Raw genomic sequence first — 71,101 nt, forward strand, 5'->3', positions numbered from 1 at the left:
CCCTGGTTGCCTCCTGCTCTGACTCCATCAGCATCCTGTCGTCAAGGTCGTGGATCAGTGCGGTGCTTTCAGGGCGTCCGGCCAGCTGGTCTGTCTGTCGTATATTATGGCAGAGGCCCCAGGAAAAATGGCAAATGCCTTTGTCCATTCCATACAAATTCCATAGGAATGTGAGCAGTTTCTGATCTTCTATGGTATATTCGTCCAGTTGATGGCCAACCCTGGTACTTGGGCCTCCAGGGCCTGTTGCACTGGGCCGCCCCTCAGCCGTGTGTGCACTTGCCACGTGGCCCTCCAGGAATCCCACCCCACAGGGCCACACTGAACCAAATGGAGAGACAGCAGGGCCACCACCCTCTCTCCACATGACATGGCTGCTCTGGGACCCGGGCAGGAGGGGGCAGTCTTGGTCTTCTAGTGTCCCTCTTGGCCTTCCCACGGCCATCTCTACCCCAAAGATGCAACAAAGATGTCGGTCACTCCCCAGGTGTCAATCTGTCACAGGCTCAGAGACCAGGACGTGGCCCCGGGTGGGTCTGTAGGCCCTGTGGGCTCATGTGAGCTGGTCCAGGGCAGGACTCCATTATTAACTGCCTGTCATGTGTCCCACTGTGATGGAGCCCTGGTGACTCTTGGGGACCAGCATCAGCTTGGCCTGTGTGCTCAGTGGCTCCCAGATGTCTGGACATTCTCTCCCCGGTGCACATAGTCCCTGGGGAAGTCCTTGTCATGCACACTTGCCGATGGGGGAGTGTCCTTCATCTTGCAGGCCTGGCCACCTCTTCAGTCGACAGATACCTGGGCCGAAAACCAACTCGGGCAGTGTGGGCCCAACTGGGGCTCTTCAGTGGAGTGACCACCCTCAGTCCTCTTGGATCCCTCTGCTGGCTCCACCTGAGCGCTGCCCTCGCTGGCGGCCCCTGCCTTGCTCTGTTGTCATCCTATAAGCCCTGCAGTCAGGCCCCTTGGCGCCCTTCCACTGTGTTCATGATTGTCTCCTGGCCTCTGCTGTGTAGAGGTCTGATGCCCTCTGCCCCTGGCGAGCCAAACCCTGTGATGGTGGTTCCTGCCACCAGCTTCCTGTGGCACCGCTGCCACTCCTGCCAGCCTCCTGCGGCACAGCTGCCACTCCCCGTTACCCAGCATGGCACAAGTGAGCGGCGTGACCTTGGTTTTCCCAGGGAACCAGTGCTTGGCAGCTCCCACCACACACACGTCTACGCCCACCCTCCGCCAGCCACAGCGGTTGTGACGTCTCCACCCTGCCCAGCAAAAGTGGAAGTGTGGCTTGTGCTGCTGGGAATCTCCGGGTTTACCCCACCTCCAGGGGCCTTGCCAGGGTGTCAAACCCTGTGTCTCTGGACATTGTCATTAGGTCTCAGCTTTCCCATCAGGTACCTCAGCACCCAGTCCTGCCAGTGCTCCTGCCTCCTGTCCCCAGCTGGCCGGGACTGCAGCCCCCTTCTGTGCCCCGAACTGGCCGGGCCTGCAGCCCCCTCCCGTGCCCCGAGCTGGCTGGACCTGCAGCCCACTCCCTGGTCACTGGATGTTGCTGACACGTCACTCGATCGGAGCCCTAGCACCCAAGGGGGCCAGGGCCTGACGGGGGAGGAGCGAGGGGTGGGCCACGTCTCTCTGCAGGCTCAGAAGCTTCCTGAGAGGCTAGAGAGTGAAACCTTCCGGCGCCACACACGGCCTCCTCCCTGTCCAGGGTCCTGGGTTCTCCAGATGGGGCCTTGGCCTTGGCTAGGTTTTGGTCAGGAGCTGGGGTGCTGCGCCCCCACCCAGCTTCTCTGAACTCCAGCCGGGCACCTCAGTGAGGCTTCAGCCACCTGTGCCTTATTTGCTTCCTCCTTGGAGCCCCCTCGTGTCTGTGCATTCATCAAACAGCAGCTGGGCCCCCCAGCACACCCCCTTCCTCAACTTTCCCACTGGACACTGGAACCAGAGTCACAACTGGACTGGACAGGAAGACCACTTTGTGCCAGGTGCCAGCTATCTCCCCTGACCAGTGATGGGTCCTCATTTCCCATGGGCTGTGAGTGACGCAGTTCCAAATCCCAAATCAGTGACTCTCTTCTCCAGTGGGGGTTGGATTCTCCAGAAGCAGAGACAGACATAGAATTTGGGTGCAAGGTATTTCGGAGGGAAGGTGGAGGAGGTGAGGTTGGTGAGGGAGAAGCCTGGAGTGTCGGTAGTCAGGGTGCCCCCACCTGGCTGAAACGCCTGGCCTTTGTGCCCTGCCTGGCTTGGCCTCCCCAGGCAGGCTACCCCATGGCATCCCTGGACAAGGCTGTCCCCAAGAACACTGCCCACAGCCCAGCCATGGGCCTTCCCTTGGGGCTCCCGCCCCGGCTCACACCTGCCAGCCAGCGGATTTACTCATTGCTGGCTGCACCCTCTCAGCAGTGGCCGTGTGCACCATAACCCTGGGAACACCTGCAGGGAGACACACCCTTGGCCTGGCAGCTTGGTGGAGACTCCTGGGGTGTCAGGAGGGAAGGGAGGCAAGCAGGGGTGGGGCGCTGTGGGGCTTTTCCTGCTTTCTGGGCCAGGGGCCACAGGCCACCCAGTGACATTTCTCAGCATCTGCTGGGGTGGACTCTGCAGTGGCTGCTGCCGGCCTGGATGGGCTCCTTGCACAGCTCTGCTTATGGGGTGGAGGCCACCTAGAAACTCTCAGTCCCCTGTCAGCCTCAGAGCCGATAGCTCTGCCTGGACCATCAGCAAGCTTGTCATCGGCACCAGCATGCCTGCTCCTGGATCCCGGTGAGGCTCCCCTGCCTGTTTCACCTAGGGGCCTCTAGGGGTGCTCTGGAGCTGGGAGCCCCTGCCCAGCACTCCTGCCCTCTCCGGCCTCTCTTGGCTGTCTGCCAAGCACTCACTGGGTCTCCTATTGACCACTTGTTTTGCTGCAAGGCTGTTGGTTTACGTAAAAATAGAGAAAGCCGAAGAGTTTCCTCAGCCCGTTAAGCTTTCCTGGCTCTTCTGGCGTTGCACCTGCCTGAGTTCCTTGGCGGGGCCCCTCTTTGAGTTCCTTTGGGCTCCTGTAACAAAGCACCATAGCCTGGGCAGCTCATAAACAATGGTAATGCATTGCTCTCCATTCTAAAGACTGCACATCCAAGATCGAGGCACTGGCAGACCTGGTCCCTGGTGAGGGCCTGCTTCCTGGTCCAGAGACAGCGCCTTCTGCCTGTGTCCTGACGTGGTGGAAGGGCAAGGGAACTCCCTGGGGCCCATTTTATATGGGCCCTCATCCCGTTCGTGACACCTCTGCCTTCATGACCTCATCACCTATCAGAGGTCCCCACCTTCTCATTCCTCACTTTGGGGATGAGGACTTCAGTATGTGAATTTCGGGAACGTACACGGGTCATCCACAGAAGGGCCTGTCTCTTACACAAGTGCTGAGTTCCCAGTGGCCTGCGTCCTAGCAAACAACTGCCCTGAAAAGTAAAATCGTGTCTCCCCAGTGCCAGCCCTGGCAGGGCACCCAGAACTCTCAGGAATGCTCGAAGGCAGGACCTGGCCTTTCTATGGGGTCCGGGGCTGTGGGGTCCCTGGCTGTACTGTGGACCTGCAGAGCGGGGCATGTGGGCTGAAGACCGTCTCCCCACCATGGCGGGAAGGGACAAAGGGTGGCCCTGGCAGATCCGGATGGGCAGGACTGGGTGTGTCCTGTGAGAGCACCTCCTTCCTGGCCTTTCCCGTGGACTTTGCCCCACACCACCTGCCTGGGTTCCTTGCTGTCGTCACTTCCAGCTCCAGGCACAGCAGTTGGTGACTCGTTGGCGGGAGCTGTGTCCTACCCAGTCCTGATTCCGCCATCTCTCTCACAGTCCTCCAGGCTTGGACCAGCCTTGGGGTCAGCAGAGCTTCTGGGGTGAGTGTGGAGATCCTGTGCCCTGAGAGCAGTACTCGGGGAGAGGGCTGGCTGGGGCAGGGCTGCCTGGGCAGGATGCAGGATGCGTCCGGCCAGGCTGGGGCCAAGGTGTTCAGACCTGAACTCTGGTCTTATGCTTTCTTCATGGTCGTGCCTTGCTCGCTGTCCCTTGGGAGGCCTCATTTGGTTTTGCTGTTTTTTGTTTGTTTTCACCTAATTTTTGCCATACTTAAGCTAGTTTTGCTGCCTTTTGAAACTAATGGAAGAATCATTTTATTCCTGGGGATGATCTGGGGCCTTTGGATCCCAACATGAAGCCCTGGACGTGCTGCTTCACCCGGGGAAGGGTCTTTTCTGCTTTGGAGCAAGGGCTTTGGAGGACAGGCTGGCCTGGGACTCTCAGCAGCTCTCGGCTCTCCGTAGCATCCTGGGGAGCTCAGACCATGGCTGCAGGGCTCTGACCATAGCCTGTAGGCCGTCTGATTAGTGCTACCTCCAAACCCTGGCCATTCCTCCCTAATCCCCAGCAGGCAGAGCCAGTGTCCACACAGACAGCACTGCCTCAGCTCTGGGCTGGGACCACAAGACTCACTTAGGGCTCCCGGGGAACATGCAGTGTCCACATAGACAGCACTGCCTCAGGTCTGTGCTGGGACTACAACACTCACTCAAGGGTCCCAGGGAACGTACACCAGGTTTAGTAGGTTTCGTCAAGAGCATGTGCAGTGTCCCTCACCCAGGTCAAGGCTCAGGCTGGCCCACCTTAGCTACCTGGGACACCCAGTCCCTTTATGAATCTGCCAGGGGAGGAGCAGCCAGGCTTGGGCTGGGGGCTGGATGGGTGTGACATTGGGCACTGTGGCATTGCGTGCCTGTCTGTGTGTTGCAGCTGACATGGGCTCATCGCTCCTCCCCCACGCCCTATGAGGACATCAAAAGCGTGGACACATCACTTTCCACCATCTTTCTGCCCACTGTCCCTCCATCCTGATGCCTCCTAAGCACATGTGTGGAGTGGCAGGCACACTGCTGATAGCTGTGGATGTGGCCGTGACGTCCTTCACCCCTGCCCCCATGGCATTCATGATCCATTAGGGAGGACCGTCTGCACAAAGGTAATCCATTGACTCAGACAGAGGGTTCATAGAAAAACAGGTGAGAATGGCAGGGGGGTATTCCTTGACCAGCTGAGGGTCAGCCAAGGGCAGGAAAGGGGCTGGGCACCCTTAGGGAATGGAAAGAAGCTCTCTGTGCCTGCAGTGCGGGGAGTGGGCTTGGAGAATATGGCAATAGCTGAGGCTGGAGATGTAAGCAGGGGCCTTGAGTGTTGTTTAAGGAGCCTGAGTCTTATCTCATGGGCAATGGGGAGCCACTACACAGTTTAAAGCAGAACCTGACATACATACATTTGAAATCTTTCTCTGGCTGGTCTTGAGGATGAATTGGAAGTAGAGGACCAACTAAAAGGTTGTTGCAGACATTAAGGTGGTGTCCTGGGTTAGGTGGGAGGTGATGGACACCAAGAGAATACCCAGGAAGCAAAACCAATAGGGCATGATGCTTGATGCTTGATTGGATTGATCACATAGATCAATATTAGGAGGACTGACATATTTCAATCCATGAACATGGTATACCCATCCATTTATTTATTTTTAATTTTTTTAAATTTATATATTTTTTTGAGACAGGATCTCACTCTGTTTGTCCAGGCTGGAGTCCAATGGCAGGATTTCAGCTCACTGCAGCCTCAACCTCCTGGGCTCAGGTGATTCTCCCACCTTAGCCTCCTGAGTAGCTGGGACTACAAGCACACATCACCACACCTGGCTAATTTTTTGCATTTTTGTTTTTTAGCAGAAACATAGTTTCGCTATGTTGCCCGGGCTAGTCTCGAACTCCTGGACTCCAACAATTCACCCACCTTGGCCTCCCAGAGTGCTGGGATTATAGGCTTCAGCCACTATGCTGAACCCTCTCCATTTATTTAGATCTTCTTTAATTTCTCCCAGCAATATTTTGTAACTTTAAGCATACACGTTTTCCACTTGTGCCTAGGTACTTTGTTTTCCAATGCTTGTAAATGGTATTGTATTTTTAGTTTTATTTTCCAATTGTTTTTTGCTAGTATACAGAAATGCATTTTTTTGGTATATTAATCTTGTATCCTGTAACCTTGATAATGCATTTATTCATAGTGTTTTTCCTTCTTTTGTTCTTTTCTGGTAAATGCCTTGGGAGTTTCTTTTTCTCCCAATCCTCTGCCTTCCCCCTCTTCTTTTTCTTCTGCCTTAGGATTTTCTTTTTCTTCTTTATCCTCCTCCTCCTCCTCCTCCTTCTCTTCTTTCTTCTTTCTTCTTCTTCTTTTTTTTTTTTTTTTTTTTTTTAATTGAGACAGGGGCTCACTCTGTTGCCCAGGCTGGAGTACAGTGATGCAATCTTAGCTCACTGTAGCCTCAAACTCCTGGTCTCAAGTGATCTTCCCACCTCAGCTTCCCAAATAGCTAGGACTACAGGTGTGCACCATCATGCCCGGCTAATTTTTATATGTTTTGTTGAGATTGGGTCTTGCTATGTTGCTCAGGCTGGTCTTGATCTCCTATCTTCAAGCGATCTTCTCACTTCAGCCTCCCCAAATGTTGGGATTATAGGCCTAAGCCACTGTGCCAAGCTGAATGTTCTACATGCATGATTATGTCACATGTGACAATAGGTAGTTTTACTTCTTCGTTTTCTATCTGCATTTTTTCCCTTGCCTTATTTTCACTGGCTAGGACCTCCAATACCATTTTTAATAGAAGCGTGAGAGTCACTTCCTTTGTTTCTGAGTATGGTGAGAAAGTTTGGTCTTTTACCATTTCCCAGCTTGAAGTTTCCTGTAGTTTATCTGTAGGTGATCTTTATCACGTCGAGGAAGTTTCCTTCTATTTCTAGTTTGCCGAGAGTTTCTATCATTCATGGATGTTGCATTTTGTCAAATATTTTCTGCATCTATTGAGATAACTATATACATTTTATCATTTATTCTATTAATTGATGTTCTAATGCTAATATAAACCTTTCATTTCTTGCATGCTTTTTTCATGATGTATTATTTGTTTTATATATTGCTGGATTTGATTTGCTAATATTTTATTAGAGATTTTATGTCTATGTTTTTGCATGATATTGGCCTGTAGTTTTCTTTTCCTGTAATATCTTTGTCCAGTTTTGGTACAGGGGTAAAACTTGACTTAGTAAATGAGCTGGCAAGTGCTTCTCCTTTTTTCTGATGTGGTTAAGATTGCTATTATTTTATTCTTAAGTGTTTGATGGAATTCATCAGTAACACCATCTGGGGGAGGTATTTTCTTTGTAGAAAGGCTTCAAATTATGAATTCAACAACTTTAATAGACATAAGCTAGTTAAATTTTACTTTTCGTGTGTAAATTTTGGCAAGTTGTAACTTTCAGTAAATGTTTCCCTTTCATCGAAATGGTCAAGTCTAATTTCATCAAGTTCTTAATAATATTCTTGTATTATTATTCTGATGTCTGTAGGATCTGAAGGGATGTCTTGTCTTTTATTCCTGATACTAGTAATTTGTGGATTTTTTTTCTTTGATCAGTCTCACCAGAACTTTATCAATTTTTTTATCTTTTCAAGTAACCAATCTCCATTTTATTGATTTTCTTTGTTTTCTTTTCCCCTAGCACATCAAATTTTCACTCTTTCTTATTTCTTCTACTTACTTGGGTTTCATTTGTTGTTGGTGGTGGTGTTTTCCAGATTCTCAAAGTGGAATCTTAGATCAATGATTTTAGACCTTTCTTCTTTCCTAACATGAGCACTTAGAGCTACAGATTTTCCTCTAAGCGTGACATTAACTGTATCTCACAAATATTGGTAAGTTACATTTTTATAATCATTTAGTTCAAAATATTTTCTTACGTCTCCTTGATTACTTATTTGATCCCTGAGTTATTTATAAATGTGTTGTTTAATTTTCAAATATTTGAGCATTCTTTAGGTGTCTTATACCTTGTTGCTATTGATTTCTAATTAAGCTCTGTTGTTGTTAGAGAACGTATTCTGTATAACTTAAATCTTTTTAATTTTATGGAGGCTTAATTTATGGCCTAGCGTATGGCCTATTTTGGAAAATGTTCAATGTGCACTTGAAAAGAATATATATTCTGTCGTTGGGCATAGTGTTCTATTAAACATCAGTTTGGATAAGATGATTGGTGTTGCTCAAGGCTGTCATATTCTTACTAATTGTTGGTTTACTTATTCTGTGAGTTACTGAGATGAGGGCGTCATAATAACCGATCACAATCATGAATTTGTCTATTTATCCTTTCAGTTCTCTTAGTTTGCTTCATTTTTTGGATTCTTTGTAATTAGGTATATATACATTTAGAATTGTTAGATATTTTTGATGAATTGACCCTTTTTTCATATGAAATATCCTTTTTTTTTTTTTTTGAAGTGGAGTCTTGCTCTGTCATCCAGGCTAGAGTGCAGTGGCACAGTCTCGGCTTACTGCAACCTCCGCCTCTTGGGTTCAAGTGATTCTCCTGCCTCAGCCTCCTGAGTAGCTGGGATTACAGGTGCCCACCACTGCGCCCAGCTAATTTTTATATTTTTAGTAGAGACAGGGTTTCATCATCTTGGCCAGGCTCCTGACCTCATGATCTGCCCACCTCACCCTCCCAAAGTGCTGGAATTACAGGCATGAGCCACCGCGCCCAGCCATGAAATGTCCCTTTTTGTATTTTGGAATATTGCCTGTGCTAAATTCTACTTTGATGTTAATATTTCTATTCCTGCTTTCTTATAATTAATGCTTGCGTTTTATAAATTTTTCCATTCTTTTCCATTGTTTTCATTCTTTTACTTTTAACTTTTCTTTATATTTAAAGTATATATTATATCGGGCAGACAGCGTATTGTCACTTCTTGCTTTTTCCCCCCCCCCTAAGACGCAGAGTCTTCTTCTGTCGCTCAGCCTGGAATACAGTGGTACCATCAGGGCTCACTGCAGCCTCAAACTCCTGGATTCAAGCGATCCTCCTATCTCAGCCTCCCGAGTAGCTAGGACTACAGGCATGTGGCAGCACACGTGGCTAAGTTTTTAACATTTTTTTTTCTGTTTTTGAGACAGAGTCTTGCTCTGTCACCCAGGCTGGAGTGCAGTGGCATGATCTCGGCTCACTGCAACCTCCGCCTCCCTGGTTCAAGTGATTCTCCTGCCTCAGCCTCCCAAGTAGCTGGACTACAGGCAGTAGCTGGGATTATAGGCGTGTGCCACAACAACTGGTTAATTTTTGTATTTTTAGTAGAGGCGGGGTTTCACCATGTTGGCCAGGCTGGTCTCAAACTCCTGACCTCAAGTGATCCACACACCTCGGCCTCCCAAAGCGCTGAGATTACAGGCTGAGCCATTGCACCCAGCCTAGTTTTTAACTTTTTTTCTTTGAGACGGAGTCTTGCTCTGTCACCCAGGCTGGAGTGCAGTGGCGCGATCTCGGCTCACTGCAAGCTCTGCCTCCTGGGTTCACGCCATTCTCCTGCCTCAGCCTCCCGAGTAGCTGGGACTGCAGGCACCTGCCACCACACTCAGCTAATTTGATTTTTTGTGTTTTTAGTAGAGACGGAGTTTCGCCGTGTTAGCCAGGATAGTCTCGATCTCCTCACCTCGTGATCCGCCTGCCTCGGCCTCCCAAAGTGCTGGGATTACAGGCGTGAGCCACCCCGACCGGCCGTTTTTAACTTTTTGTAGAGATGAAGTCTCACTATGTTGCCCAGGCTGGTTTCACACTCCTGGCCTCAAGCAATCCTCCTGCCTTATCCTCCCAAAGCACCGGGATTACAGGTATGAGTTACCATGCCCAGCCACTTCTTGCTTTTTAAAATCCAGTTTGATAAACTTGGTCTTTTTTTTTTTTTTTTTATCTTTATGAGATGGAGTCTTGCTCTGTTGCCCAGGCTGGAGTGCAGTGGCATGATCTTGGCTCACTGCAGGCTCCGCCTCCCGGACTCAAACCATTCTCCTACCTCAGCCTTCTGAGTAGCTGAGACTACAGGCGCCCGCCGCCATGCCCGGCTAATTTTTTTATTTTTATTTTTTATTTTTAGTAGAGACAGGGTTTCACTGTATTAGCCAGGATGGTCTCGATCTCCTGACCTCATGATCTACCCATCTTGGCCACCCAAAGTGCTGGGGTTACAGGCATGAGCCACCGTGCTCGGTCTTTTTTTTTTTTTTTTTTTTTTTGAGATGGAGTCTCACTGTGTCACCCAGGCTAGTGTGCAGTGGCATGATCTCTGCTCACTGCAACCTCCACTTCCCAGGTTCAAGTGATTCTCATGCCTCAGCCTCCTGAGTAGCTGGGATTACAGGTGTGTGCCACCACACCCAGCTGTTTTTTTGTTTGTTTGTTTGTTTTTGTATTTTCAGTAGAGACGAGGATTTCCGTGTGTTGGTTAGGCTGGTCTCTAACTCCTGACCTCAAATGATCCACCAACCTGAGCCTCACAAAGTTCTGGAATTACAGTCATGAGACACCGTGCCTGGCCAATAATCTTTGTCTTTTAACTGGATTGTTTATCTCAGTCACATTTAATGTAATGGTTGATATGGTTGGGTTTGAACCTACCATCTGCTATTTGTTTCCTATGCATCTCCTCTGTTCTTTGTACCCATTTTCCCTCCTCTTTTTCTGCCTTCTTTTAGATTAGTTAACTATTTTGTATTTCACTTCTCTCTTCTATTGACTATTATACTTCCTTGTTTTATCATTTCGTTAGTTGCAATAGGGTTTATGATATGCATATTTAACTTATTCATGATTGATTGGATGTAGGAGGGATGAGGGGGAGAAAGATTCCAAAATGACACTGACATATCTGGCCTGGGTAACAAGAGGAACCGCTCTCTGAGATGGAGAACTTTGAAGGAAGATTAGTTTGGGGAGTGATGAAAGGGCTGGATGATGTGGTCAGTTTTGGACTAGTTGCGTTTAAAGTGCTTCTGAGGCATCCAAGAGGAGATACCTGGTAGGCATTGCCTTACAAGGTCCTGAGCTCAGGGCAGTGGCCAGGGCTAGAGCTGGCTCTAGGGATAAAGGGCAGAGGGGTGATTATTGAATGAATGGGAACACAGTAGTCTGTGGTTGCAGAATGTGTGATGGGACAAGAAGAGTCCAGGACCAAACCCTGAGGAGCCCCAACATTTTAAGGACCCAAATGCAGGACAGTAGAGATGAAAGGAGAGGCCAGAGAAGGAATAAAACAAGGAAGTGTGTGTCATGGAGGCCACACGAGGAAGTGGCTTTGTGGTTACTTCTGGGGCATTGACATAAGGGTGATTCAGGGCAGGGTGCAAGGGGGCCTCAAAGATCATCTTAAGTTCTGTTCCTTCACCTTCATGGTGGATGAATTAGTGTTCTTTTAGATCTACTCAACATCTTATTAAAACAATTTTAAAAAGGACTAGGGACTGGGAGGCCGAGGTGGGCGGATCTTGAGGTCAGGAGATCGAGACCATCCTGGATAACACTGTGAAACCCTGTCTCTACTAAAAGTACAAAAAATTAGCCGGGTTTGGTGGCAGGCACCTGTAGTCCCAGCTACTCGGGAGGCCGAGGCAGGAGACTGGTGTAAACCCGGAAGGTGGAGCTTGAAGTGAGCGGAGATTGCGCCACTGCACTGCAACCTGGGTGACAGAGCGAAACTCATCTCAAAAAAAAAAAAGAAAAAAAGACTAGGGACTCATTGACTTGGCCAAAAGCTGCTGGTGGATGCGTGGAGGTGCTGCCTGTCAGCTGTACTCTGGGCTCTAGGGACATGGGAGTCCAAAGGGCTCTCACCTCCTCAGTGAGAGGTTCTGGTGGGCTGACCATGGTGGGATCCAAATTTTAGCAGGTGGACCTTGAGGGGTTGTGAGGAAATGGACTCTGTGAGTGGGAACTTCTCTTTCAGAGGAATTTGCAAGACTGGCCTGAGCCAGCACACGGTTCTTCAACAGGGCTTGGCAGCCAGCGGGGCCTCAGGAGGAGGCAAGCAGCTGATCAAATCCAGCCTTCTCCAGAGGAAGAAGGGGAAGGGCGGATCTGGGGAGGTCAGAGTGTGGGTGAGACCCATGGCCATGGGTGGGCTCCACATCCCAGCGTGCAAGGCCTCCTGGTGATGGTTCTCCAGAGTCCTGCTGTGGGAGCTGCGCTCACAGAGACACTATCCCCAACCTCCCAGGGGCACGGACATAACCCAGCCTCAGCTGCAGACAGCAGAGGCTCTGCACAACCACAGAAGCTGAGCAATCAGCCTCATCCGTGGCAATTCCTGGAACTCCAACCTCAACTGTAACATGAGCTGTGCAGACCTTCAGTAACCCCAGATAAGGATGGGGCAGAGCCTGATAGCTTAGGGCCCAGCTGGGATGCTCAGTAAACATGAACTCTAGAAGATACGCCGAACAGGAGAAGGTGAAGTGCGGGGACAGAAGGCACAGCAGGCCACCCAGAAGGAGGAGGAGTGGAGACAAGAGACACTGACCAGGCCTTCAAGATGGGGGATGAGCGGAGAGGACATCAGGACACGGGAACACCTACCTGGCACTGTGAGGGTGAAGAGGGGAGTGTCGGAGGGTGTGCATTTGAGTGCAGGTGTGTAAAAGAGGCCCTGGACAAGGAGTGAAGAATCTCATGAGGTGGTTAAAGGACGGACCACCAAGTAAACCATAATGAGCCATAATAATCTGTAAATAATGTGGACCCCAAACCTAATGCTAACCATAACCTAAACCTCATGTGGACCCGAACCTTAACACAAACCCAAACCCTAACCGAAACTCTAACCCTAACCCTAACTCAACCCAACTCTAACCTGAACCCGAATACAAACCCTAACCAAAACCCTAACCCTGACTCAAACCAACCTTAACCCTAACCCAAACCCTAACCCTAACCATAACACTAACTCCAACTCCAACCCTAACACTATCCCGAACCCTAAACCTAATTAACAATGCCTCATGGGGGCCCTAACCCTAATCCTAACCATGAATCTGTGGACCCGAACCCTAAACCTAACTCCAACCCTAACCCTAAGCCTTACCGTAACTCTAACCCTAACCAAAACCCTAACTCCAACTCCAACCCTAACCCTAACTGTAAGCCTCATATTGACCATCACCTGGCTCAAACCCTAACCTGAACTCTAAGCCTAACCCTAAGCCTTGTGTTGACCACAGCCTGGCTCTAACCCTAACCCTGACTCTAGTCCTCACCCTAATTCTACCTCTAGCCCTAATCCTAACCCTAACTCAAATCCTAACCCTAATCCAAATGCACCCTCTGATCCAAACAACTCTTCAGCCAATGCCAGATCTCACCTTAACTCTCACCCTCACCATCACCATTCCAGTTCTCCTCCCTTCAGACTTCCCAGGGACTTGAGCCAACCCCTGGCCCCCAGGCCTTGGTTTCCCTGCCTGTGCAGCATGGGTTTGGGGCTGAGGGTACAAAGACTGGCGTGCACATGAGCCGATGGAACAAGCCTGCCCCTGGTCCCGAGGAGGCCTCTGCTCTCCCAGTTGTCCCCTTGCCCATGCGGAAGGGGGCTCATAACCCAGCGTGGGTACTTCCTGGCCAGTGTCCATCTCTGTGTGAGTTCCTGTAGGGAGGGACCAGGTAGGCGCGGTTGACATGGCACCGCCATGCCCCTGGCTTGGGCTTATGTGGGCTGACAGTCCTATCCCTCCACTCAGAGGCCCCTCCAGCGATGTAGCTTATCAGAATGTGTGTATGTGTGTGTGTATGTGCACATGTGCATGTGTGTATGTTGTATGTGTATATATGTGTGCATATATATGCATATGTGTGTATGTGTATGTCTATGTATGTATGTGTATGTAGTATCTCTGTGTATGTGTATAGATGTATATGTATGTGTATATATGTATGTATGTGTGCATATATATGCATGTGTGTGTGCGTGTGTGTATGTATGTATATGTAGTATCTGTATATGTGTATGTGTATAGATGTCTATGTATATATGTATACATGTGTGCATATATGTATGTGTGCTTGTGTGTATGTTTATGTGTGTATTTGTATGTGTATCTATGTGTGTTTATATGCATGTGCGCATGTGTGTATGCAGTGCTTGTGTGATGTGCCTGTTTCTGTGTGTGTGCATGTGTATTGTATATGTGCATGTGTGTATGTTTACGTGTGTGTATATGTATATGCATGTGCTGGGGTGTGTGTGTGTATACATACACGTGGACAGGCAAAGGAGAAGCTGTGTTGCAGCACCACACCAGGCCCTGCGAGCCCAAGTGCAGTCTCCCCAGGGCTCACGAGGCCCCAGCACGCTGCCTTCCTGCTCAGATGGTGCCCAAGAGCCCCTTGCCGAGTCCTCTCTAAGGCTCACATAGGCCCATGAGTCCCTTCTCTGTCTGTTTCCTCTGCCCGTGGTGCTTAGGGATCATTCATGTCAGGGCCAGTGAGGAAGCCCCGTCTTCACCTCGCTGCCGTGGAGTTAAAGGAGAAGAGGCCACAGCACACTCCCACACTTTCTACGGACTAGCAGCGGGGTGTTTGGTCATCTTTGGTTTTGACCTTTTATTTAGGAAATGTTCAAACAGACTGAAGTAAGCAGAAGTATAATAACCCCTTGTGCCCATCATCCCACCTGTGGCAAGAGGCAAGTCACAACTGATGTTGCTTCACCACACTCCATCTATGGGCTCAAAATGGTTTCAGATAAGTGCCTGACATCATATCCTTCTGTCTACAAAAAATGTCACGTGAATAAAAGATAAGGACTTTTTAAAAACACATGACCACAATAACCATTATCACATCTAGCCAAAAAATGAACCCTTCCTTAATTGCAACAAACAGGAGTTAACTTTTACATTTTCCCTACTTCTTCTACAGATTTTTAGAGAACAGTAAGGTAGACTTCATTCGACAGAGGCTACCACAGTGGAGGTTTGCAGCAGGGAAGGGAGATGAGGCTCAATTCCCACCTTATACATTTTTAAAAATAGCTTATTTGGTTGAATTAGATCTGAGGAGTCTGGCTCCAGGCCAGAATCCCCCGTGTGATCATTCAGGCCCAACCACAGACGTTGCCAGCCGGCCCCACAGGAGAAGCAGCCCTCCTGCCGCAGACAGCACTTTCTGCTCTCAGCCTCCTCCATGGTTCCCCAGGCCAGATCCTTTGGTTTGAGCTTCTGTTTCGCCTCCTTGGCAGTGAGATCATCTCCCCATCTGCCTGATGTCATCCAGGGGGCAAAAATCGGAGGGGCCGGCACCGTTTTCCTTCTGTTTGCCTCTTGCCTGCACTATTGCAATCGTGAATACAGGCCTGAGGGCGACCTTCCGTTGGGCTCGTGGTCCCAACCTCGACAGCAGTGGCTCCACAGGATGCACACGAGGTCCACGCAGTCGCCTGGCCGACATACCTGTTGGACTCTTAGTTGGCAGCTTCCTCCTCCGTCTCTCCATTCTCCTCCTGGGTCTCTCGCCCTGTGCAGCTTCCTGCAGACTGGACTTTGCAGCCTGCATGGCTGGAGTTCGCATGCCTGCCAATCTCCTGTCAGCTGCTAGTCAGCTCCAGATACTTCACTAGATTCAGGTGAGAGTTTTGGGTTTTTGGCAAGCCCACTTCATCAGTGGGGCATGCATTTCTACCAGGGGGCTCATGATGTCTGGTGGTCTCTTTGTGAGGCCGGCAGCCACCGATGATCATGAATGTGGCAGGAAGCTGCCAACAGACCCCCAGTGGGTGATTCCTGCCTCCCGATGTCATGCAATTCCCTCCTGTAAGGGTGGTTGGACTTACTCACTTATAACAAACAATACAGTAAAAACAAAACAAAACAAAACAAAACAAAAAACATGATGCATTGTCTTTTCCGTGGTTAGGTTGAAATAGACCATGGCATCTGTCTTGGATGCATACTCTCTCTCGCTGGCTCTGGGGGAAGCCAGATGCCATGCTGTGTGCTGCCCTGTGAAGAGACATGGCCAGTAAGGAACTGAGGGCAGGAACCGGGGGAGACCTGGGGTCCCCAGGCCAGCTGCCCATTGGGAATGAAACTCTACCAGCAGCCACCTGGGGAAGCTGGAAGTGAATCTCCTCTTCACTGAGCCTTCTGATGAGACTGCAGCCCCAGCTGACACCTGGATTGCAGACTCATGAAAGACCCTGGGTAGAGGACCCAGTTTGGCAGAGCCCGAATTCCTGACCTACGGGAACTGGGAGATAAAACTCTGTGGTTTTAATCTTCTCATTTTAGAGGTAATTTTTTGTGTAGCAATAGGTAACTGACAATGCACAACTAAAATAATAGATAATTAGCCCTAATGCTAGTTTCATTCATCCATCAGGGTTTGCAAGGTGGTGATATTCTACTTCTGTCTTCCTTCATTATTTATTAGCAGAAATGTATCTGTAAAAAGAAGTGTTCCTTCATTAACTCTTTGGTCATGTTGGGGTACAGTTTGCACAGCTTTCGGCAGGGTAAATGCTTGATTCTTTCCCTTCTTTCCTCGTTTAGAAAATAATGAACTGTTTTCCTGGCATCTTTCAAGAATGACTAATGAGTTTTTAAAGTATAATTATGAATTCATGAGTTTAACATTTTTTGATGTTCCCTTTTGTTAAAATTTTTATCCTTATTGATATTCAGATCTTCCTGTCTTTGTCCAGTGCTAGCCTATTTCATTTAACTCTTGAGCCCCTTTGGCACTGCCCTAATAACCTTTGACAGCTACTTTGTTCTCTGGCATATCCAGGATTATCTTAGACATTTCCTAACCCAGATTCGACAGCACACGCTTCTCTCCAAGAGCCCCTCTTCCCCTTCAAGAAAAATGGTCCTTAGAGACCGCAATCTGGGTGTTAGGTGTGCTTGTGGTTCCTGGATTTGTCCTTATTTTTAGGCCTTGTCAGTGGACAGAACTAAGGCTTTTTTTTTTCTTTTCTTTTTTGAAAGACACATTATGAGTACAAACTGACACTTTCTATTTAAATTAAGATTTACATAGTTTTTACTTAATCTTATTGATAATACATGTGCATCTCCTTTCTCCCACGCCAAAAATCTCAAACAATACCCAACATAGTTACTCATTTGTTTTATCCTGTAACACAATATTCTCAAAATGACTTTACCAACACTACCATCAACAGTATAACAACTGAAAATAGTTTAAAATTCTTTTTAGATACTTTTAAAGTCCTTGGGTTATGTCAATGTACAGACAAAAGAGTGTTTTAAAATTATTTGGAAAATGATTATTTAAAATAATGAAAACTTCTTTTGCCATTCTTTTTTGTTGTCAGGCTATATGGATATACATCCAAATGACTGGATTTTAAAATCACTTGGAAGAGTTTGGTAGGGTCATATTGTCAACCCATAATGCAAGTCAGTTAGTTTCATTTTGCTTTCAATTTTCAGAATTCCTTTTACAAATTAATTTAATTTAATTAAGTAATTACACAACATTTGACATGATTCTAAATCCAAATCTAGAAACCAAGATATGGTCACAAAAGTCCACCCCTATCCCATCACCCCATTTCCACCTGTTTCCTACAGGTAACAGTTTAATTTAAAGCAAATTTTGTGGCTTATATTTCCATTTGTAAAACATACAAGCTGATGGCTCTATCTAAAAACACATAAATTGTCTATATGTACATAAGCATGCTTTTTTTCATTTACAAATATATCCTGGAGATGACCATATGATAGTGTGTAGAAATATTTCTCCCTCCTCTTTACAACTGCCCAATGTTCTGTGATGTGAACATGCTTCATTCAACCCGGGCCCTCTGGAGAGAGGCTGAGTGGTTCCCGGGCTGTCCCCACTCCACACTGCGACAGTGAATAGCTGCCGAAGTACATGCTTCATCGTCCTTGCATCTCTCTGTGAATACATTCCCAGAAGGGGGGTTATTGGGTCAAAGGGTAAATGCATCTCTAGTTTGGCTAAGGGTGTTGCCAAATCCACCTGCATGGGGGTTTGTATCACCTTAGAGATCAGTGATCAATGGGTGATATCCAAGGATGTCTTTCTGTTGTGGTCAGACTCTTGTATTTTGACCTGTCTAATGGAGGAGAAATGGTGTTGCAGTGAACTTTTAATTTGTGTTTCTCTTTTTATGATAGTTTTGAGCTTAATTTATGTCTCTTTTTGTGATCATTTTGAGCATCTTTTCGTATCTTTAAGGAGCTGTTTACATCTCTGTGAACGTCTACTCCCATCTCTATCGGCAGGTGTCTTGCCCGGCCCTGGAGGAAGTGTCTCTGAAGGCTGGTGGTCCCAGGACAGGGCCAAGGGATGGGCGTGAGAACTCTCCACACAGTGCTTCTTGGGGGGTTAAGGACCCTCTGCCTCAGTGGCTCCTGGGCGTGATTAAACTTGCCATTTCCTGGGCCCGTCCTAGACAGGCTGCTGCAAGTCAGCCAGGCCGGGATCCTGCCGCCCCGGGGAGGACGTGGGGAAAATCCCTCCTGGAGGGACTGTCCCTTCCCTGTCCAGCTACTGGGTGTTTATGGTTCACTGTAGGGCAGGGATGACAGCACACGACATACACTCCACTCTCAAGAGTTACTACTCCCTCCCCGCCAGACTCCCGGACCGGAGGTCTCCCCAGAGTGGAGGACCTTCCAGCGGCTGGCAGGCAGCCTCCAGCAAGCAGCGGGGAGCCTCTGCAGGTTCCCAAGCCAGGAAGTGGCACTTAGGAGCGGGGCTCTTAGGAGGGGGGCTCTTGGACAGGAGGGTGAGTTGGGAGGGCCCCAAGCAGGGGCCGGATGGCTCTCTCTGCTGAGAAGGGAGGGCCCTAGGGATGGAGACAGGCAGCTGGTAGTTGAAGGGCCAAGGAGCAGGCGGCCTCCCAGTCACAGAGCCTTGTGCAGAGGAAGGGGAAGGAGTCTGGGAGGGTGGCCCTGCTGTCCAGAGCCAAGAAAGGGAGATGCTGCTGGAAATAGCAGAAACCTGGCTGGGGCAGCACCCAAGGCCCATCCCGTGGCCAAGTGGGGACCCCAGCAGGGCATCTGGCAGCAGTGGGTCCCCAGGAGCAGGCAGTGGGAGCCATCAGGGTGAGTGAGCTGGCGGGGTGGCCCAGGGGCTGTGGTCACCTGCCCTCAGCCTGAGGAGCCTCTTCTGGCCTTTGGTGGCCAGGGCTGGGATCTCCCTGGGCAGTGCCCCCCTGCTGGTAGTCAGAAGCCTTGATGCCCTCCAGGCTGGGTGAAGGTGGGGCAGGAGTTCCAAGGTGGAGAGGTGGCCCTGAGTGCCCAGGGCAGAGCCAGGCCTCCTGCTGCAGGTGGGCAGAGCTGGAGGCTCCACTGTGAAGGTGCCTGGTGAAGGGAGGAGTGGGCACAGGGGAGGCAGGGAAGGGCCCTGGGTGCAATTTGCAGCCCCTCAGACCCTCTCAGGACCCCTCCCACCCCCATCGTGGTCCCCTCAGGACCCCTCAGGATCCCTTCCAGACCACTGGGGTGCCATGTCCCCTGCCCATCCTGTGGTGGTGCCCAGCTCCTGCCAAGGGCCCCGTGCTTGGGCTGTGGGGACCCCCTGAGCACCCAGCTTGGCTGGAGCCTGTGTGGGGTCCAGAGAGGCCCAGCAGAGGCACTTCTGGAGGGGGAAGCCATGCTTGGGCGGGTCCCAGAGGGGCTTCAGCAGCCACAGGGCCCCCAGGGCAGGGAGCAGGCCAGGGCGGCACCTTCCTCTGGTGGCTGCACTGGGGGATGCATCCTTCTCAGTCCCTCTGAAGGGAGCACGAGCCTGGCATGGGAAGCCCCTTAAGGTGTTGGAAGCCCCCTGCCCACCCCACTCCTCCCTGGCCTGCATCCCTGCTGCTCCTCAGCCGCCGAATGCAGCCTGAGCGCCTGGGAAAGCAGCGCGGGTCTCAGGGACGTCAAAGCGACTTTTGTGTAGGGGCTGCTGGAAAGTGCCCAACATGGGGTAGGAGGCCTTCAAGTAAGAGAGGTGTCCCCGGCCAGGCGTGGTGGCTCATGCCTGTAATCCCGCCACTTTGGGAGGCCAAGGTGGGCAGATCACGAGAAGAGGAGATCGAGACCATTCTGGCCAATGTGGTGAAACCCTGTCTCTACTAAAAATACAAATTAACTGGGCGTGGTGGCATGTGCCTGTAATCCCAGCTACTCGCTCTGTCTTTTTTTGAGACTGAACGAGACTCTGTCTCTCTCCGAAGAGTGGAGGGAGGTGGGGGCCAAAGAGCTGTGGGGCAGAAGGGGTCTCCTGCAGCCTTGCGGCTCTGCTGGCCTGGTTTGCACCCTTCCTCTCGGTGCCCTGGTGGCTCCTTCCAGGTGGTGGCTCCAGCCAGCAAATGCTGGCTGCTGCCCACCCAGTCAGCATAGGGAGGAGGCCTCAGCTTTCCCTGCCACCCGAACCCAAACCATTCCCTGTGGCCCAGTCCCCACTGGCTGCCCTGGCTTTGGGGCAAGTGGTGCCGGGGGCTAATTCTTGTGGGAAGATGAGTCTGGGGTCACGTAGGACACACCCGCTGGGCGTGGGCCATCACAGGAGGCTGGGCACAGGGCGGGTCTTGGGTGGAGGGGACCTCAGGCCACAGGTGCCGGTCTTGTGCAGCCAGCCCCGGGACCCCTGCAGGCCACCTCCTCTGCCCCGCAGCTGACGGGCTTTGCCCTCCCTGCCCTTCCATGGCCACACACTCAGTTCTCTATACAGTTTTATTATGGAAAACATCAAATACACACAAAAGCAGGACATCTAGGACAGAGAGCCTGTGTCCTGGTCCCCAGCCCCTCACGGTGACACCCCCAGGCTTCAGGCAAGATCAGTGGGGGAGGGGAGTTTCCCAGCAGGACATCCACTTCCAGACCTGGTTCTGTGAAGAGGGGAACAGAAAGTGCTGAGGGCGACACAGAAGCCTCAAGAAGCGGGAGGTGGACTCACATCCTGTCTCGGGGTCCACAGCTGAGCCCCCACACAGAGGATCCCGCTGGTCTGCCTCAGCTGCCAGATGGATAAGTGAGGCACTGGCCTCGGGGGCACAGTGCTGGAAGGGACACCAGAAAAACGGTCATAAAACAGTAATGTGTTGTTTTATTTCTTATTTATTTATTTATTTTTGAGATGGAGTCTCCCTCTGTCGCCCAGGCTGAAGTGCAGTGGCGTGATCTCGGCTCACCACAACCTCCGCCTCCCAGGTTCAAGCGATTCTCTTTCCTCAGCTTCCTGAGTAGCTGGGACTATAGGCACGCGCCAGCACGCCCAGCTGATTTTTGTATTTTTAGTAGAGACGAGGTTTCACCATGTTGGCCAGGCTGGTCTTGAACTCCTGACCTCGTGATCCGCCCGCCTCGGCCTCCCAAAGTGCTGGGATTACAGGCGTGAGCCACGGTGCCCGGCCCAAAGTGTTGTTTTAATAAACAAAAACTGTGCAAAGGACCCATGAGGATCCAAGCGACGCATTTAGGAGACAGCTTCATGGGAAAAGGGTCTCGATTCAGACCTCAAGGCAGGGTTCTTGGATCTCAGGAAGGAAGGAAGTCAAGGTGAGTCAGAATCTGGTGAGAAGAGAGGGTTTATTGAAGGTTGCTCCATTACAGAGCAGGGCGTCCTCAGAAAGCAAGAGGAACAACCCAGCTTTAAGTTTTTCTCATACAGGGGTCTCGTCTATGTAAAGACTAAGCTAAACTGTGCCTAACATATATTATTCTATTGATTTAAAGAAAACCGTCCATCACGGGGTCTTCCTCCGTTGCCCAGGCTGGAGTGCAGTACCACAATCTCAGTTCGTTGCAACCTCTGCCACCCAGGCTCAGGTGCTCCTCCGCCTTAGCCTCCCGAGCAGCTGGGAATACAGGCATGCACCCCCATGCCTGGTTAATATTTTTTACTTTTTTAGAGACAGGATCTTGCTATGTTGCCCAGGCTGGTCTCAAACTTCTGGGCTTAAGCCATCCTCCCACCTTGGCCTCCCAAAGTGCTGGGATTACAGGCCTGAGCCACCGTGTCCGGCCAAGGATAGTTATCTGGAAAGCATATGTTGTTCTGTATACCAGGGCACTTGGACACTTTGCTGTCATAGAAGTGTGTCTGCGCAGGCGTCACTGGCTGCTGCTTTAGCTGTAAACAGCGTATGACCGTGGGCTGTGGCTGGCAGGTATGTGCCTCGTTGGTCTCAAGGTGGAGCTGAACGTAAACGGCTTTTCTCTGGCTCTCCCAGGCTCCTGCTTCCTTGACATCCCCTCACACACTTCCCTTCAAAGCAGGGCTGTCCAATCTTTTGGCTTCCCCGGGCCACGTTGGAAGAAGAAGAATTGCCTTGGGCCAAACGTAAAATACACTAACACTCACGGTAGCCGATGAGCAAAAAAAGGTCCGTGCGTAAATCTCATAATGTTTTACGACAGTTTACAAATTTGTGTTGGGCCACATTCAAAGCCCGCAGCCCGAGGGCTGGACCAGCTTGCTGCAGAGGCTCCTTTAGATAGGGCTGCAGGGGTGGCGTCTGGCAGCTGTAGCTGGGGAAGGAGGAGGAAGGGCAGGAAGGAATCCTGTTCAGAGCTCCTCCTGTCACACATACAGCCCAGCAGGGTGAAGTGGGAGGGGCTGGTGCTGCTGCAGGGGGCTAACCTTGGGGGTGAGGGAGCTGCCCAGAAGCAGAGGTGGGGGACGGAGGACCCTGGGCGGTGCCCCTGTGCCCACAGCAGGACCCTGGCTGCCAGTTCTCCTCCACAGAGGCCCGGGTGGTCTGAGGTTGCCCAGCCGGGAGAGAACAGGCCTGGTCTGGAATGGAAACCTGCCTTCTGGCCTGTCGAACCTGGGGACTCCAGGGGGCCTTGAAGAAGGGCCTGGGCGGCAGCAGAGGACCCCAGGCAACTGTGCCTGAGCCGGGCGCTGACGATGACTGATCACCTGCTGTGTCCCAGGCACTCGCCGGCCCCACGGCAGGAGTCGCTGTGGGCGAGGGGTTGTCGAGCTTCACAGAGGTCGGGCTCTGTGCCAGGGCCCTGACAGGGCAGGAAGCAGATGGAGTCCCACAAGCATGAACCCAGTGCGCAGAAAGGGTTACTTAAAAAATAAGTTCTGTGATAAAATCAAACAGGGTGAAGTGCTAGAAACAGGTCGTGAGGGTGCAAACAGGTCGTGAGGGTGCAGCTATGGGGAGAGAGGGGCCCTGGGGGTGAGCGGGGAGCCAAGAGAGAAACAGCACACTGGAGGGGCCCTAGGCGCAAAGCCTGCCTGAGTGGGAGGGAGCAGAGCACAAGGGCCCAGGCTCCAGGCTGGGGGGGACTGCCCTGAAGTGCCCCCATGCCCTGCGGAGATAGCCAAGGGGCAGATGGAGAGAGGTGGGGGGTGGGCTAGGGATAGCATTTCCTGTACACAGGTGGAACCTGGCGGCGAGGGGCCCTTCCCAGAGACAGCTGGAGTCTCTAAATATCCAGTTTCTTCCCCAAGTCCACACAGCCCACAAGAATCCGCTGGGTCCACATGGCCCTGCCCAGAGGGGCTTCCCTTCCAGTGTGTGAGGAGCACAGATGCCAGGCCACGTCAGGGAGGCCAGGCCTGGTGGGATCAGGGTGCCCCAGGCCACTGCTGGGGAGGGATGTGGAGTTCGTGGCTGGCCCGGTGGTGGGAGGGTGGGGGTGCTCTGCAGGGTCCTGGCCCTGGTGGGCTGGGCAGGCCTGCTTGGGGCACCATCCAGCCGTTTAGCCTCTGATCTGCCAGAGGTGGAAGGAACACCCCTGGGAGACGCCCCGCCCTGCACCTCCAGTCCCTGCTTGACGGCGGCCAGGCTTTGACTGAGCAGGTGCTGCGCCTTCTGCTGACCCCAGAGGCCAGATCCTGTGGCCAGAGTGAGGCATGGGAGTTGAGATCAGGCAGATGAAAACCCAAATCTGAGCCTCCTGCAGGGGGAGGAGGCCCCTCTCCACTGAACATCATGGCCCACGGGGACTGGGCAGGGAACCCGAGGGCCCACACTGGGGACTGGGTCTGGAGGGACAGCTGGGGAAGCAGGAGGAAGGGCAGGAAGGACAGTAGGAGGAGGCAGGAAGGAAGGGAAAGGAGCCGGGCCTGGGATGACAGCAGAGAAGGACCGAGGCCCAGGCAGGGCTTCCTCAGGTGCCTCTGGGTAGAGAGCCCTGGTCTGGCTCAGGAGGCCCAGGCACTGGTCTCAGACCTGCCACCACCTGTGTGATGCTGGGCCAAGCGTTCCCCTTCCTTGGGCCTCAGTTTCCACCGCTGTAAAGTGGGGAGGGGTGAAACTGAAGCTCTCCCCAGCCTATCGCAGTCGTTGAGGAGAGAGAGGCTGTGGTCAGGGGCTGTGGGGCCCACGCTGAGGAGACAAGGCCCCTCCTCTCAGAGTGGATGGGGCCCAGGAAGGGGGTGGTGTGCACCATGGGGGAGCAGCCTGGACCTATGGGCTCCCCCGCCATGAGCTCAGAAGGAAGATGTGTGCCGAGGAGGTGGGGGCCAGAGAGAATATTCTAGACCAGACAGGGGTGGTCTGGATAGGCTTCTGAGGGGGTGGGTTTGGAGGAGGGGCAGGTGGCCGAGGAGGGGGGAAGCAGGGGAGGAGCCAGCCTGCCTGTGTGTGTCAGAGGAGCCAGCCTGCCTGTGTGCCTCTCACCCGTGTGCATTGGTGTGTGCATGTGTGTGTGCGTGTGTGCCGGGGTGCGTGTGTGTGTGTGTGTGTATTGGAAGATGCCCACGGAGCATGTCTGCATGAACTAGGATGAGCGTGCATGCTGCATCCTGTCAGAGGACTGGGCATGAGGCGCTGGGGAGGGCGGGCTGACCGCACACCCTGGGAGGGCCGGGCCCTGAGAAGCTTTCCGAGATGACAGGGCAGAAGTGGGCTGGGGAGGAGGAAGGCTCCGTGGGCGGGACTGGAGTGCCTCTGGTTTTGCTGTCTCTCACGCTGTTTCCAGAACAAATGTGTGCCCTCAGCAAGGAGGCTGGTTCTTCAGAGGTGTCAGCACAGGCAGCCAGCACCCCACTTCCCTCCCAGAAATCCGCCACGCCTTCTAGCTGGTGCGGGAGCAGGGGGATCTCCTGTTACCCCTGCCCTGCTGCCGTCAGTTGGCCACCCGCCCCGCCACCTTAAGGAGGGGCAGAGTCAGGGACCAGCCCCGAGGGGGTGGCTCACCCCAGCTTCACTTCCCCCAGCCCTCCTCAGGCAGCCACTGTGCAGGCTTTGGCAGCGGGGGTCACACACTCTACCCGGGAGGCCAAAGCTGCCTGCAGGTCAGTGCCGCCCACTGCCCTAGGGGCCTCCCAGTGGGGCAGGGGCGTGATGGGGTCTCAGAGCGGAGTGAGGATGTGATGTGGTCTCAGGGCCAGGTGAGGGTGTGATGGGGTCTCAGGTGGGGTGAGGATGTGATGGGGTCTCAGGTGGGGTGAGGATGTGATGGGGTCTCAGGTGGGGTGAGGCTGTGATGGGGTCTCAGGTGGGGTGAGGATGTGATGAGGTCTCAGATGGGTTGAAGCTGTGACGGGGTCTCAGGTGGGGTGAGGCCGTGATGGGGTCTCAGGTGGGGTGAGGATGTGATGAGGTCTCAGATGGGTTGAAGCTGTGACGGGGTCTCAGGTGGGGTGAGGCTGTGATGGAGTCTCAGGGCTGGGTGAGGCCGTGATGGGGTCTCAGGGCAGGGTGAGGCTGTGATAGGGTCTCAGGTAGGTTGAGGCTGTGATGGGGAGTCTCAGCGGGGTGAGGCTGTGTTGTGGTCTCAGGTGGGCTCGGGCTGTTGGGGGTCTCAGGTGTGGCTGAGGCTGATGAAGGCTCGGAGCCTGTGTGTGGGTAGCAGCTTGCTGGAGTGTGGGACGTGACATCTAAAAACAAGAATAAATACTTTGGCTGTGGCCTCGGTGGCGGTTTGCTGAGTGAACTTGTTGTCCATCCACAGCCCCCATCACCCATGCAGGGTGTGCTGTGTGGGGCCCCAGGCCTGATGGGAGTGCTTGCAGCTGTGTGGGGCCCAGGCCCAGTGGGGTGCGCTGTGTGGGGCCCAGGCCCCGGTGGGAGTCTTCATGTGGGGCCCAGAGCCCGGTGGAGTGCTGTGAGGCCCAGAGCCCGGTGGGGCAGCTGTGCCGGGGCACTGAGCCCGGTGGGAGTCTGCTATGTAGGGCCCAGGCAGGTAGAGGTATGCTCATGTGAGGCCCCAGGCCCAGAGGGTGCACAGAATGCGGGGCACTCTTTTTGGTGCCTGAGCCACGGATCTACACTGCTCCGTGTGCCCCCACGTCACTAGCGATGGTGGAGCCTGACCCTTATCCTGGGCCCAGCCCAGGGTACTCGGGGTCTGGGTGGGTTCTGAATTCAAGACAGTGGAAGGGCTGGCTGAGGGGCTCAATTGGCCTAGGCCGCCGTCACTGCAGCCAGGTTTCTCTCCTAAAGTTGCTCAGTGTAGGGAATCAAAAAGGGCACTTTTCTGCTTTTGTGTGCAGTGAAGACTGAGCTATCATCCAGGGAAAGAAGGGGAAGCGGGGCCTCCTGCGCGTGCTGCTGGCTCCTATCCCCACAGCCTCCTGGGCAGGAAGTGGAAAGGCCCTATCCCCATGGCCCCCAGCAGCGGGAGCTCCCTGAGGCTGATGGTGTTGGTGTCTGTTGAGGAAGACCAGGCCTGAGGATCTGAGGCGGGAGGCCAGCTATGGTCCGCAGCCTGGATGGATTCCTGCGCGGGGCTGGGGCAGTAGGTAGGCATCTGTGCTGGCCATGTTAGCTCCCGGGGCCCCACGCCGTCAGGGCTAAAACCTGGGCCTTGATTTCCTGAACTTTTTTGGGAGGCACCCCAGGGGCAAGACAAGGACCCATGAACAGGGCACTTCTTCAAAGCCTACATACACCTTGAAACTCTTGCAACATTTGCATTTTTCTCCCTAATAGTCCAGTGTTTGTTTTATTATAAACGGGAAAATTTAAATATTGTAGTTAGACTTTTTTTCTTTTTCTTACAGACAAGGTTTCACTCTGTCTCCTAAGGCTGGTGTGCAGTGGTGCCAGCATAGCTCACTGCAGCCTCGACCTCCTGGGCTCAAGCGATCTTCCTGCCTCAGCCTCCTGAGTAGCTGGAACTACAGGCACGCGTCACCAGTCCAGCTAATTATTATTATTATTTTTTTTTTTTTGGTAGAGACGGGGTGTCCCTATGATACCCAGGTTGTTCTTAAACTTCTGGCCTCAAGTGATCCTCCTGTCTCAGTCTCCCAAAGTGTTAGGATTACAGGCGTGAGCCACTGTGCCTGGTCTGCAGTTAAACATTCCCCCACAGCCACATTGAGGCTAGTAGGCAAGTTACAGCCCTGGGTATGTGTGACCTGACAGCCCCTTGGCAGCCATGGGGAGGGATCTGGGAAGCTGGGGCAACGGGAAGGGGCCCAGGCCCACGAGCTCTCGTGTCCTCACCTCCCACCAGGCAGGGTTCCAGGCTACTCAAGATGAGGCAGCGAAGGAATCGCCCTCTAGCTGTGCAGGCCCCTCCCCTTGCCAGGTCTGCACCCCGCCCAAGGCTGGCCCTGGACTTTTGGTGGATTTGAGAGCTCAGGTGGGGAGAGTAGGAGGTCAGTCGCACGGAGCCCTCCCCAACGCACAGCGCCTGCCCAGCTCAGGTACCTCTGAGGTGTAGATTCTGAGCAGGTTCTGGGATCTCCTGGTCCCCAGCGGGGGCTGCGGCAGGAGCACAGGACCGACAGGAAGGGAAGATCCCAGCGGTTGGTTCCAGTGGGTTCTGGGGATGTCCTCGGAGCCTGGCCTTGCTCAGGGTCCCTACAAAGATCCCTGGAAGCGGGGCAAGGTGTTGCTCATGAATCAGAGAGAAAGCAAGCAGGACCCTCAAGAAGGGAGGAGAGACCCTCGGGCGCGCAGCGCTTCGCACTCGGGGGAAGGGCTCCTGAAACTTGGAAGTCAGCAAATGCCCACCGTCCTTCTCTGGAGGTGGGAACTAAGGAGACGGAATGAAGTCAGAGGGCAGGATGTTTCTGTTTTTGGCTGAAACCTGTGCCCTGTGTCCCTCATGGACTGGGGACCTGGAGTTCCCGGGGGCCACCATGGGGGAAAGGCATCCCCAGCAGCTGCAGTCATGGGGTTTGGGCGCTCTCCCCTCTCCTGATTTGGGGGAACTTGTGTGCTCCTCTAGGCAGAGGGAGGAGCAAGGCCGTTGGCTGTGGACTGAGTCCTTCCCACCTTCCATAGCAGCCCAGCAGGAAGCCACTGAGGGATGCCCGACAGGACAGCCTGGTGGTAGGGGGAGAGTCTTCTCCCACCCCCACCCCTCCAGGCTCTTCCTGGACCCACTGAGGAGCCCGGGCAGTGGGACGTGTGGCTGTGAGTCCCGGACTCTGGGCGCTCGCCAGCAGCTCCGTGTCACACCTGCCTGCGTGCAACACCAGCACCCCTTATGATGAGGGAACGAGTTTGCCCAGCTGCAGGGGTGGCCGAGTCAGGATGACTCCAGCCCATGTCCGGGACACCAGACTCTGCCCAAGTCCATCCGGGGCTGATCTCAGCCTTCCTGGGCTATGTTGTGGAGGGTGTTGGGGACAGTGAGAGGCTGGCATGGACAGCGGAGGAGTGGCTTTGTGAGTGGTCCTGATAGTGATTGAGAGGAGGATACTCAGTTCCACCCCTGGGCGGCTCCTGAGCAGCACAGCCAGGGCCTGGAGGGGCAGGGCTGCCCTCATGGGCTCTGACCCCTGGGAGCTCAAGGGGTGGACCCCATATCCCAAATGTGGGACTGGAATGGGGACTCAGGCTGATCCAGGCAGGACCTCCAGAGCTCAGGACTGGGTGGTGAGCTCACAGGGAGGGAGGGGCAGGCCAGAGTCCCAGCTGTCCTGGATTCTGCTGTGGGGAAGGGCCGATGCAGGTGTGGAGTCAAATGTGGGCACCTCTTGCAGCCAGGTCCCGGGAGGGGTGGAGGGGCCACCCTGGGCTTTGTCTGGGAGCCTAGTCTTCCCATCCTTAGACTGACAGGTGCTGCTGCCTCTGAACCCTCCCTGCTGAGAGCTGTGCTGGGTGAGGCTGGCGGCCCTTTGTTCCCTGTCCAGGATTTGCGTTCTGGAGGGTAGGGCTTGCTGGGTTGGGGACTGGAGGGGGACGTGGAGCTCCTTCTGCCTCCCTTCCTTCCCCATGACAGCAGGCAGGTCCCAGGACAGAAGGGCTCAGGAGATAGGAAGAGGATCCGTCCAGGGGTTAGACCTCGAGGGTGACTTGGAGTTCTTTACGGCATCCATGCTTTCTTTGAGGAGTTTTGTGTTTGTGGATGTGAGGCCGAGGTGGGCGGAGTGGGGGCAGTGCCTCGCTCCTCCCGCTCGCCCTCTGCTGACCTCCAGCTCCCTCTGCAACCCCAGGACCATGAACGGCACCTACAACACCTGTGGCTCCAGCGACCTCACCTGGCCCCCGACGATCAAGCTGGGCTTCTACGCCTACTTGGGCATCCTGCTGGTGCTGGGCCTGCTGCTCAACAGCCTGGCGCTCTGGGTGTTCTGCTGCCGCATGCAGCGGTGGACGGAGACCCGCATCTACATGACCAACCTGGCGGTGGCCGACCTCTGCCTGCTGTGTGCCTTGCCCTTCGTGCTGCACTCCCTGCAGGACACCTCGGACACGCCACTGTGCCAGCTCTCCCAGGGCATCTACCTGACCAACAGGTACATGAGCATCAGCCTGGTCACGGCCATTGCCGTGGACCGCTACGTGGCCGTGCGGCACCCCCTGCGCGCCCGTGGGCTGCGGTCCCCCAGGCAGGCTGCGGCCGTGTGCGCGGTCCTCTGGGTGCTGGTCATCGGCTCCCTGGTGGCTCGCTGGTTCCTGGGCATGCAGGAGGGCGGTTTCTGCTTCAGGAGTACCCGGCACAATTTCAGCTCCATGGCCTTCCCGCTGCTGGGATTCTACCTGCCACTGGCCGTGGTGGTCTTCTGCTCCCTGAAGGTGGTGACTGCTCTGGCCCAGAGGCCACCCATTGATGTGGGGCAGGCAGAGGCCAGCCACAAGGCTGCCCGTATGGTCTGGGCCAACCTCGTGGTGTTTGTGGTCTGCTTCCTGCCCCTGCACGTGGGGCTGACGGTGCGCCTCGCTGTGGGCTGGAACGCCTGTGCCTTCGTGGAGATGCTCCGTCGTACCCTCTTCATAACCAGCAAGATCTCAGATGCCAACTGCTGCCTGGACGCCATCTGCTACTACTACATGGCCAAGGAGTTCCAGGAGGCGTCTGCATTGGCCGTGGTTCCCAGTGCCAAGGCCCATAAAAGCCAGGCCTCTCTGTGTGTGACCCTGGCCTAGGAGGCGTGCGGAGGGCGCTGTGGGCCAGGTCTTGGGGGCTCCGGGAGGTGCTGCCTGTCAGGGGAAGGTGGGACCAGTAGCAAGGAGCCTGGGATCAGCCCTGAACTCACTGTGAGCTCTCTTGGAGCCTTGGGTGGACAGGCATGGCCCAGGTACCTGCTCTCTTGGGAAGAGAGAGGGACAGAGACAAGGGCAAGAGGACTGAGACCAGAGCAAGGCCAATGTCAGAGACCCCCAGGATGGGGCCTCACACTTGCCACCCCCAGAACCAGCTCACCAGGCCAAAGTGAGTTCCTGCTGGCTAGGGTGCAGCCTTGAGGACACCTGCTGCCACCCCTCGGGTCTGGAATAAAACTCCCCACCCAGAGTCAGTCCTGGTGGGGCCCTCTGTGTTGCCCACTCATGTGATGGGAGGCGGGGAGGGAGTGCGTGGCTCAGAGGGCCAGCGGACATCTTCCAGGGACCCTTTGGGGCTCTTCACTCTGAGGCCCCCTTGGACCCTTTGACACTTTCCCACCCCCACCATCTGAAGCGTGAACAGGGGCTGTTGGAAGCTCCTGGCAGGACCTCACTAGAGGCCCCTAGCCCAGGTTTCCTTGCTCAAGGAAGGGCTGGGAGTGGCTTATCTCCATGTAGGAGCTGCACAGTGGTGCAAGGAGGGGGGACCAAGGTCAAGCAGGTGAGGGTGGGTTGGGGTGGGTGGCAGTGAAGGGGTGGCCAGGATCTGCCAGGGGACCCAGCCCTCTTCTCCTTCCTTCAGGGAAAGGCTGGAAACCATATCTGGCAGGGGTAGGGCTTGGGTGTCCACCCAGGTAAAGGCGGGATGTCCTGCGGGTTTCTGACTTTCCTATACTTCTGCGTGGAGGGCATCTCGAACCCCAAGCTGGAAGGACGGGGCACTCCAGAGACCTCCTGCGAGTGTGGGCCAGCACGGCCTGGGCTCAAACCCCATCTTGTCATCCCATATTGCATGTCCACAGGCACCGCTCCACCCTGTTCCACGTTCCACAGGACTGGAGAGAGATGGCAGTCATGTTGTGGCAGGGACATGGCACAAGCATGCAGCTGATGGCATCTCACAGGACCCCAGGCTCTGGAGAGCCCATACCCAGGAGAGCCCCATAAGGGCCCCGTGCCTAAAAGGGTGCATCCCAGGTGGGCCCATGCTCAGGAGGGTCCATGTCTAGGAGGCTTCTGTGCCCAGGAAGGTCCATGCCCAGGAGGGTCTGTGAGCAGGAGGGCCCCACTGTCAGGAGGGTCCTGTGCCCAGGAGGGTACTATGCTCAAAAGGGTCCCATGTCCAGGAGGGTTCATATCCAAGGGTGTCCATACCTAGTGGGGGGTCTATGTCCAGGAGGGTCCCATGCCCGGGAGGGTCCATGCTCAGGAGGGTTTATGCCCAGGAGAGTTTATGCCCAGTAGGGCCCCATGCCCAGGAGGATCACGTGCACAGAGGGCCCTGTGCCCAGGAGGATACATGCCCAGGAGGCTCCATGTCAAGAAAGATTCATGCCTAGGAGCGTTCATGTCCAGGAGTGTCCCTGCCTAGGAAGGTCCATGACCAGAAGGGCCCATGTCAAAGAGGGTTCATGCCCAGGAAGGTCCAGCCCAGGAGGGCCCATGTCCAGGAGGGGTCCATGCTGAGGCGGGTCCATGCCCAGGAGGGTTCATGTCCAGAAAGGTCCATGCCTAGGAGGGTCCATACACAACAGAGCCCTGTGCCCAGGAAGGACCATGTCCAGGAGAACCCCATGCCCAGGAAGGTCCATGTCCAGTAAGGGCCATGCCTATGAGAGCCTCATGCCTCATGCCTAGGAAGGCCCATGCCCAGGAGGGTCCATGCCCAGGCCAGTTAATGCCCAGGAAGGTTTATGCCCAGGAGGGTTCCATGCCTAAAAGTGTCCATGCCCAGAAAGGTCCATGTCCAGAAGAGTCCATACTCAGGAGGGCTGATATGGTTAGGTTTTGTGTCCCCACCCAAATCTCGTCTTGAATTGTAATCCCTATAATAACCATAGTCCCCCTGTATCAAGGGAGAGACCAGGTGGAGGCAATTGGATCATGGGAGCTGTTTCCCACATGCTGTGGGAATGTGGGAAATACATGTGGAAAATAATGAGTGAGTTCTCATGAGATCTGATGATTTTATAAGGGGCTCTTCCCCCTTCACTTGGCACTTCTCCTTCCTGCTGTCTTGTGAAGAAAGTTCCTTGCTTCCCCTTCAACTTCTGCTGATTGTAAGTTTTCAGAGGCATCCCTAGCCATGCTGAACTGTGAGTCAATTAAACCTTTTTCCTTTAAAATTACCCAGTCTTAGGCAGTTCTTTATATCAGTATGAAAACAATGAAAACAGACGAATGCAGCAAATTGGTACCACAGAGAGTGGGGTGCTGCTGTAAACATACCCAAAAATGTGGAAGCAAATTTGGAACTGGGTAATAGTCAGAGGTTGGAACAGTTTGGAGGGCTCAGAAGACAGAAAGATGTGGGAAAGTATGGAACTTCCTAGAGACTTGTTGAATGGCTTTGATCAAAATGCTGATAGTGATATGGACAATGAATTCCAGGCTGAGGTGGTCTCAGATGGAGATGAGGAATTTGCTGGAAACTGGAATAAAGGTGATTCTTACTATGCTTTAGCAAAGAGATTGGCAGCATTTTGCCCCTGCCTTAGAGATCTGTGGAACTTTGAATGTGAGAGAGATGATTTAGGGTATCTGGCAGAAGAAATTTCTAAGCATCAAAGCATTCGAGAGTGCTCTTAAAAGCATTCAATTTTATGCATTCACAAAGAGATGATTTGGAATTGGAACTCACATTTAAAAGGGAAGCAGAGCATAAAAGTTTAGAAAATGCACATCCTGACTATGGGATAGAAAAGAAAAACCCATTTTCTGAGGAGAAATTCAAGCCAGCTGCAGAAATTTGCATAAGTGACTAGGAGTCACATGTTAATAGCATAGACAGTGAGGGAAATGTCTCCACGGAATGCCAGAGGTCTTCACAGCAACCCCACCCATCACAGGCCTGGAGGCTTAGGAGGAAAAAATGGTTTTGTGGGTGGGGCCCAGGGTCTTGCTGCTTTGTGCAGTCTCAGGACTTGGTGCCCCACATCCCAGCAGTGGTTAAAAGGGGCCAATGTACAGCTTAGACCTTTGCTTCAGAAGGTGCGAGCCCCAAGCCTTGGTGGCTTACATGTGGTATTGGACCTGCAGATACACAGAAGTTTGCTGCACTGGTGGAACCCTCATGTAGAACCTCTGCTAGGGCAGTGTAGAAGTGATACGTGGGGTTGGAGCCCCCCCACACAGTCCCCACTGGGGCACTGCCTACTGCTTGTGGAGCTGTGAGAAGAAGGCCACCATCCTCCAGACCCCAGAATGGTAGATCCACTGATGACTTGAACCATGCACCTGGAAAAGCCACAGACACACAACACCAGCCTGTGAAGGCAGTTGGAAGGGATGCTGTACCCTGTGAAACAACAAAGGTGGAACTGCCCAAGGTCATGGGAGCCCACCTCTTGCGTGAGCCTGATTTGGATGTGAGACGTGGAGTCAAAAGAGATCATTTTGGAGCTTTAAGTTTTGACTGCCCACCTGGATTTCAGACTTGCATGGGGCCTGTGGCCCCTTGATTTTGGCCAATTTATCCCATTTGGAATGGGTATATTTACCTAATTGCCTGTACCTCCACTGTATCTAGGATGTAACTAACTTGCTTTTGATTTTACAGATTTGTAGGCAGAAGGGACTTACCTTGTCTCAGATGACACTTTGGTCTTGGACTTTTGGGTTAATACTGGAATGAATTAAGACTTTGGGGGACTCTTGGGAAGGCATGACTGGTTTTGAAATGTAAAAGAGACATGAGATTTGGAAGGGGCTAGGGGTAGAATGGTGTAATTAGGCTTTGTGTCCCCACCCAAATCTCATCTTGAATTACAGTCCCCATATGTCAAGGGAGAGACCAGGTGCAGGTAACTGAATCATGGGGGCAGTCTCCCCCATGCTATTCTCATGATACAGTTCTCATGAAATCTGACAGTTTTATAAGGGACTCTTTCCCATTGGCTTGGCACGTCTTCTTGCTGCCTTGTGAAGAAGGTGCCTTGCTTCCCCTTCACCTTCCACCACGATTATAAGTTTCCTGAGACCTCCCCAGCCATGCTGAACTGTGAGTCAGTTAACTCTTTCATTTATAAACTACCCAGTCTCGGGCAGTTATTTATAGCAGTATGAAAACAGAATAATACAGGGGCCCATGCCCAGGAGGGTCCATGCCCAGGAGGGTCCATGCCTGGGGGTCCCTCCCAGGAGGGTCCATGTCCAGGGGTCCCTGCCCAGGAAGGTTCATGCCCAGGAGGACCCATGCCCAGTAAAGTCATGTTCAGGAGGATCTATTCACAGGAGAGTTCATGCCCTGGAGCATCCATGTCCAGGAGGGGTCTGTGCCCAGGATGGTCCATGCCAACCAAGGAAGATCAATGCCCAGGATGACCCATGCCCAGTAGGGTCCATACCCAGGAAAGTCCATGTCTGGGGGCCAGGAGGGCTCATGCCCACAAGGACCCATGCCCAGTAGTGTTCACAAGGGCTTATTCACAGGAGGGTCCACATACAAAGGAGCCCTGTACCCAGAAGGGCCTATGCCCAAGAGGATCCATGACCAGGAGGGTCTATGACCAGTAGGGTACATGCCAACCAAAGAGGGTCCATGCCAACCAAGGAGAGTCCATCCCCAGGAGGGTCCATGCCCAGGAGCATCCATATCCAGGAGAACCCATTCCCAGAAGGGTCCATGCCCTGGAGGGTCCATGTCCAGGAGGTCCCATGCCCAGGAGGGTCCTATGTCCAGGAAGACCCATATTTAGTAGGGTCCATGCCCAGGAGGGCCCATTCCTAGGAGGGCCCATGCCCAGGAGAGCCCATATCCAGGAGTGTTTATGCCCAGGAGGGCTTGCACTCTATAGGGCCCTGTGCTCAGGAGGGCCCATGCCCAGGAGGCCCTGTGCTCAGCTGGGCTCTACCTACTTTAATGCAACACTGTCCTGAGCTTCCTGATTTTTCAGAGGCCCTGGGTTCTTGTTTTGTGCAGCCTGCATTTCCTGTGGCCTGCAGGGGTATCTCAGGACTGGGCAGTGTGGTCCCCATTCCAGAGGCTCTAGAGGCCTCTGTCCCCCTCTGCCTTCAGGTAGGCTAGCTCCCTGGCCCAGGCATGCCTCCAGGCTTCTGTCCGCAGCTGGAAACCCTCCTGTCCCTAACTCTGGGGCCGTTGGAGGCTTCAGGGACAAGTTGGACCCAGAACCAGCTCAGGGAGCCAGGGTGCATTTGGTGGGGGCTCAGGGGGACCAGCAGCCCTGGGCTCCTCCGTCTCTGTTCTCTCCCCTTCCCACAGCACCCATGGCCCTTGGGTGAGTCAGATCTTTCAAGGGCTTTGGTGATCCTCAAAGACCAAAGTCAGGAAACACCACGACCGTATCAGAGCCCACATCATTTCCTGGTACCCAGGTCCTGGGGGTCTGCCCCTGCCACTGCACATGCATTGAGTCCTGGCCCATTCCAGGGGCTCCCTCTCCCCACCTCCCCACAACCATCCACATGTAATGAGGGGATCTTGAAAACTGCACACCTGGCTCCCAGGCCTGGCTGTGTCCAGCCCTGCGGCATGGCCTGTGGTCATGGCACCAGCCTCTCCCCGCCCTCCCCTTTCTGTTCCTGCATTCACCATCACAGGGCACCCTGCCTAGCCAGGACCAGGCTTGCTGCCGCCCCAACCACAAGGAGCTCGCCTCAGCCCGACAAAGCCTCTCAGGCTGCCCTCTGCTTGGAAGGCCTCCCTACGGGGTTCCCTGCTCATCTCCCCCTCCTCAGGGGCCTGAGCCCTCAGTTGCCTGCTGCAGAGGCCATGCCCAGCCTGCCCATGACTCTCCCCAAACCTCAGACCTGCATGGGGGGGATCAGGTCACACCATTCTGGAAAGGCCCAAGAAGGTGACCAACAGTTACCAGTGGAGCAGGGATGGGGGATGCACCTGCGTGAGAATAAGGGCAGCCCACTTGGGCTTGCACCCTCTCTTCTCTCCATCCTGCCCCCACTGCCCCAGTGCAGTGCCCTCCTGTGTTATGGGAACCCTCGGAATGGGTCCTGGCCCTGCCACTGGCCCATATCTCCTATTCAGGGCTTCCTCAGGACTCTTGCATCTGCCCTGGTCCTCCAGACCTGCCCCCACGGCCCAACAACACCTCCTGCTGTCACGAAAACCCAGCTTTTCTGGGGCCCGCCCTGTGGCTTTGTCCAGGGCACAGCCAAGCAGATAGTTTCCATGTCCCTGACTTCTACCACCCTGGCCCTCTGGGATTTTCATTTCCAAGGGATGGAGGAGTCCATGGAACAATCCCCACCTCAGGATGGACTCCTTTGAAGCCGACCAGCTGAGCCCGGGCTGAGCACAGATGTCCAGTCTTGTCCCTGGCCAGGTTTGGGGATCAGGGAGACAGGAAGAACTGGGCCTGGGACTCTGCTCCAGCCTCACCCATCTGAGGGGGTACTCACATGGCCAGTGTAGACCAGCTGTGGCAAAGAGCTCTAGATGGAAAGGCGAACTCTGGCCAGGTGGTAGCTTCTGAGAGCCCTGTGTCAAGAAGGATTCTGAGGCTCCCTCGGGGCTCCAAGGCACAGAGAGGGGTGCTGTCTGCAGAGGCCCCATGCCTGGTCTGGCAGAGCCCCACCCTGCCCCTGTCTGTGTGAAGGGGTGGCGTACCCCTCCACACTTGTGGGCGTTTCTCATTAGGTGAAACAAGAGACTTGTGAAAAGAAATGAGACACAGAGACAAAGTATAGAGAAAGAAAAAGTGGGCCCAGGGGACCGGCGCTCAGCATACAGAGGACCCACGCCAGCACTGGTCTCTGAGTTCCCTTAGTATTTATTGATAATTATCTTTACCATCTTAAAGATAAGGGAGTGGCAGGACAATAGGATCATTGTAGGGAGAAAATTAGCAGTAAGACATATGGATAAAGATCTCTGTGACATGAATAAGTTCAAAGGAAAATGCTGTGCCTTGATATGCATATGCAAACATCTCCACAAACCTCTTAGCAGCATTGTTCCACCAAGTCCCACCTTTTGCCCTAAGGCGGTTTTCTCCTATCTCAGTAAACAGAGCATACAATCGGGTTTTACATCGAGATGTTCCATTGCCCAGGGACAGGCAGGAGGCAGATGCTTTTCTTTATCTTAACTGCCAACATCCGCCTAAAGGCCTTCTTTCCTCTTGTACTAGTCCTCCTCAGCACAGATCCTTCACGGGTGTCGGGCTGGGGGACGATCAGGTCCTTCTCTTCCCACGAGGCTGTATTTCAGACTATCACATGGGGAGAAACCTTTGACAATACCTAGCTTTCCTAGGCAGAGGTCCCTGCGACCTTTGGCTATGTACGTGTCCCTGGGTACTTGAGATTAAGACAATGGTGATGACTTCTAACCAGCAAGCTGCCTTCAGGCACTTGTTTAACAAAGCACACCCTGCACAGCCCAAAATCCATTAAGCCTTGAGTCACCACAGCACGTCTCTTGCAAGGACAAGGTTGGGGGTAGGGTCACAGATTAACAGCATCTCAAATACAGAACAAAATGGAGTCTCTTATGTCTACTTTCTGTATAGACACAGTAACAGTCTGATCTCTCTTTCTTTTCCCCACATCTGTGCCCTTCAGGAAGTCCTTGCCAGGGTGGAGTAGAGGACAGCAGGGGACGAGGCAGACGATACTCTTCCAGAGCCTCTGCAGCAGGTCCTGGCGTGGGGGCTGCTTGGTGGTGGGCGGAGGACTCCCCACAGCCCTGGGGGGTGCACAGAGCCTTGAGGCACTGCTGCCCCATGCTGGGTCTCTGGATACGGCCCCTCCAGAGTGGACGGCTGGGACAGGGAGTGCACACACCCACTCTCCCTCCTGGCTCCTCCCAGCTCCCAGCACAGTGGAGGTGGCTGGACTTTCACAAAAACCCAAGGATGTCGAGAGGAAACAGAGGCAAAAGCACCACCAGTTAGGTGCCCAAGAACTGACTTCAGAGCCCCGGTCACGACTCACACACTCTGAGCACCACATCCGAGTCTGGCCTTTGGGCTGGGCCAGGCCAAGCAGAAATCCTCTTTCTCAGATGAGACCAGGCACAGACCCCAGAGGGCTTGGGAGCAGCCCACACAATAATCACCACAGAGTCACCATTAATTAGCAAAACCATTAATTAGCAAAGAACAGGCATCAGAAGTCGATTCCAGTTGAGGCTGCATCAACAGGAGTATAGGGTCTGGAACGTGGGAACACAGACGCACATCCTCACTCTGCTACTGAACACCTGGGGAATTGTACCTGGTGAGGGACACATTCTGTGTGGGGCCCACAGTCATCCTGGGGAGATTCTGGAGTCGGGCGCAGGCTAGCAGGGGCTTGGCAATTCAGACCACTTGGGAACACCAGGGGAACTGTGGCCATTAGATGGCAAGGTGCCTTCCAGAAAGTGACAGCCCTCTGGAGCCACTGAGGAGCAGAAGGTCCAGATGACTGCCGAGGATGGACCTAGGACTGGCAGGGGATCCAGCAAACTGCCCAGAACCGAGTTGCTTCTGGTCAGGGACACGGGTGTCTACTTAGGTTCTCATCATCGGATTCTTAGTGCTCCGTGCTGTCTGTTCACTTCTCCCAATCTGGAAGCTTTTAGGGTAAATACGTATTTACGCTGAGAGGATGAGGATTTCACCGACATGCACCAGGTTGGGTTTTCATTCAGTCACTGTGCTGGGAACACAGCGTGCTCTTCCAGTCAGGGGACCCCAGCCGTCCAGGCTTGATTCCCTTCTTGAATAATTTCCTCCCCTCCGTGAGCCGGAGTTTGGAGTTCTTAGACCCACATTCTGTTCCTTGTTGATTCATTTTTTGTTTCCTTTTGTCCATCTCTTTGAGCTTTTGTTCTTTCCTCTGGGGATATCTTCTCATCTTTATTTTCCAAGTGTTTTCCTAAATGTTTATTCCAGTGATTATTCAAGAGTCCTTTCTTGGTTTTTGGTCATTCCTTATTTATTTATTATTTTTTGAGATGAGGTCTCACTCATGTCACCCAGACTAGAGTGCAATGGCACGATCTCAGCTCACTGCAGCCTCTGCTTCCCGGGTTCATGCAATTCTCCCACCTCAGCCTCCCAAGTAGCTTAGATTTCAGGCGCCCATCACCACGCCTGGCTATTTTTTGCATTTTTAGTAGAGACAGTGTTTCCCCATGTTGTCCAAGCTGGTCTTGAACTCTTGACCTCAGGTGATCCTCCTGCCTCGGCCTCCCAAAGTGCTGGGATTACAGGCATGAGCCACTGTGCCCGGCCTGGTCATTCCTTTTTGAAAAATACCACCCCGTTCTCACTCTGTGATGCCCCATCTTCTCAGGCCTCTCCAGGGACATCACATATGGTTGGCTTTTTATTTCATTTTTAAACAACTGTATTGGGGTATAACTGCTGCACAGTAAGCTGCACTTAAGGTGTGCAGTGTGATACGTTTGACCAATGCCTCCGCCCATCGCCTGTCACCGCGCGGTCATCCCCAGAGCTCCCCCTGCCCTGTGGCCCCTCCGCTGGTTGGCCGCATCCCCCCCTTTGCATTTTCTGGGACTCCACACGGATGGGGCCTGCGATGTGTGCACACTCTGCAGTGTCCTCCCCTGCCGGGTGACTTCGGAGCCCATCCAAACAGCCGCTCTCTGCTTCCTTCGTTTTGTTGCTGGCTGGGTTCCGCTGACATGTGTTTTCAAGTCCCTCTGCTTCCTGTGATCTCTGTCTCCTCTGATTTCCTCATTTTCCTTTGTTCTGACTCCCTTCCCTTCCCTTCTTCCCTCCCTCCCTCCTTCCTCCCTCCTTCCTCCCTTCCTTCCTTCCTTCCTTGACCTTCCTTCCTTGCTGAAGATGCTCAGGCAGCTTCTCCCACCCCCAGCCACCCAGGCTCCAATGGTCCAGGAGATAGCTTCGGTCAGCCTGGGCAACCAGGAGGTAGCATCGATCATGGGGCACGGGGACAGCTGGCCGGGCTTCCGGTGTCTTTCCGCCTTTTCTGTGGAACAGTTTAGCTTCTTCACAAAGGTTCTTCTTGTTCCTGCTAGGGGTGGAGTCTGGCTGCAGGCAGTCTGAGGGAGAAGCAAGTCTGGGTAGAAGTAGTCTCGGTACTGACTGGGCAGGCGTTTCCCTGAAGCTCCTATACTCAGTTGGGATCCAATGGCACCTGCTTTTGTGTCTGGTGTCCCCACCGTCTGCAGGCCCTGTGGAATTTTTCCTAAGAATCATCTCCAGTCTTCTGTGTGGGAGAGTGTATCATCAGGGGTCAGTGCAGGGAAAAGAAACTTCCTCAAGCAGAATGGGAGTAAGACCTGAGATGCTTGGGAGACCAGGGAAAGGAATATGGGGGCTCTGAGGGGCGCTGTGGCCTCCAGCTCAGCCCAAAGCAGCTGCAGTGCCTTGCCTGGCCCCAGCGGGCCCTGCTCTGAGGGAGGGCGGCAGAGTGCAGTGTCTAGCACCCAGGACACCAGTGCAACTGCAGGCTGCCTCTCCAGAGCAGCCGTCTAGATGATGGCATGCAAGGCCTGACCCCGCTGGAGCCTGCACAGAGAAGCCATGCACGGGGCCCTCACCCAGCCCTGGGGAAGGTCAGCCCCCGCCTCCCCACCCACGTCCTGGCCCCAGCAGCAAGGGGGTCTGGGGAAGCTCAGGCTTCCTAACCTTGCCACCCGGAAAGCACAGGAGAGGGCAGAGATGGGCGCCGGTGGTCAGGAGACCCTCTCAGGGGTGGAGGCACCACAGCCCTGCTCTCAGAGCCCCTCCCACACCCTCTGGCTGTCAGATGGGCTTGTTCCTGACCGGGTCCACCGGTGCCAGGCTGCGGCATCACTCGCGCCCCTCCACCCCCACGGCTCACAGGAGGGCATGCATCTTTCTGACATCCCTGGAACTCCCGAGGTTTCCACCAGCAGAGGGGAGGGGGCGCCGCTCTCCTCACCTCCTGTCTCCTGGAGGCCGGCCTGGCTGGGGTCTCAGGGCTAGTCCTGCTGCTGCACTGTGGCTGCTGTCCAGGTGAGCAAACCCTCAGGCCCTCTCAGCCCGGCACTGAGCCACCCTCCCACCTACCATTCCCCACGAGGCTGCCACCTCCAGCACCGGAGTTTGCATGCAGGGGTTTCCCCAAGTGTTCTTGGGAACACCACCCGAAAAAAGGCAGACGAGGCAGCGACTTCACTGTGACCCGGGATGCTCTGGAGCTGAGATAACCCTCGGAGCTGACCACCCTGGGATAATCTCTGGACACAGTTGCCTCCACTGAGCCACATTGCCAAAGGTGATGTGCGGAGGGGTCTTCGGTCGTGAGCAGGCCGGCGAGCCATGCGTGCCTCAGTTCTGAGGGGCCTCTGTGCCGCACATCACAGAGGCTGCCACACCCTCCCCCAACCCTGCCAGGCCCAGGTGCCTGCTCCCCGACCAGCTGCAGCTGCCTGGACTGTGCGTTCAGGCCACACGCGGTCAGCCCTCCCCGGAGGCCCTCTTTGAACCCTGAGGCCCAGGGCAGGTCTGGCTTATTGGCTCAGACTCCAGTGACCAGCGGGGAAGAACAGTGGGGGCTGCTGGCTGAGGGTCTACAGGTTCTCCTGAAGGGCAACCGGCTTGCTGTCCCTGGAACTCCCCAGCCAGCCCAGATGCACTCAGGCCGGGGAGGGCGGCCCTGCAGCACGCATGCCCCAGTCTCCCCACTGCGCCCACCTGTCTTTCTGCCTTCCTTTTGCTCCACGCATTGCCCATTACCTGTATTCTCCTTAAGAAATGAAAACCTGAAACCAGCCCAACAAGCAAACAGCCCTCCATCTCATTAAGCCAGGTGGCGGGGGAGCCTGACTCCTCCTTGGCCAGGCTGTGCCCCGAGGGCCCCAGCACCCTCAGTCCTCTCTGTCTCCTGTCTGACCACTCACTCCTTTGTCGCTGGCCAGATCTGGGGATTCTGCGGAATTCCCACTCCACTTAGGAGCTGTTCCAGGAGGGGCAGCACAGCAGACAGGCCATGCACCCCGCCCCGCTTACCCTGGGGAAACTCCCTGTGTGTGCCTCACCACCTTCATCTGCAGAAGAGTGCGTGGTCGGTGCAATCGGTCATGGCGAGCATTTCCAGGGCTCAGCACAGCCTAGCACAGAGCTGCACACACTGGGTGGCGGTGATCAACTGTTTTATTCTTTCATGGACAGGAACTCCAGGTCAGCTTTAGTTTACCGAAGATTCCCACAGTGAAAGGTCTGAACACCGCTGTCCTCACTGGTGAAAGTGGAGCTGCTTTCAAGTCACTCCCACCACGTACCACTTCTGGCCTTCGATCTCTAGGTGCTGGGCAGACGACGCCATCCGCCATCCCTACATCTATCGGGCTGCCCACTTATCGGACCAACTCGACCCGCAAGGTTCAGCCCGGCACCACCTCCTCCAGGAAGCCCTCTCCAGGCTCAGACAGGTCTGGTGCCTCCCACGATCCTCCCACTCACAGCTGGCTGACCTGAGTGGCCCAATCTCCTGTCCCTGCCCCCCGTGTCTTGGTTCCTCAGAGGAAGTGCTAGAGAGGGGCTCGGAGCCAACCCCAGGGTCCCCTGCCTCCCCCTACAGTTGATGTGGGTTTCAGGATCCATTTACTCCTGCTCTGAGAATCTGGCATGGCTGAGTTGTGGGATTAGCACAGATGCTTCCCTAACAACTGGCAGTGGGTTCCAGAGAGAAGCCCAGGCGGGAGGCAGTCCCGAGGGACTCTCGCTGGTGGCAGAGATTTGACACGTGCTGGGGATGCCTGGAGTGAGGGAGCAGGGTGGGGAGCAGGGTGGGTGTTCTAGCCAGTCCCTGGTGAGCCTGGGTGAAGGGAGTAAGGAGTTGAAGTGCGCCTGCCCCACTCTTCCCCCAGGTGCACCAGCCCTTGCCCTGTTTGCAGATCTCCTCCCTCTTCCCCCCTCCTCTCTCTTTCCCTCACCTCTCCTCTTCTCTCCTCTCCCCTTCCTTTTCCTTCCCATTGTCCCACCCCCCACAATCCTGCCCAGAACATCAGTGGAGCACCGCCCCCCGCAAGGCACCCACAATCCTGCCCAGAGCATCAGCAGAGCACCCCGCCCCGCAAGGCACCCACAATCCTGCCCAGAGCATCAGCGGAGCACCCTGCCCTGCAGGGCACCCACAATCCTGCCCAGATCATCAGTGGAGCACCCCTCCCTGCAGGGCACAGCTATGGGCCCCTTTCAGCCTCCCCAGCTACACGGGAAGATTTTGGAGGTCGGGGCCTTCTGTCCTCTGCAACCCTCATCCCAGCCGTGGCCCTGAGGACATGGGAGCCCACATTGCCTGTCTGAATCAGCCTGGACAAGGCTGTCTCCCACGGGCAGCCAGTTGTCTCTGCGGTTTTGTGGCCACGGGAGCCTCCACTTGCCCCAGACAGCAGGGGTCACCCCAGAGCCGCACAGGATGGGGAGAGCCAGCCCCTGTCCTGGTTTCAGCAGTGATGTGGGTGGGGCTGGGCACAGTGGTCAGCCTGGGTCAGCCCCAGCCATCCTTGCCTTCTGCTTCCATGTCCTGTTTGGGCCTGGAGGTCAGCCTGGCTTGTGGTCCCCAAGCCTTCGGGAGACATTCCCCTGGGCCTGAGCGCCTAACCCCTCTGCCCCAACCCTCTTGCCTGCTGCTCACCTGGAGGAAGGGGAGAAGCCTCCCGCCCTACACTCTCAGCCATGCTGGGGAGAGGTGTCTCTCAGCCCCTGGCTCTGTTCCTCTGGGGTGGTGGCCAGGATGATCGCAGGGTCTGACTTAGGAAGGATAGCCTGGACTCGCCACAGGGGCCCACCTCAGAGCCGGGGCTCTAGCACCAGACCATAAGGACTGGGACTTCTAGGCCAGACTCAGGCCTGGAGATGGGGCTCAGTCACCTGGTATCATGGCTGGGCACAGCTTCCCTGCTGGGAGCACAGCCCAGGTCGCAGAGCGGGCGGGTGACTCCCACCTCCCGGCTCTGAGGGGGCGTCCAGCCTCCTGGGGTGGCTCCCAGGTGGGGGATGACTGCTTGCCTAGACCCTCCCTTCAGGTGACCTGTGAGTCAGCCTCCAATGCTTCTCCAGTCTCAGCCCTGTGGGAACTGCTGGGGCTGTAAGCCTTGATCCCTGTCTTTGTCACTGTCCATCCAAATGTTAGACTAATATTGCCCCAAATGGTCACTAATTCACAGTCAAAATGTTGCGGCAGCTCTTAGACTTCAAATCAGCAGTCCAAGGGCCTGGAGGGTCCCAGTAATAGCCTGCTGCCCACAGGGACATCGGAATGACGCTGCACCGTCTTTGGGATCTGGATGTGAGGGGACAGGACGCATGGCCAGCATGCCATGTGACAGCGATGCCTTCAACAGAACTGTCACCTGTATGGATGCCCACCTGCCAAAGCCTGCCAGGAAGCACCTGCCAACAGCCCGTGTCAGCTTTATTACCTGCTGAAGCAAAAGGTTGCCTGCACATCTTGGGAAAACGCTGTGCAGTGAAGCCTCTAGGTAGAGAAGGGCAGGAGGACTTGTTACAAGAGTGGGCTTGTGTTGGGTGACAGGGCAGGGTCCGAAGCAGCAGACGTTGGCTCTGGATTGGGTGTGTCAGGGATAGGCAGTGGTGACAGGTATGCATCATCTTTGCTGGGCAGGCGGCACAAAGCCAGGCTGGAGCTGCCTCTGGACAACAAAGAACGGTCCCTCACCTGGGCCAGGGTTGTTTTTGCAGGTACCTGATGGTGTCTTTCGTTTTATTTCCTCACAGACACAGGCTCCCGACGCCGTCATCCTGTGATGTGGTCTGTAGCTAGAAAGAGACACAATAGCACGGTGGTGTGCCAGGCTGCGGGCTGGGTGTCCTGGGTGTTCTGCCAGGGCAGCTACAAGTAGACAGAGAACACACATCAGTGATGTCAGAGCTGCCGTTTGTCAAAATTCTGCTTTTTTCCAAGGTCGCCTGCAGAAGGTTGTCCATAGCTGGACTGGAGTCTCGCACCTGGCTCCATTGCTGCAGGATGCACCATGGAAATCTTTTCGCCAGACACCCGTGGGGCGGGTGCTCACCAGAAACAAAACTGCTGCTCATGCCTGCCGGGCCATGAGGCCAGGGGCCTACGTCGGCTGCCAGCAGCCTCTTCTGTAAAGTGCTGGTCGATGAACATCCTCAGCCTCCTCGGTGAGATGCCCACACTGTCAGTGGAGGATGGAGGCAGCCGCAGACAGTGGAGGATGACATAGACAAAGGCCAGGCTGAGCACCCATGACCCCATTTACAGACATAGGCAGTGACCCATCTGGCCGTGGTTTGAGACCCCAGCTCTGTGCGTCCCAACCCAGGAAGGGCTGCCTTGGACACTCTTCCCGGCTGCCCTGCGTGGGCTGTAGTGTTTATGGAAGCTCGGCAAAAATCTCTGGCCAAAGCCCGGGCTCCCCCTTGGCTAGAGGAAGAGGCAGCTGGAGTCCTGTGCGTGTCCCTGACAGCTCGGGCCCGGGAGTGGAGGAGGGAGAATGGCTGGACTTCCAGGGCAGAAGCAGCACCCCCTGAAGAGGTGGCCCATGAGGAGCACAGGGGCCTTTGGGGTGCATCGTTCCTCTTGGAGCCAGTGGCCCCTGGTCCCGAGCAAGTGTCCTCTGAGCAGAGGCTCTGGCTCCTGCTGTGGGTGCACGTGACGTCCCGCCCACTCCTATCCTGAGCAGAGCAGCTCCCCGTGGTGGTGCGGGGCCTCCTGTCACACCCTCTCCATGAGCTTGGTTTTGTTGATGGAGATGGAAGCTTCGCAGTAGCAGAATTTGTTCTTACGAGACCAAGTCCAGCTTTTCTAAGGGTTGGGGTGAAAATATGAGGGCAATTTAAGTGCCAAGAGTGACCTGTGAACGGAATCTACCATTTGAGGTGTTGAAAGGAACAGCTGCTAAGCGTCAGGCAGCAGGCTCCGGGTACAGTCCTGGGCAAGGCCAGCGATGCAGCAGGGGCAGGAAGCTCTGGGCTGGAACAAACAGGACACGTGCTCTGGCATTTTGGGGAGAAGTGGGCCTGGAATGGAGCAATAGGGGGCTTGGGATGAACTGAAAGGCAGAGAGGGGCTCCGAATTACAGGTGGTGAGAGCACCGTGTCTGCCCCACTCAGAGGCAAGCATCCCTGTAGGATCATCTGGCGTCCTTTCGAAGGAGGCCTGTGACCCCACAGGTGTGTGTCTTTTGTCCCTGCTAGTGACAAGCTCTGACAGCACTTGAGGACTGGAGGGAAGTGGACATTGGCGACTGAGTCCAAGTCACACAGTAGCCTCACTGACGCAGCTTTGAGAGCGGTGGCTGCCTGCGCCCCAGCACACACTGGAGTCTCCAGGCCAGTGCCCACTCCGCCCTGAAGGAAGAAGAACTGTCAGCTCCAGCTGTCACGGTTGTGACCAGGCAGTGGCTGGGGGCAGAGGTGGGCCAGAGAGGGGGTGAGGGTGACAGTTTAACCTCTGAAGTTCTTTCTACACCCAAGATGAGACACAGACCAGACAGGAAGTGGGAGGTGAAGGCCACATAGCAGGGAGGGTTGTCAGGGGTCCTGGAAAGTCTTTGTCACTGTTGTTTTGCCTGGAGCAGGACAGGCTGAAGAGGGGTGGATTTGACCTGTGAACTCTGCTCAGGACCCCAGGCACTGTTGTGTTAAGGTTACGGTGGCCTCCCAGCAGCATGAACCAGGGAGACTAACTGGAGAACGGGCTCTCATGCCCTTGGGGTCACATCTGAGTTCAGGGTCCCTGCTGGATGTCTAGTGGCCCTGTCCCGTCTCCAGTCACCCCCTAAAGCATGCTCTGGGACACCCTGGTCCTGAGAGATGATAGGGTGAGTGGCCTGAGAGAGGAGAGGTGCTTTGGGGAAACAAGTTTGGGCAGCTGGTTTGCCTGGGGAAGACAGTGAATGGGACTGACTTCCGGATGCGCTCAGAAGCTGCTACTGTGGCACCAGGTTTAAGAAAAGACAAGTTTTGCTGTGGGTCAGCAACAAGCAGACAGGATGCAGCTCACATCCATCTCCCCATCCTGGCCTTAAGGCAGAGCTGTCATTAGGAAAGGTCTGGGGTGGGTTCTGGGATTAGCAGGTGATTGCCAGAGGGAAAGGGGAGGTCTGGAATGTCCCCCGGGCATGTGCAGCTGTGTCTTCATGCCTCTGCATGGGTCCCATGTGCTGATTCAGGGGCAGTGAGTATGAACATGAGGTGGAAATTCGGGCCATGATGTCAGCAAGCTGCTGCCCACTCCAGCCTTCCCTTTGGGTCCCCAGGATCTCAGGCAGTTTTATTCTCACAAGGAGGGAGTTCCAGCACGCCGCTGCTGTTCTTACCTGCCATCCTGTGAGCTCAGGAGTCCCTGCTGTCAATCACCGCTCTTTAACCCTTCCTGGCACGGCATCACCTCCCCTCCCTGCCGGCTTCTCCTCCAGAGCTAGATTCGGGACTGAAGAAGGGAGGCAGGCAGCACCGAGGCCAGGTCTCCCACAGGCAACCCCCAGCACCTGCGATGGATGGACAAGGGAAGTGTTTTGTGGAGAAGAATATTTCCCAAACTTTCCTAAAAATCAAGTTTTAATGAGTTGAACATAATTGGCCTTGTAACTACTGTATATCCATCTCTGGGTCCATAGAAGAAAACAGTGCTTCTGCATCTCCCCCGATGTGAGTCAGCCCCTATAAAACCCTCACTGAACTTCCCCGGTGCAGGGTTTTAATAGGTGGCCACACCTAAGTAATGTCCTTCTCTTGTCAGAACAGAAGGAAAGGAAACTGTGCCCCCTGGGAATTCACTTCCAAATGAACTTCATGTAGAAATCACCTCCCCAAGAACTAGAATTCCCTCCAGCTTCAATAGGACCAATAGTGTCATCACCTCACCACCACAGTGGAACCAAAGGCGAGGGCAGGACGGGCTGAAGAGCGGCGAGTTTGACCCCTGAACTCTGCTCAGGGCCCCCCGGCCCCTGTTGTGTTAAGGTTAAGATGGCCTCCCAGCAGAACGCCCCAGGAAGATTAACTGGAGGAGAACGAGGCCCCCAGCTGCTTCTCCTCCATATGAGGCGGATACATTTTAGCTCCAATAGGAGGTCCAATATTAGCTCACAAAAGAGGGAAAATGGGTTTCTGTCTCACTGAAACATACGATTTGGGAAAAAGATCAATGAGAGGGCAGGGGATGAAAGACCTCCGGTTCCTGGATGAAGAAACTTATTAAATAACAATGACACAAATATTCTTCTTGCAGAATTCAGAAATCAAATAATGTGGAAATGGTTTACTAAGATTCACATTTACATAATGTACATTTATAAAACACTACCCTAAAAATTACATTAAGTCTCCATTTGAGATATTGTGTAACCACTTAATAACAAAAAAAAAAGAGAGAAAAACATGGAAATGATTTTAGAAAACAAAGTTGTTGCTGTGTTTCTGGATAACTTTATTACACTAATTAGCAACAACAAAATAATGTGATTACACTTCCTGCTAATGGAAGACCATTAAAGCCCTTACTCACTCACTGGGAGCCATGTTTTAGGAACCTGCAGGGCATTATCTAAGAATTATCAGCTGTTGGGATCCCACTGAAGTCACTGAATGACCAATAGCCGCAAAACTCACAGAGAAAAAAATCAACATTGCTTTAGCAGAGAGCAAAGCGTCTTGCTGTGGTTCTGGATCTTTGTAAGCGGGCTCACTGTCAAGTGGGGTCACTCGGAGGCAAGGCACTGAGTGGCCAGCACTTGGTGTACACGCACGTCTCTGCTCCTCAGTGGAAGGGATTCTGGCCCAGGGCACCCTCAGTGGGGAAGACTCCCTGCAGTGTCTTCCCCTTTCTGGAATCTGGAAAAGGACAGAGTCCTCCTCCTACGAGCTGCACCCCAGAACCCTCAGGACCCTCTAATATGTGTCAAGGAGATGTGGAGAGAAGATGGAGCTGGGTCAGCCACATCCTTTCCTGTGGGAGAGCTGCATAAGGGCAGCAGTAGGTGGTGACAGGAACATAGGATTCAAAGCCTGAGTTCCAGTGCCCGGCCTCTGGGGTGGGCTCATGTGAGGCTCTGGCTCCTGGACCTGGGATATGTGGTTCCCACTGTGCCCCGGAACCTGGACCTCACCTGCCACAGCCAGGTGCTCCTGTTTCCCATCACGCTGAGGGACCTGTGGCAGATGCACCCGATGCAGCATCAGAGACACACGGACGGTCTGGGACTCCTAAACTCCTTCCGTAATTTTTATCTCACACTTCGTGTGGTAAAAAATTTAACCTTATCCAAAAAGATGTCTAGCCCTTCCCTCGGCTTCTGGAAGGTCATGTCTAACCCTTGGAATGTCATGACTGACAGGAGTGTCTTTCTTTACCTTGGATAATGCCAGATAATCCAGCAGGATGACTTACAGTGGGGGTGGGACACACTTGATAGTGTGTCCAGAATTGATGGGTCTTTGGTCTTGCTGACTTCAATAAAGCCACGGACTCTCATGGTGAGCGTTACAGTTCTTAAAGATGGTGTCTGGTTTGTCCCTTCAGATGTTAAGACGTGTCCGCAGTTTCTTTCTTCTGGTGGGTTCGTGGTTTTGCTGATTTCTGGACTGAAGCTGCAGATCAGATCTTCAAGGTGAGTGTTATAGTCTTAAAGGCGCCAGAGACCCAAAAACCAAGCAGCAGCAAGATGCAGCATAAACAGCAAACAAACAAACAAACAAACAAAAACAAAAAAAACACACCACCCCACATTGGGGAACAGGACGCCAGGCTCAGTGGGTGTGGACAGCCTGCTTTTATTCCCTTATCTGGCCCTACCCACATCCTGCTGATTGGTCCACTTTACAGAGAGCTGATTGGTCCGTTTTGCAGAGAGCTGGTTGGTCCATTTTACAGAGAGCTGATAGGTCCGTTTTGACAGGGTGCTGCTGATTGGTGTGTTTACAAACCTTGAGCTAGACACAGAGTGCTGATTGGTGCATATATAATCCTCCAGCTAGACATAAAAGTTCGCCAAGTTCCCACCCAACTCAGGAGCCCCGCTGCCTTTGCCCAGTGGTTGCTTAGGTGGGGCCACCGGTGGAGCTGTCTGCCAGTCCTGAGCCATACACCCATACTCCTTAGCCCTTAGCCCTTAGCCCTTGGGCAATTGATGGGACCGGGCACCACAGAGCAGGGGGCAGTGGCTGTCAGGGAGGCTCGGGTGGCACGGGAGCCCGCTGTGGGGGTGGGACTCGGGCATGGCGGGCTGTAGGTCCCGAGCCCTGCCCCGCGGTGAGGTGGTTGAGGTCTGGGGAGAATTTGAGTGCAGTGCGGGCAGGCTGGTAGTGTTGGGGGACCTGGCACACACTCCGCAACTGCTGGCCCAGGTGCTAAGCTCCTTAATTCCCTGGGACCGGCAGAGCTCTCCAGCTACGAGTGCGAGCCCAGGGGGCCTGCGCCCACCTGGAACTCGTGCTGGCTTGCAAGCACCATGCTCAGCCCCAGTTCCTGGGCGCAGCTCCGGTTTCTGCCAGCCCCTCTCCCTCCACACCTCCCGGCAAGTAGAGGGAGCCGGCTCCGACCTCAGCCAGCCCAGAGAGGGGCTCCCACAGTGCCATGACGGGCTGAAGGGCTCCTCAAGTGCCACCAGAGTGGATGCTGAGGCCGAGGAGGCACCGAGAGCGAGGACTGCTAGCATGTTGTCACCTTTCAGTGGTAGTTAGGTGGGGGCTTTTGGTCACACAGCTCAACGTCCTGAGGGCTGGAGACTAAGGTCAACTATATGAGCATCAGTCAGTCAACCAGCCAATCAATCAATCATGCCTACATAGTGGAGCCCCAGTAAAAGCTCTGCACAGAGATCATCAAGTGAGCATCCCCAGCTGGCCGTGCTGCAGGTGTGTCACCACATGTGCATGCCAGTAGAGGAAAACTGTCCTGACCACACAGGGAGAGGAAAACAGAAGCCTCTTGTTCTTCTGGATTCTGCCCTGTGGGCAGCTTCCTTGGCTGACTTTAAACTGTGTCCTTCTTCTGTGATAAACTGTAACCACAAGTATAATAGCTTTCAGTGAGTTTTGTGAGTCTTTCTATCAAATTACAGAACCTGAGGGTGATGTGGGGTTCCTGGAGTTTGTAACTGGTGTCAGAAGTGGGAGTGCTCTTGAGGACCGTTTTTTTTTGTCTTCATATTTGGCTAAAGCTCTTGGAATTTTGGAATTGGAAGTGAAATTCGCTAGAATGACCCCGACTCACTGAAATGTGTGGTTTGGGAAAAGGATCAATGAGAGGGCAGGGGATGAAGGACCTCTGGTTTCTGGATGGCCATGGGTCATGTGTGGTATGGAACTGCAGCCGTGCTGTGGTCAGTTACAGGAGGTAAAAGTTTCCAACAGAATTTGGAAATGATGGATCCAAATCCCCAGGAACTGGCTGGCCAGATGCATGAGGAAATACAAAGTAACAAAAATCAAGCTAGATATGCAATCTCTTGGTTATTGTGTTCTCTAAAAGCTAAAACAAAAGAAAGAGTGAAAGTAAAAGAGAGATCCTTTATCCCCTGCCCTCTTGTTGCTCCTTTTTCCAAACCACATTTTTCAGTCAGTCGGGGTCATTCTAGTGAACTCCACTTTCAGCTCCAAGGGTTTTTATCAAACTGTAAAGGCAGAGAAAACAGTCCGCAAGACCACTCTCACTTCTGACAATTACAATGATAGGCTATTACCACTGAGGCACTTATAACAGTAGGCTATTGACTACTAACAGCCCACTGTTGACCAGAAGCCTTACTGACAACATCAACAGTTAACACTTATTTTGTGTGTTATAGGTATTATAAACTGTATTCTTCCAATAAAGTACACTAGAAAAAAGAAACTACTAATGAGAAAATCATAAAGAAGGGAAAATACATTTACAGTACTGTACTGTATCAATATCATTAAGTTTTCTGTCATCTGTTTACAAGATGAATCGTCTGTCTGAAATGGTGCAACCGCACCTGCAGACCTCAGTATATATCCAGAAATTCAACTTTTTTCTTGTAATGTCATGACTTTTCTCTACTTCTTGGGAGCACTTCCAGCATCACTAGTGGCACTTCATATGGGTCCACTGTAAGTTATTGTTTCTGTAAAAGCTGAAATGAAAGCAAGAGAGAGGTTCTGAGGCTGAGCCAATGGGTAATGAGGCTGAGGTGGTTGCATTGGGGCCACAACCAATGGGAAAGTTAGAGGGGAAGGGAAGGTATGGAAGATGTTGGGGTGAATCCTGACATTGCACCTATCCAGGGTTCTGGGAGGTCCGAGATATAGTCGCTGGCCGCAGGGTCAAAGGAAAAAGTTATGTTGAAACAGCAGATTGTGGGGAAATTTAGACTGCTTTGCAAAAGAATGAGGAAAGTCAGCTGGGAGAGTGAGGGAGCCCATCCTAGCAGGTGAACATCCTTCAACAGTTATTAAGAAATGGAAAGAACATGACTAAGTGTGGTAGCTCACACCTGTAATCCCAGCACTTTGGAAGGCTGAGGGGGGAGGGTTGCTTGAGGCCAGGAGTTTGAGACCAGCCTGGTTACACAGCAAGACCTCATCTCTAATTAAAAAAAAAAAATAATAAGGCTGGGTGCAGGGGCTCATGCCTGTGATCCCAGGTCAGGAGTTTGTGACCAGCCTGACCAATATGGTGAAACTCTGTCTCTACTACAAATACAAAAATTATCCGAGTGTGGTGCTGGGAGCCTGTAATCCCAGCTACTCAGGAGGCTGAGGCACAAGAATCACTTGAATCTGGGAGGCAGAGGTTGCAGTGAGCTGAGATCGCACCATTGCACTCCAGCCTGGGTGACAAGAGCAAAATTCCAAAAAAAAAAAAAAAAGAAGAAGGAAAGAAAGAAGAAAGAGAAAAGAAAGAAAAGAAAGAAAGAAGGGCAGAGCACAGCAGACATTAATGGGGTTAAAACAAAGCTCTTACAACAGCACTATCAGAAATTGGAACTGCTGAGAGCTCCTGCTTGCCCCAACACTGAAGGCCTAAACCTATTTTCATCCAGTTTGAAGGAATAGAAAACATTAGAAGGCAAAGGTGACCACGAGCAAGTTGGCCTCCAGTCGCCTAGAGTGATGCTCCTGCAATCCAATCAAGATAAGAGCTTGATTGATGAGAGGGTCTGCGTCCCTTGGCCTGACCCCTGGCTGGAGACCCAATGCCATACACCCATGAGTGGGTAAAATGCTCAGGGGATGGAGAATAAATGTTTTTGGGACTCCTTCACACGAGAGCCCCATACACTGAGATTGCTCCGTGGTGAGCATGTCAGTGCAAACCTACCCCCAAAGGCCCAGGGAGAAGAGACGCTGAATAAAGAGGCTGACAAATACAGCTTCTCAGAAAGAAATGTAGAATAAGGACTTATAAACAGAAGCCACATCTCGGGTGGCTGTGAGCCACTTGCCCTCCAGAAAGCATTCTCTCTCTCTTTTTTTTATTTAGAGATGGAGTCTCCCTCTGTCACCCAGGCTGGAGTGCAGTGGTGCAATCTCAGCTCACTGTAACCTCTGTCTTATGGGTTCAAGTGATTCTTGTGTCTCAGCCTCCTGAGTAGCTGGGATTACAGGCAAGTGCCACCACACCTGACTAATTTTTCTATTTTTGGTAGACATGGGGTTTCACCATGTTGGCCAGGCTGGTCTCAAACTCCTGACCTCAAGTGATCCGCCTGCCTCGGCCTCTGAAAATTCTGGGATTACAGGTATGAGCCATCCATGTCCATCCAGAAAGTATCCTTTATCCAGCAAGCTTGTGGGTTAGAACATGTGCAGCTGGTCACATCTTCGGACATTCTTGCCAAGAGGTGTGACTGCTGGGCAGGTTAGATAAACGTCTTTATGAAGGGTTCTGTCTGCTGCAGGCAATGTCTAAAGACCTTACTGCAGAACACCTTGGTATGTGGGGGTCAAACACTGGTCACCATGGCGTTTTGCTTCGATATAAATACACAGCAATAGGCTGTTCTCCTACTGTGATTCCAAACCTGTCGGTGAAGTGTCCATAGAAGCTACGGCTGGGGTGGGAGGGTGCAGGAAGCAAAGGCTAATGGGATAAAGGTGAAAGTTCAGATGAAAATTGGAATGTTTGAGCAGATTTTATGTGACATGGTTGCACCTGCTGTACCTGAATGTGTTATGAGGTTAGATACTACATCTGGCTGGGAGATGCTTCCCTTAGGTCACATGTAAAACAGAAGACAGGTGTATTAGTCCGTTCTCACACTACTGATGAGGACATACCTGAGATGGCAATTTACAAAAGAAAGAGAGGTTTAATGGACTTGCATTTCCACATGGCTGGGGAAGCCTCACAATCATGGCAGAAGGCAAGGAGGAGCAAGTCAAGTTTTACATGAATGGTAGCAGGCGACGACAGAGCTTGTGCAGGGAAACTCCCATTTTAAAAACCATCAGATCTTGTGAGACTCTTTCACTATCATGGAAAGACCTGCCCTCATAATTCAATCACCTCCCACCAGGTTCCTCCCATGACATGTGGGAATTGTGGGAGTTACAATTCAAGATGAGATTTGGGTGGGGACATGACGTGGAAATTGTGGGAGTTACAATTCAAGATGAGATTTGGGTGGGGACACAGCCACACCATATCAACAGGTAAATCTACCTGCAGCCAGTATTGGCTGGGCATGCTAAATGGAGCCAATAACCTTGTCCAAGCCCACAGAGGTCATCAATTTGAAGCTATTAAACACCTGGTGGGCAGAAATATCTTGCAACTTGAATGAACGCCCTGTTAGAAGCAGGAGTGTGGGCATACGTTCTCTGTATGGTCCAGCCCTGTGTGGGGCACACCAGGACTCACAGCAAAGCCTGTGAGCACCATCCAGCACCGAGAACTATGATTTTGGACTGGAAAATTTCTGTTTGAGAGACAATTTGCAGGTTACTGGGCTTTGATTAAGACTGTCCCTATGACTGAAGGACATAAAATAACCCCAGAACCTGAAATACCCAGAATGTCTTAAGCAATGCCAGAGAAACACGCCCATGGAGAGGTCAGTGCCCAAAAGAATTCCAGAATAAATGGAAATTTTATTTAATTTATGTATATGGGTACAGGTACATGCTCCTGGGGGAAGGTAGAAGGAGCTCATCACCCCATGAGCAGAGCCTCTTTTCCCCAAAGACTGAACGTTGGAATCCTCTGAGGAGCTGCCGGACGCTGTCACCATGAAAACAGTACCCAACTGATTGGTGAACAGCTCTCAACTGATCAGCAAGAAGCTGCTTGGTTTATGGACAGCAGGTCCAGGCAGAATGGAGAGCATTATATTTGGAAGGCTGTCCCTCTGTTTTGTGTTGTTTTTTTCATTTGTTTGTGTTTTGACACAGGGTCCTGCTCTGTCACCCAGGCTGGAGTGCAGTGGTGTGATCACTGCTCATTGCAGCCTCAGAATCCCAGGACTGAGCAATCCTCCCGCCTCAGCCTCCCTAGTAGCTGGGACTACAGGCACATGCCACCATACCCGGCCAATTTTTAACATTTTTTTTGTAGAGATGGGGTCTGGCTATGTTGCCCAGGTTGGTCTCAAACTCGTGAGCTCAAGTGATTCTTCCTCCTCTGCCTCCCAAAGTGCTGAGATTACAGACGTGATTGTCTGATTGAAGAAGGAGAAATCAAACCAGCTCAGTGGGCTGACTTGCATGTGATTTTCCCGTTTGGGTTTTTACTGACTCGTGAGGGGTGGCCGGCGACCTGGTCATGTTATTGCAGACAGCCGATGGAAAACTAGTCTATTAAAGAGAGGGCTCTGTGAAAATCATGGTGGGCATTTCAGGGGTGCATTAAAGTAGGACACAACAATATTCATCAGAAGAACCCCCTTCCAGCATCAGAAGGTGATCAGAACCGGCAAATGGGAGTCCTGGTGCATTCACTTGGGGTGGCCACCGGGGCCAACAGAAACCGTGGGTGTGGGGGCTGCAGCGGTGCAGGGAAGGGCTGTATCTAAACATGTTCTCCCCCTCCACACACCCTCTGAGGCATGAGATGCAACTGTCTGCTGACATAGAGACAGAGACTGCAGATGGCTACGGGCAGATTTCCCTGGAAGCAGAGGGGGCCAAGGGGGAGGCCCTGCACATAGCTGGAAAGTAGAATTGATTCTGTAGCCCCAGAAGCCTACAAATAGGTCCTGAAAGGAACAGACATTGACTCTGGGCTGGGCTTTGCTTACCCAGTGGTAGATGCAAATGTGCAGAGTGCTATAAAAGAGTTGGAACAGAAGTTTTCATGCCAGTGTGCACTGCTTAGTTACATTTCTTCACATCAAAAAACACACTTCAGAGCAATGGCTTGATAAAGAACTGAAACAGGCAATTGAAACATTGGTTTTCCAAAAAGGAAGAAGCTATAGGCGTGAAGGGCTGGTGTGTGCTCACACTGAACATGAGGGGCCAAGGGAGGGTCCCTGCTAGGGAGATTCCTCTGCTTTTCCGGGGAGCTGGAGAGGAGGGGGTTGGCGAGAACTCATACAATTATACAAGTCTTTCCATGAGGACAGGATAATGATACAGTTCTTCTGTTTGCTACATGCACATGAGTAATTGTCCCTGATAATTTCTTTCTGCTGAAGATTCTATCTGTATTAATAGAGCCAGGTATACTTGATTTTGTTCATGTCCTCATGGTCTATCTTTCTCCATCCTTTTACCTTCAGCCTACTTATATTACAGTTGAAATGAGTTTCTGAAACACAGCGTGTATTGGGATCATGTTTTTGTATCCATTCTGCCAATATCTTTTAATTGGTATATTGGTCCATTTACATTTTATATAAGTACTAATATAATAGGGCTTAATCCTGCCATTTTATTTTTTGTTTACTGTTTGTTCCCTCTGATTTTTAACATAAACTTAATTTTTAATAGATTTTATTGTTTAGAGCCATTTTAGGTTCACAGAAAAACTGAGCAGAAGATACAGTGATTTCCCTTGTACCCCCTGCCCCCACACATGCTTAGCCTCCCCATTGTCCACATCTATCACCAGTGTGACATGTTTGTTACAATTAATGAACCTACATTGACACATCATTATCACCCAAAGCCCATGTCTCACATTAAGGGTCACTCTGTGTTGTACATTCTACGGGTTTTGGCAAATCTACAATGACATGTATTTACTATTACAGTATCATATAGAGCATCCTACCTAAAAATCCTCTATTCTCCACCTATTCATCCCTCTCCCACCTTCCCCATCCCTTAGCAACCACTGATGTCTTTACTGTTTCCATAGTTTTGCCTTTTCCAGAATGTCATATATTTGAATCACATAATACATAATAGCCTTTTCAGATTGACTTCTTTCACTTAGTAATATGCATTTAATGTTTATCCGTGTGTTTTCATGCCTTGACAGCTCATTTCTTTTTAATGCCAATAGTATTTTTTAAATTTTTTATTTCCACAGGTTATTGGGGAACAGGTGGTGTTTGGTTACATGAGTAAGTTCTTTAGTGGTGATTTGTGAGATTTCAGTGCACCCATCACCTGGGCAGTATACACTGAACCCAGTTTGTAGTCTTTTATCTCTCACCCGCTTCCTACCCTTTCCCTCTGAGTCCCCAAAGTCCTTTGAGTTATTCTTATGCCTTTGCATCGTCATAGCTTAGCTCCAACTTATGAGTGAGAACCCAGAATGTTTGGTTTTCCATTCCTGAGTTACTTCACTTAGAATAATAGTCTCCAATCTTATCCAGGTCACTGCGAATGCCATTAATTCATTCCTTTTTGTGGCTAAGTAGTATTCCATTATTCCATATATTCCATATTATTTATATATAGATATATAATCTCACAGTTTCTTTAACCACTCAATTGATGGCCATTTGGATTGGTTCCACGTTTTTGCAATTGCGAATTGTGCTGCTAGAAACATGCATGTGCAAGTATCTTTTTTGCATAGTGACTTCTTTTCTTCAATGTGATACCATCTTACTCCTGCAAGAATGGCCATAACAAAAACTCCAAAAATAATAGATGTTGGTGTGGATGTGGTGAACAGGGAACACTTCTACACCGCTGGTGGGAATGTAAACTAGGTCAACCACTATGGAAAACAGTATAGAGATTCTTTAAAGAACTAAAAGTAGAACTACCATTTGATCCAGCAGATATCTACCCAGGTTTGTTCTTTTTGCTTAGTCTTGCTTATTAAGGTCAATAGTATTTTCATTGTCTGAATCTATCCATTCACTTGATAAGGACATGAAGGACATCTTGATTGCTTCCAAGTTTTGACATTTATGAATAAAGCTGTTATAAACATCTGTGTAGAGGTTTTTATGTGGACATGAGATTTCAAGTCCTTTGGATAAATACCAAGGTACATGACTGCTGGATCATATGGTAAGAATATATTTAGTTTCGTAAGAAAGTGCCAAGCTGTCTTCCAAAGTGGCTGTGTAGTTGTGTATTCCTACCAGCAGTGAATGAGCATTCCTGTTGCTCCGCATCCTAACCAGCGTTTGATGTTGTCAGTGTTCTGGATTCTGACCATTCTAATAGGTGTGTAGTGGCATGTTGTTGTTTTAATTTTCATTTCCCTGATGACATGACGTGGAGCATCTTTTCATATGCTTATTTACTGTCTGTTTATGTTCTGTGCTGAGGTGTCTGTTAAGGTCTTTGGCCCATTTTTTAATTGGGTCATGTGTTTTCTTATTTTCGAGTTTTAAAAGTTCTTTTTGCATTTTGGATGACAGTCCTTTATCAGATATATCATTTGCAAAGACATGTCATTCCCAGTCTGTGGCTTGCATTTCCATTATCTTGACAGTGTCTCTTATAGAGCAGAAATATTTAATTTCAACAAAGCCTAATTTACCTTTTCTTTCTTTCATGGCTAGTGTCTTTGGTGTTGTGTCTAAAAAGTCATCACCAAACCCAATATCCTCTAGACTTTCTCCTATGTTAGTTTCTAAGGGTTTATAGTTTTGTGTTTTACATTTAAGGATGTCATCCATTTTGAGTTTATTTTTGTGAAGGGTGTAAAGTCTGTGTCTAGATTCTTTTTTTTACACATGGATATTTTTTACACATAGTATTACAGTTGTTCCAGTACCATTTGTTGAAGAGATTATCTTTTTGTTATTGTATTTCCTTTGCTCCTTTGTCAGAGATCCATTGACTATATTTACGTGAGTCTATTACAGGCCTCTCTTCTGTTCCATTGATCTTTTGTCTATTTGTTCACCAGTACCACACTACCTTGATTACTATAGCTTCATAGTGAGTCTTGAAGTTGAGTCAGTCCTCCAGCTTTGTTCTTTTCCTTCAATATTGTATTAATACTCTGAGTCCTTTGCCTCTCCACACAAACTTTATTTATTTATTTGTTTATTTATTTATTTTTGAGATGGAGTCTCACTCTGTCACCCAGGCTGGAGTGCACTGGTGCAATCTCAGCTCACTGCTACCTCCACCTCCCAGGTTCAAGCAATTCTCCTGCCTCAGCCTCCTGAGTATCTGGAATTATAGGTGTGCACCACCACACCTGGCTAATTTTTTTGTATTTTAGTAGAGATGCAGTTTCACCATGTTGGCCGGGCTGGTCTCAAATTCCTAACCTCAAGTGATCTGCCTACCTTGGCCTCTCAATTGCTGGGATTACAGGTGTGAGCCACCATGCCCGGCCTCCACATAAACTTCATAATTTATTTGTTAATATCCACAAAATTACTTGCTGGGATTTCAGTTGGGATTGTATGGAATCTGTACATCAAGTTGGGAAGAACTGACATCTTAATAATATTGAGTCTTCCTGTCCATGAACAAGAAATATCTCTCAATATTTTGTTTTTAAAAAATTATTTCATGAGAGTTTTGTAGTTTTCATCATATAGGTCATATACATATTTTGTTAGCTTTATACCTAAGTATTTCATTTTTGAGGGATGCTAAAGTAAATGTTAATATGTCTTTAATTTCAGATTCCACTTGTCTATTGCTGGTATATAGAAGAGCAATTGACTTTTGTATGTTAATGTTGTATCCTGCAACCTTGCAGTAATCACCTGTATTAGTCAATTCTCACACGGCTATAAAGAAATACCTGAGACTGGGTAATTTATAAAGAAGAGGTTTAATTAGCTCACAGTTCTGCAGGCTGTATAGAAAGCATGGTGGCATCTGCTTCTGGGGAGGCCTCAGGGAACTTTTACTCATGGCAGAAGGCAAAGTGGGAGGAGGCATCTCACATGGCAGGTGCAGGACCAAGAGGGGAGTGTGCTACACACTTTTAAACAACCAGATCTTGTGAGAGGTCACTCACTATACAGTACCAAGGCAGGGGGGATGGTGCTAAACCATTCATGAAGGATCTACCCCATGATCCAATCACCTCCCATCAGGCCCCACTGTTGTAACTCCCAACACTGGGAATTACAGTTCAACAAGAAGTTTTGTGGGGACACTACATCACCTGTTAGTTTTAGGAGGGTTTTTTTTTGTCTTTTTTTTTTTTTTTTTTAACATAAATGATCATGTCATCTGCAAATAAAGAATTTTATTTATTCCTTCCCAATCTATATACTTTTTATTTCTTTTTCTTGTCATATCACAGTAGCTAAGACTTCTAGTACAATGTAGAAAAGCAGTGTTGACAGGGAACATTCTTGCTCCTGATCTGAGCAGGAAATCTAGTTTCTCACCATTATATATAATGTTAGTTGTTGGTTGGTTTTTGTTTTTTTGTAGATATTCTTTATTAAGTTGAGGAAGTTTCTCCTCTATTCTTAGATTACTCAGGATTTTAAATTATGAATGGCTTTTGGATTTTGTCAAATGCTTTTTCTGCACCTATTGATATGATGTCACTTTTCTTCTTTAGCCTGTTGATGTGATGGATTATATTAATTGGCTTTCTAATTTTAAACCAGTATTGCTTACTTGGAATAAATTGCACTTGGTCATAGTGTATTTCCTTCTGTTTTGTTTGTTTGTTTTATATATAATTTATTTTTTAAAAAATAGTTTTAGATTTATAGAAAAATTGAGAAGATAGTACAAATAGCTCCCAGACTGATGTTCAAGGAGACATAAACTGGACACGGATTGAACAACAGCCACAAATCTGCCAATATAAACTGTTTGTTTATATCTTCTGCACCCAGTTTTCCCTATCATTAACATTTTACATTGATGTGGTACATTTATTACAATTGATGAACAAATATTTATTATTATCTAATGTCATAGTTTATTCAGATAGTTTAGTTTTTATCTATTTTTTTTTAGTTTACATTTATGTCTCAATTAACACACTTTTTCGGTTCCAGCAGGTCATCCAGGCTCTCACATTACATTTAGCTGTTATGACTCCTTATGCTTCTCTTGGCTGTGACAGTTTCTCAAACTTTCCTTGTTTTTGATGGCTTTGACAGTTTTGAGGAGTACTAGTGTAATGAGAATGCCACAGCAATGGTTGCTACCTAGGCATTAGAAGTAGAACATTCAAAAGATTGAAGCCAGTGGCTAGAGAGAAGAACTTAGAAGTCTGGTATGCAACAAGATCATCAAAACCAAAAACAAACAAACAAAAGTGAACTTAGAGGCATCTCCCACACCCAGCAGACTGGGCTCCCTGCTTTCCTGTGGCTTCTTTCAAATGAACCTTTCATTTGCCCATGAACTTCAAGTGGCTGGAGGATGAAGGACTTCCCTCCTAACTGTGCTCTCCCTGTCCAAGATCTATTTGTAATAAAGCTTTGAACATATTACATATCGTGGTGGTGTATTGAATTTTCACCTTCCACCAGAAGAACCAGGGGATACCCCAGATCAGGTTTCCCCTGCGATGCTGGCAGAACACAAGGTTAGGCTCCCAGCATCAGAGTGATAATCAGGCAGACGCAAGTGAAGATCAGGCAGACATAAGCTGGACATGAGTCAGACAAGAGCCACTAAGCTATCTGCCAGTATAACAAGTTTTCAGTGCAAGGAACCTCCCTGGCTACGGGTCAGACACTAGGTATTAGGTTGTCTTCCAGGTGATAGAAATATCCCATGAAAGGATCCCATAGGCCAGTCATGGTGGCTCACACCTGCAATCCCAACACTTTGGGAGGCTGAGGTGAGTGGATCACCTGAGGTCGGGAGTTCAAGACCAGCCTGACCAACATGGAGAAACCCTGTCTCTATTAAAAATACAAAATTAGCCAGGTGTGGCGGTGCATGCCTGTAATCCCATCTACTCAGGAAGCTGAGGCAGGAAAATTGCTTGAACCTGGGAACCTGGGAGGTGGAGGTTGCAGTGAGCCGAGATCATACCACGGCACTCCAGTCTGGGCAAGGCAAAAAGAGCAAAACTTCATCTCAAAAAAAAAAAAAAAGAAAAGAAAAGAAAGGATACCATAAACACCCACGTCCAGCCCCTCTTCATTTTCTGTTAGGGCAGGGTTGCTAGCTGCTATGATACTGAAACCCCAGTTTAGCTGGGGGCTCTCAGAGCAATGGCTGAGGTATGTTGTAGAATATAATTTTATTAGAATTTATGTGACTTTTTTTCATTATAAGACTGAAATGATGGATTTTGGGGAGAAGACCACAGAAGTAAAGTACCATTTTTGTCACCTTATATCAAGGGTACATACTATTGACATCGTATCAACATCATTTATCCCTGTTGATGTTGACCTTAAGGTAGTGTAGTGAGTTTTCTCCACTGTAAAGTGACTCTTTCCCCTCCCTCCTTTCCATACTGTATTCTTTAGAAGGAAGTCTTCATGTGCGCCCCACAGTTAAGGAGTGGGAAGTTATGCTTCCTTTCCTTGAGGGAAGAGTAGCATCATAAAATATTTAGAATTTTTCTACGCAGGACTTTTGTTTCTTCTACCCCATTAACTTGTTTATTCAATAATTAATTTATATCAGCATGGATTCATGGATACTTATTTTATACTTTGGACTATGATTAAATATTGTTTTATTTATTTTGTTACTCTATTCCAATCTTGGCCACTGGGGAGCTGTTTCAGTTGGCTCCTGTGTCTCTCTGACATGTTGCCACCAATGTGGGTTTTTATGTCAGGCACTTCCTAACTTTCTGGAACTACAAGATGCTCTAGGCTCATCTTTTATATTTCTAGCCCCAGTCCTAGAGTCAGCCATTTCTCCAAGAAATCTTGGCTCCTTTTATTGGAGAATTTTCTTAGAAATCAAGATCTGGGCCAGGCACAATAACTCACGCCTGTAATTCCAGCACTTTGGGAGGTCGATGTGGATAGATGACCTGAGGTCGGGTGTTCGAGACCAGCCTGACCAACATGGTGAAACCCCATCTCTACTAAAAATACAAGAATTAGCCGGGTGTGGTGGCATACATCTGTAATCCCAGCTACTTAGAAGGCTGAGGCACAAGAATCACTTGATCCTGGGAGGTGGAGGCTGCGCTGAGCCGAGATCATGCCACTGCACTCCAGCCTGGGAAACAGAGCAAGACTCCATTAAAAAAAAAGAAAGAAATCAAGATCTGGGTGCCAGGTGTGTTTGTTGCTATTGAGGTGTTGATTTGTTTAGGCTCTCTCTGCTGACACAGTGAGAAAATATATGTGTGTATACTAGCCCATGTATATACATATATTTATAAATATTTATTTAAGTAATCATGACTTCATTTGATGTTTCCAAATCTATTGCTATGTAGATTATTCTAGCTTCCTTCCCTTGCTTATCCCACCCAGTGAGAAACCTGGCACCCACCATCTACCATCCATTAGCCTAACTGTCCAACTTTAGCATACATGTATAGTGGCATAAGAATTGTTCACCCTCATGCCTGTGGGAAACGACATTATCAAGTAGAGTACAGTTCTTATGTGCAGCGTCCTTTCCTTCAGTCTTCCAGGCAACACTGATTTCCAAGGTTACTTAGGTTAGCACCTTTTCTTTCCACTCCCTTCAGTGAGGTTGTTTTATACACTTGTAATACAGTTAGATGTTTTTGTCATAGTCTGCATTCTTTCCTGAGAGCCTCCAACCTCCTAAATGACTTTTTAAAATTTTGCATACATTAACATTTATCATTTATTCTATAAAGTACTTTGGGTTTTGAGAATTGCATAATGTCAAGTATCCATGATTATAGCATCATACAGAATATAGTACTTAAAAAATAGATTTATTGTCCTAAAAATTCCTTTGCTTCACCTTTTTAACTTTCTTCCTTCCCCTCAAATCCCTGACAACAACTGACATTTTCCATGTTATATAATAATTATTGATATATGCTATATAACAACTGTATAGTACATCACCTTTCAGACTAGCTTCTTTCATTTATCAATATGCACTTAAGGTGTCTCCATGTCTTTCTGTGGCTTGACAGCTAATTTATTTTTATTACTGAATAATATTCCATTGTATGGATGTACCAAAGTTTGTTTATTCATTCACCTGTTGCAGGTTATCTTTGTTGCTTCTAATTTTTGGTGATTATGAATAAAGCTGCTATGAAAATTCACATGTAGGTTTTTGTGTAGACATAAAGTTTTCAAATCAGTCGTGAAAATCATTAGGAGTGTGATAGCCTGATCATATGGTAAGACTATGTTCGGCTTTGTAAGAAACTGCCAAACTATATTCCAAAGTGGTGGTACTATGTTGCATTCCCACCATCAGTGGGTGAGAGTTCCTACTGCTCTGCATGCTCATCAGCATTTGGTATTGTCAGGTTGTTGGATTTTAGCCATTCGAATAGGTGTGTTATTGTTTTAATTTTTAATTCTCTAATGATGAATTATGCAATCATGTGTATCAAATATGCACATGGAAATGTACATTTGACAAATATGCACTTCCATATGCATATTTGATATCTGTATATCTTTTCTGATGAGTTGTCTGTTCTGGCCTTTTGTTCATTTTTAATTTGGCTTGTTTTCTTATTAAATTTTAACAACTTTTTGTATAGCTTGAATATAAGTCCTTTATCAGATATGCATTTTGCAAAGATTTTTCTCCCATTCCGCGGACTGTCTTTATATTCTGTTAACAATTTCTTTTGCTGGCAGAAAATTTTATCTAAATAATGTCCAAAGTTAATTTTTCTTTCATGAATCATGCTTTTGGAGTGATATCTAAGAACATCATCAAACACAGGGTTGCACAGAATTCCTCCTATGTTTTCTTCTAGACATTTTATAGTTTTGCATTTTACACTTACATCTATGATCCATTTTGGATTAATTTGGGGAGAAAGTGCTAGGCTCGTGTTTAGGTTTACTTTCTTTCACATACACTTTTGTTTGTTTCAGCATTGTTAGTAAAAAAATAACTACTCTCCTTTATTTCTTCATTTTTATTTCTTTCTGTCCAATATATATATACCTTTCATTTCTTCTTCTTGTATTGTTGTGTATGCTAGGAATTCCAGTGCAATGTTGGGTGGATGTGGTGAACAGGGACATCCTTACCTTGTTTGTGATCTTAGTGGGAAAGTGACCAGCTTCTCACCATTAAGTGATGTTTCCTTGTAGCTAAAAGTTTGTTTGTAGATGAACTTTATCAAGTTGAGAAACAGCATCTCTATTCCTAGTTTGCTAAGAATTTTTTCATGAAAGGATGTAGGATTTGATAAATGCTTTTACTGGATCCTTTGATATAATCATCTAATTTTTTTTCTTTAGCCTGTTGATATGGTGATTAGAGTAATTTTGAAGTATTGAAACAGCGTTGGATATCTGGGTAGCAGTTTTTAATTTATTTTTTATACAGTTGGCTCTGACTTGATATTTTGTTGAGGAGTTTTGTGTGTGTGTTCATAAGACATACTGGTTTGTAGTTTTCCTTGTCTCCTTTGGTGTTAGAGTAATGCTAGCAGTGTAGAATAAGATAAAAAAGTGTTTTCTCTACTTCTCTTTATTGGAAGAGATTATGGAGAATTAATATTAATTTTTCCTTCCTTAAATGTTTGGTAGAACTCACCAGTGAAACTATCTGAAAGTAGTGGGCTTTTTTGTTGCTGTTGAAGTCATTAATTATTCATTCAACTTCTTTATTACATACATGTAGACATGGCAATTCAGATAATCTTTTTCTTTTTCTGTGATTTTTGATAGTTTCTATATTTCAAGGAATTGGTTCATTTTCTCTAGTCATCAAATTTGCAGACAGAGTAGTCATGGTATTCCCTTATTATTCTTTTAATGTCCAAAGAATCAGTAGTGATGATTCCTTCTTCATTTCTGATATTAGTAATTTGTGTCTTCTCTTTTTTTTTTTTTTTTGGTGCAATTTGGTTTGAAGTTTGTGCCAATTTTATTGATCTCTTTTAAAAAGCTTTTGGTTTCAGTGATTTTCTCTACTGTTTTCCATTGTATATTTCATTAATTCAGATCTAGTTTTTATTATTTTTGTTATTCTGCTTGTTTTAGCCTTAAATTGTTCTCTTTTTGGTTTCCTGAAATGGAATCTTAGGTTGTTGAAATTAGATACGTCTTTCTTTATAATATGTACATTTTAATGCTATTAATAGTCCTCTAAGCTTTGCATTTCCTGCATCTCACACATTTTGATAAGTGGTATTTTCATTTAGTTCAAAATATTAATTTTCATTTATCTTGATAATTCTTCTTTGATCCATGTGCTGTTTAAAAGTACGCTGTTTAATTTTCAGATATTTGGGGAAAGCTATTTTACTGTTGCTGACTTCTAATTTTATTCCACTGTGGTCTGAAAGATCCTTTGTGTTTTTATTTTTTACGTTTGTTAATGTGTGTTTTATGGCCTAGAATGTGGTCTAATTTGATGACTGTTGCATGAGAGTTTGAGAATAATGCGTATCCTACACGTTAGATGGGTTATTCCAGTTAGATCAAGTTGACTGGTAGAGCTATTCAGGCCATCTTTATCCTTACTGATACAGATTGGGAACACTGATATAGATATGAACTGAAAATGCTCTGTTTAAGGTACATATGCTTCACATGAAGCAATATAGTGTTATTCAAAGTTCAACTTATATTAGTTAAAATTGTATATTGTGAGCTCTAGGACAACCTAAAATTTTAAAAAATATAAACATATTGTTTTGATACTCTAGTGATAGCCTAATGGAGGAGCTAAATTGGAATTGTGTAAAATACTTCATTAAAACCAGAGAAGACAGTAAAAAGAGGTATCTGTGGTGACGAGAAGAAACAAAGAAAAGCGGAATTAATGAATGGAAACAGATACAAATGTGATATATATTAATCCAACTATATGAATGATCATGTTGAATGTGAATGGTCTAAATATGCCAATTAGAAGAAAGATGGCCAGTGAGGATAAAAAAACAAGATCCAATTATATGTTATCTGTAAGTAACTCATTTAAAAAACAAAGATTTAGATAGGTTGAAAGTCAAGTAATAGAGAATGATATACTATGCCAACACTAATCAAAAGAAAGTGAGAGTAGCTAACTTAATTATAATAGCAGCAGGATACATTACATATTCTTCTTGAGCTCTCATGGAACACTCACAAAATTAGAACACACACTGGGCCATAAACCATACATTAACAAATGTAAAAAACAAGAATACAAAGCATCTTTCAGACTGCAATGAAATAAAATTAGAAACTAACAGCAATAAGACAGCTGGAAAATCCCCAAGTATCTGGAAATTAAACAGCACACCTTAAAATGGCACACAGGTCAAAGAATTCTCAAGATAAATAAAAATTAATATTCTGAAGTAAATGAAAATGAAAATACAACTCATGAAATTTGTGGGATGCAACAAAAGCAGTGCCTGGATATGGCGATTGATAGATGACGTATGCATATGTTATACAGGAAGAAATATCTAAATTCAGTAACCTGAGTTTCCATCCCTGGAAACTGTAGAAAGATAACAATTTAAGCCTAAAGCAAGCAGAATAACAGATATAATAAAAATTAAATCAGAAATCAATAAAATTGGACACAGAAAAAAAGAGAGAAAATTATGGGATCATAACCTGGTTTTTCATAACCTTTTTCAAAAAAGCCAATAAAACTGATAAATGTCTAGCCAGGCTAACCAAGTAAAAAAGAGAGAAAACACAAATTACTAATATTGGAAATGAAAAAGAAGTCACCACTACTGACCCCATAAATATTGAAAGAATCATAAAAAATGCTATGAAAACTATGTCCACAAAATATGTGTCCACAAATTATATAACTTTAATGAAATGGATCAATTCTTTTTTTTTTTTTTGAGACAGAGTCTCGCTCTGTTGCCCAGGCTGGAGTGCAATGGTGCGATCTCGGCTCACTGCAAGCTCCACCTCTGGGGTTCACGCCATTCTCCTGCCTCAACCTCCCAAGTAGCTGGGACTACAGGGGCCCACCACCACGCCAGGCTATTTTTTTTGTATTTTTAGTAGAGACAGGGTTTCACTGTGTTAGCTAGGATGATCTCGATCTCCTGACCTCATGATCTGCCCGCCTCTGCCTCCCAAAGAGTTGGGATTACAGGCGTGAGCCACCGCGCCTGGCCACAAGGAGGAAAATTTTAATAGGCCTGTATTTATTATAGATGAAGGCCTATTAAATAAATGAAAAATTCATAAGTTCCCCAAACAGAAACCACCAAGCCCAAGCCCAGATGGCTTCACTGCTTAATTCCACCAAATATTTAAGGGAGGAATCATAGGAATTTTCCACAATCTCTTCCAGAATTTTCCACAATCTCTTCCAGAAAACAGGAGCAGAGGGCTCACCTCCTAACACATTCTCTGTGGCTACCGTCAACCTAATACCAAAACCAGATGAAGACATTATCAAAAAGGAAGACTACAGACCAGAGTCTCTCATGAGCACAGATATAAAAATTCTCAACAAACGATTAGAAAACGGAATCCAACAATGTTTAAACAATATTATACACTACAAAGGCTAGGCTGAATTATGTTCTCCCAAAAAGATACTTGAAAGTCCTAAACCCTGGTCCCTGTGAAGGTGAATTTATTTGAAAACAGCCATTGTAGATATAATCAAGTTAAGATGAGGTCATTAGGGTGGGCCCTAATCCAACATGTCTGGTGTCCTTATATGAACAGGAGAAGAGACTCAGAAACAGAAACATGGGGGGAAGATGGTCATGTGAAGATGGAGGCAGAGTCTCAAGTGACGTTTGTACAGGACCAGGAACACCAAGGATGGCCAGCAACACTAAAAGCCAGGAGAGAGCGCCCTGGAACAGGCTCTAGTATAGCATCATGTGACAAATAGCAGGCCCTGAAAGAAATCAACACATTTTGCCCCAAAATATATTTCTTTGATGTATTTTTTGAGGCCAGATCTGGCTCTGTGCAGCCCAGGCTGGGAGTGAGTGGCTGGCGACTCATTGCCCTGGCTCGCCTCCCGGTTCCGCATTCTCTTTTTTCTCAGCCTCTCCTGAGTAGCTGGGACTACAGGTGCCCATGCACCTCAGCTGACTTCAGTTTTTGCTGTTTTTGTGACGGGTTTCACGGTTTAGCCAGGATGGTCTCGATATGCCTGGCCTGTGATCCGCCCGTCCTCGGCCTCAAAAGGAGTGCTTGGGATTACAGGCTTGAGCCACCGTGCCCGGCCCTCTTTGATGTATTTTTAAGTGGCCCTGCAAAGCTGTCTCTTGTGGGGGAAATTTACTTTCTGTAGAGAATCTCCTTCTCTTACTAAATCTTTTCAGGTCTAACACCTTTTAAGTACTGATAAGAAGACATTTACCATCTATGGTCTCTGAGGCCTGCTACCTGGATGCTTCATCTGCATAACAAGAACCTTGGCTTCCACAACCCCCCACTTACATTAATCCAAAGCATTTCTTTCTGTTGATTTCAACTCTTTAGGCAAAACTTAACTCTTTCAACCAATTGCCAGTCAGCAAATCTTTGAATCTACCTATGACCTGGAAGCCGTCTCACCCCACCCCTCCAGAGGTCCCACCTTTCCAGACCAAAACAGTGTAAACCTCGCTTGTATTGACCGATGTCTGCCTGTAACTTCTGCCCTCCTAAAATTTACAAAATCAAGCTGTGACGCAACCGCCTGGGCATATGTTCTCAGGACTTCCAGAGGCTGTGTCCCAGACCATGATCTTGACCCTTGGCAAAATAACTTTCCAAATTGATTGAGACTTGTCTTAGATACTTTTTGGTTTACGCTCTATGGCCCCCCACAGCTACTGTGTTACCTGTTAATCAAAATTAGTGACGGACACAGGAGTCTCAATCGATCAAGTTTTATTAAGCCAGAGCTTGAGGGTGTTTTGGGGAAAAACACAAGTCACAGACATATCTGTGTCCAATGTTATCCAAATAGGTTTTCAGGTCTTTGTTCTGTACCCAGGAAGATAAGCATCCTCAGCATGGAACCTGGCAGACTAGTTTTAGGAGCTAGACATAGAGTGCAGACCTAACGTTACAATGGACACGTCCTTGTTTTATAAGCAGATAGGCATCCTTGAAAGGTTGCAAGGTTTCAAGATGTCGGGAGTCTTTTGCTTTCTGTGGCGGTCTGGCTAATGGATAATGCTTTGGCACAAGACTGTAAAGTGATTATTTATTTGGGTAAAAGATGGCAGCGTTGTGTGATTGTCTCCATGTTTAACCTTCCCTCTGGCATAACAAGTTTGGAGGTCCTGACATGTTTTATTTTCATCACATACTCTGTCTTGGAATTAGAATGACTGCTGGAGTGTGTCTTGCTCCCGGGGCGAGTAGCCGTAGCTCCCTTTCATACCTGAGGTTCGACTGCCACCAAACAACCCTTCCTGGTGGCCCAGCATCCCCAGCTGAGCTGTGAACAGCTGTTACACCCTTTCCCATGGGGCAAACAGTGGTGGAGTGGCT

General features: G+C 50.2%; 1 protein-coding gene across 5 annotated transcripts; it reads left to right on the forward strand.

The window, feature by feature from the left end:
• Positions 1-2,778: 2,778 nt before the first annotated feature.
• Positions 2,779-32,482, forward strand: GPR35 (G protein-coupled receptor 35). 5 transcript variants are annotated; one of them, XM_017947136.3, is made up of 3 exons: positions 2,779-3,886; positions 4,776-5,001; positions 29,243-32,482. In XM_017947136.3, the coding sequence occupies exon 3, from the start codon at positions 29,247-29,249 to the stop codon at positions 30,174-30,176; it is 930 nt and encodes a 309-aa protein (XP_017802625.1). In that variant the 5' UTR covers positions 2,779-3,886; positions 4,776-5,001; positions 29,243-29,246; the 3' UTR covers positions 30,177-32,482. The 5 variants fall into 5 exon arrangements, with proteins under 5 accessions (XP_017802625.1, XP_003908223.1, XP_031507527.1 ...); XM_003908174.5 differs by lacking the exons at positions 2,779-3,886; positions 4,776-5,001 and adding an exon at positions 24,785-25,141; XM_031651667.1 differs by lacking the exons at positions 2,779-3,886; positions 4,776-5,001 and adding an exon at positions 25,127-25,237.
• Positions 32,483-71,101: the final 38,619 nt, after the last annotated feature.

This window comes from Papio anubis, chromosome 10, assembly GCF_008728515.1.
Source record: "Papio anubis isolate 15944 chromosome 10, Panubis1.0, whole genome shotgun sequence".
In the NCBI taxonomy this organism is placed as follows: Eukaryota; Metazoa; Chordata; class Mammalia; order Primates; family Cercopithecidae; genus Papio; species Papio anubis.

Excerpts from the sequence above, each read along its gene's own strand:
- GPR35 (XM_017947136.3), top strand. The coding sequence starts at position 29,247 with ATGAACGGCACCTACAACACCTGTGGCTCCAGCGACCTCACCTGGCCC.